Source organism: Zea mays, chromosome 9, assembly GCF_902167145.1.
Source record: "Zea mays cultivar B73 chromosome 9, Zm-B73-REFERENCE-NAM-5.0, whole genome shotgun sequence".
Taxonomy (NCBI): Eukaryota; Viridiplantae; Streptophyta; class Magnoliopsida; order Poales; family Poaceae; genus Zea; species Zea mays.
In genome coordinates, this window is record NC_050104.1 from 72,187,038 (window position 1) to 72,259,126 (window position 72,089).

General features: G+C 44.8%; 2 protein-coding genes across 2 annotated transcripts; one reads left to right on the forward strand and one right to left on the reverse strand.

Annotated features, from left to right (window-relative positions):
• Positions 1–19,064: 19,064 nt before the first annotated feature.
• Positions 19,065–19,848, reverse strand: LOC109942288 (uncharacterized). Its single transcript, XM_020544178.1, has 3 exons — positions 19,803–19,848; positions 19,209–19,412; positions 19,065–19,129 (listed from the first exon to the last, which is right to left on the reverse strand). The coding sequence occupies exons 1-3, from the start codon at positions 19,846–19,848 to the stop codon at positions 19,065–19,067; spliced, it is 315 nt and encodes a 104-aa protein (XP_020399767.1).
• Positions 19,849–21,460: 1,612 nt separating this feature from the next.
• On the forward strand, positions 21,461–37,819 carry LOC100282763 (Ribosomal protein L1p/L10e family-like). Its single transcript, NM_001374368.1, has 10 exons — positions 21,461–22,102; positions 28,421–28,507; positions 31,397–31,438; positions 31,516–31,621; positions 32,279–32,343; positions 32,429–32,473; positions 32,547–32,654; positions 32,766–32,853; positions 35,897–35,943; positions 37,404–37,819. The coding sequence occupies exons 1-10, from the start codon at positions 21,539–21,541 to the stop codon at positions 37,479–37,481; spliced, it is 1,230 nt and encodes a 409-aa protein (NP_001361297.1). The 5' UTR covers positions 21,461–21,538; the 3' UTR covers positions 37,482–37,819.
• Positions 37,820–72,089: the final 34,270 nt, after the last annotated feature.

The following is a 72,089-nucleotide window of genomic DNA, read 5'->3' on the forward strand; positions in this document are numbered from 1 at the left end:
GAGGTTGATCCTTTTAGTTTCTTCAGTCGGCCGCATAGAAGTCGCGGCTTGAGCTTCATTCGTAGGCACTGCGTGGTCTTCCTCAGGCTTAGAGTTTGCCTACACAGAAGAAGTCGCCGATGGTTTGGTGGTGAGGGCCGCCTGGATGGCCACTCGGAAACATTCTGCGGCGCCTTGGAAGTCAGCGCGCACAGTTATGATCCCTTGCGGTCCTGGCATCTTCAGTATCATGTATGTGTAATGTGGAATGGCCATGAACTTCGCCAATCCAGGCCTCCCGATGATGGCGTTGTACCCGCAGTCGAAGTTTGCCACTTCGAACCTTAGGAACTCGATTATGTAGTTCTCCGGGGTTCCGAAGGTGACCGACATGTAGATGTGGCCCAGCGGGTATTCTCCTTCAGTCGGCACGATGCCGAAGAAGGGAGTATCTGACTCGTGGAGCTCTTTGAGGTGAACTCCCAAGCCTTGGAGTGTCCGGGGGAAGGTGACGTTGATGTTGCTCCCCCCGTTCACTAATACCTTCTTTACCCTGCTCTCTCGGATCACCGGATCGACGAGGAGCGGGTATTTGCCTGGATGGTCGAAGTTGAGCCACTGATCTGCCTGGGTGAAGGTGATCGGGTGCTCCGACCATCGGTACGGAGCGGGAGGACCGGTGGTCGCCACCAGTATTTGGCGATCGTTGAGCTTTTGTTGTCTTCTATTCTTCTGCGATCCGTGTCCGCCGAAGATGATGTTGGGAAGGCTCCACCTCCTCCCTCCTCCTGTTGCTGGGGTTGTCGCACTCCTCCTGGTCCTCCCCGCGGTGGAGGAGGAGGTAGAGGTTGGAAGGGTCGGCCGTGCCCGACGGAGTGCTTGAAGTCTTTGCAGTTCCGAAGGGTGTGGCGCATATCCTTGTGGTACGGGCACTGGGCGTCGAGGATGTCGTCCAGCGTGCATTCGCCTCCACGAGGTCCTCCCCGGGCGCGAGAGGCGGGTGGTCCGGCAGCGTGAACTTCTTCGCGAGGCCTCTTCTCCCAGCATGTGTCGGGTTGCTGATTCGTATCGCGTCGTGGTGCTGCTGGTGCAGGCTTCGCTCCTCCGATGAGGTCCTGAGCTCGCTCGTCGGCGGTGATGTAGAGGTCGGCTTCCCGGAACAGTTGCTCGGATGTAGTCGGCGCCTTCTATAGTATGGTGCGGACGAAGGCCGAGTCGTTGGATCCTCTGTAGAAATCCTCGATCACTGCTGCCTCCGCGACCTCGGGGATACGATTTCTCATGGTCTGGAACCTTTTGAGGTACGACCGGAGAGTTTCGTCCCCCCGGCGCTTGATGGATTTGAGGTCCCATGGTTGCGCCGGTTTGTCGGAGAGGGACTGAAAGTTGGCGGTGAAGCGTCGACTGAAGTCACCCCAGTCGTCGATGCAGTGTCGAGGTAGATGTCTTAGCCATTGCAGCGCGTCTTGCCCGAGGACAATGGGTAAGTATGCGGTCATTACGTCCTCGGTCACCCCGGCAGCTCAGGCAGCGGTGGTGTAGACGACCAGCCAGCCTCCTGGATCCTGCTTAGGTTCATATTTGTCGACATTGGATACCTTGAAGTTAGGAGGCCATTGAATGGCCCTGAGGCGTGGAGTAAGTGCTGACACTCCACACGTGTCTTCTTGTCGTCGGGGATGATGTCTGTCCCGGGGAGGGGAGTGGTGGTTGTGGTGCCTCGACCGTCCCCGGGTGGTACCGCTAGTCGAAGCCGTTGCCGACTCAGTCCTGGTGGCCTGACTCCGGGCTGGGATGCCATGGTCCTTGTCGTACTCTTCCCGGCGGCAGACCTCGTTCTCATGTCGTCGTTCACGCGAGGCATTGATGGAGCTTCGTGTGTCCCGGCGACTGTTGATGGCGTGTCGTAGATCGTTCGGTGGGTGTGCGAGAGGTAGAAGGTGATTGGCTGCCTGAGTGAACAGCCGCCGATAGCCCTCGGCGTCGGGAGTTCGAGGGAGCCCATCAGCTATCCGAGCCAGCACCCCTCCGACTTCACTCGGCGTGTTCATGGCTCGGGCGAAGTCGGGGTTCAGGTTGCGCCCGAAGAGTGGATTTTCCCGACGTTGCCTTGCCTCCTGCTCGACTTGTTCCTAAGCCCGTCGGTGATCACGCCGTCGGGAATTCCTTCGTTCTTTGAAGACACGTTCCTCCGGAGTTTCTCCTATCTCTGAGACCTCGTCTCGCGAGACAGGCTGCTCCGGGTCCCGCTCTCTGGCCTTGTGATGTCTCCGGACATTTCGGCGTCAGTTCCTTCGTCGGCGGGATTCCTGCTGAGGAGGTTCCTCTCCGGGTGCAGTCGGTTCGTCGTCGGAGACGGGGGGCGACTCCACTCTCTCGATGAAGAGGACGTCGGGGTAGAATGACGCAGCTGTCGTGGCGATCTTCTTTCTGTTCTCCTTTGAGGGCAGAGGTACAGAAAGAACAACTTGCTTCCCATTTGTTTCCTTCTTCCTTGCGATTTGTGTCCATTCTTTCATCGGAGAGGTAGACAGTGGAGTCCTCCGGGTTAGCGGGCGCTCGGCCCCTGGCTTGCTGAAGGCGATCTTTTTTCGGAGCGCTGGAGGTTGCGTTTTTCCCTGCCTTACCCCGATATTCTCGGAGGTTGTTGGAGGAGATTTCCTCATTGGCGGATCTGCGATGCGATGTAGAGTTTCTTCCTCATCCGCTACAGATGAGATAGTTCCGAAGCAGAACACGGATCCGGGGCGGAGGATGATCTTGTGATGGAAGGTGACGGCCATTGAGCTAGCTTAGATCGGCGACACACCCCCTACCTGGCGTGCCAGCTGTCGGTGTTTTGGGTCCGACCGCACACCTAGGGTTGCCCCTCAAGGTGTTTTTTAGGAGTAGGACGGTGTTACCGACTGTAGCTCGATGGTTCGTGCAGGACGCACGAGAAACTGCGAACAATGATGTATAGGTTCGGGCCGCTTAGAGATGTGTAACACCCTACGTCCTGGTGGGAGTGTTTTATGTGGTGGATTACAAGGGGATTCTCTAGTGCAAGGGACGTAGAGAGCTGGGGTAGGTGGCTGGGTAATGAGATCGATCCTTCTGAAGGGGTGCCCCTAGGCCTTATATATTCGACCGTGGGGCATTACATGTGGATATGATAACAGCATGCGCCTAAATGATAGTGAACCAATCGAATCTATCCTCCTATAGTTCCGCCGACCCATCCTTGCTTGGTTCCGTTGTACGGGGTTCCAACGCGGGAAGGTCGGGTCACTGTTGTGATTACTTGCTCGAAGTCATCGGGCCATCTGGGCTTACACCGATCTGGCCTTATGTCAATCTGCTTCACTGGTCGTTCCTCCCTAGGCCCACGAAGGGATGACCTTACGATTTATTGGGCCCTTGGGCCTTTCGTGAGGTCTTTTATCCTTCCAGTGGACCCGGGGGATATCTGTCCCCCACAATGGCAGCCCTCGGATCACAATCTACCGGTCCAGACCCAATACTGAACTGTTGCGCACTCGTAACCGCTAGATCATAGATCAATGGCTCGGATCACATCCCACGAATCGGTATTCATATTCTAATCACAACCATTCCTGTCGAGATCTACGGTTAGTGACCCATCTACTTCACCTCCCTATAGCTACCGTTGATCACCAGATAAATGGACTCCACGCATCTTCCTGCTCCCGACCGCATGACATGGCGGCTGTTGGGGGCCTTCGGCTTCCGAAGGTCCTCAAAAACATAATTTGACAATGTTTTCCAAGTTTGCGAGCAGGTATCTTCGGAATCAGGTTGCGGGTATACAAGAGCATGGTCAAGACGAAGCTTGACTGAAATGGAAGACGATCATGACGAAGGATGAAACGATCACGAAGCTATGTGCAGAAAAGCTTCGGCATGATAGCAGAAAAGAGGAACCGACTTAAAGATGAAAAGCCAAATTAGACCTCGAAGAATTACTATAGAGTTACTGGTAAAAGCAAAGGGCATTAATGTAATTTTACACGGGTTGCGTCCCGAGCCTATAAATAGATGAACAGTACTCCCGTACTGTTCACGCTGACTTGGCATTAGCATCACGCCTGTACCCTTACTTTCCTTCAAGCCGAAGGTACATTTGTAATTTGTTGTTGCTTATATAAGTAAAATAAATAGAAATAAATTAATAATAATGTTCAAAGTAATCATGTTATTATTTCGTGTTTTGTATATAAATTTCCCTTATCTTTTATTATGATTATGAAGGTGTGACCTTCATAACCTTCGTCCGAAATCCATTATATCCAAAGGGAAATAATGCTTTGAAGGACGAAGGGCTTTGATATTTAACATTTTATGTTGCCTTGTTCTTAATTCATAGCATTTGAGAACAAGTCCCCAACATTGGCGCCCACTCCGGTGAACTCACTTCCATTTCTTGAGCTTTGAACATTTTCGGCAAGCATCACATTCGTCATGCCGCCGAAAAAAGCTTCAGCGACAGGGGCTGCCACTCTGCAGCCGCTGGACCCCAATCAGGACGTCCTTTCTCTTAGGGAGGCCCGAAGCCAGAAGAGGAAGGCCACCAGTCCAACGCCTCCGGAGGACGACTTGGACCAGGAAATCCAAAACCTGGAGATGCTCCATCAACAGGTGTAACGAAAGAAGGAGAAGATGGCTCGTCTAGCTGACCTTCAGAGGCAGATAGATGAAGCTTCGGAAGAGGTTCGTCATCTTGCTCAGGATGACCAGAACCGAAGGCCTCCGCGCAGAGAGCTTCATCAGGAGGGCTTCTACAATGAGGACGAATGGTATGAATATTTCCATCATGGAAATTTTGCTTTTGATGATGCTTCTCCTCTATCAACAGAATTGCAGGCTACACCATGGCCCCAGTCTTACAAGCCACCCCAGCTCCCCATGTACGACGGTCATTCAGACCTGAAGCAATTCTTGATGAGCTATGAAGCAACCATATCTTCGTATGGTGGCAATACTGTAGTCATGGCAAAGTCTTTTGTCATGGTCGTCAAGAGTGTCGCTCAAACCTGGTACTCCTCTCTTCGGCCAGGAACAATCACCTCATGGCAGAAGCTGAAGGATATGTTGATAACCAGCTTCCAAGGGTTTCAGACGAAGCCAGTTACTGCTCAAGCTTTATTCCAGTGTACCCAGGACCACGAAGAATACCTTCAGGCGTATGTCCGAAGGTTTCTGCGTCTGAGGGCACAGGCGCCAACAGTGCCCAATGAAATTGTCATTGAGGCCATGATTAAGGGACTTCGGCCGGGACCTTCAGCGCAATACTTTGCCAGGAAGCCACCACAAACTTTGTAGAAGCTGCTCCAGAAGATGGATGAGTATATCCGAGCTGACAATGACTTTCGCCAATGAAGGGAGGAGGCATTCAGGTTCTCTGAATTGACTAGGGGCTTCGGAGGAAGATTTCATCCGAGGCACGTCAGGTCAATTCATAACTCCACTCAAAGTGATGATAGAGGGAGCCAACAGCAAAGGCCACAATACTCTTCGCAAGCTTCAGGGCAATAGCAAAGCTCTGTTCGGCCGCCAGCGCCAAGGGGTAGAGGCGCCAGGGGCTTCGGGGGAAGATTTGGGGATCAGCCAAGAAGAATTTACTGCCTATTCTGTGGTGAAGACAAGGGCCATACCACCAGGATGTGCCATGTCACCATCCAGAAGCAAAAGGAGATAGCAGAAGCTGCAGCACAACAGAGTCAGCCGAAGCAGGTCATGCACACTGCTTCGTACCATTCGCCTTACATTCCAGAATATGTAGGCAATCACCCTGCAGCTTCTGTTGCTTCGGCAAGTCAACCCCAAGCATCTTGGCAACAACCTCCACCGCCACCACCAACGTAGCGAGGTCAGCAGCCAGAAGGGAGTCAGCACACTCACCTTCAGCGGGACTTCAGAGAGGAGTCCGAAGCTCGCACAATCAATAGCACTATGCCAGAGTCGAAGCACATTTACTGAAGATATCCTACCTCGACAACAGTCTTTTCGCATTTTCACATTCAGTATTACTTTCTTGTTAATAAGGAACAATTATGGGAAGTCTAAGTGTTTTTTATCGTTTTTCAATTTCTTGTAACAGTTTCGCCTTTTGCTATAATGAAAATATATCTTCTCCATAGGATTGAGTTGCCGAAGCATAAGAATTTATGGTGGCACGAAGGACCTTTGAATTATCAAAAAATTGTTCTAAGGAACGCAGTGCAATTTATTCGAAGCAGTAAAAAGTCGTTCCTAAGGGAGCGCAGTGTAAGTTTTCTGAGCCTACAGCGAAAAATAAGCGCTGATTCCGCTGAAAGTAAATGGCGAAGAAGCTCCTAAGGGAGGCTTACAGCGAAAAATAAACGCTGATTCCGCTGAAAGTAAAAGGCGAAGAAGCTCCTAAGGGAGGCTTACAGCGAAAAATAAACGCTGATTCCGCTGAAAGTAAAAGGCGAAGAAGCTCCTAAGGGAGGCTTACAGCGAAAAATAAACACTGATTCCGCTGAAGTAAAAGGCGAAGAAGCTCCTAAGGGAGGCTTACAGCGAAAAGTCAGCGCTGATATAAAAAGATTGTGTGCTCTACTGCAGGGATATGTGTACCTTCGGCACAAATATCATTTTGCATAACATAACATCATCACATCATTTTGCATAACATAAACATCATACATCATATTGCATGTGGAACAAGAAGGGGATACAGTATTGATCTTCGGAGAACGTTTTGAAAAAGAGAAAATCGTGCTAAGCCACAAGATAAATTGAGAAGAAGTGTAGCTTCATCAGAGAGACAACATAAAACTTTTTTATAGCTTCGGAGAACGTTTTCACGAAGCTTGGATATTCTTCATTAGAGAAGTATGGAAATTCTTGTGATATATAAAAGATTTTCTTCACGAAGCATGAAAAGAAGGGAAGGTGTTTTTTCGCCGAAGGCTCAAAAAACGGTATGTATGCAAAATTTCATGCATCATAAAGAATTGAACCATAAAAAGATTATATATTACATTCAAAGTTACAAAGTATTACACATGTTATATTCCAAATGTTCTTACAATAGCATTTAATCTTCCCTAAGAACTACTTCTGCAGCTTCGTTCAGTAGCTGATCGACAACTTTGTCCATGATGGCTTTGGCCATCTTTCTAATTTCGTCGTCCCCCTTCGGGTGGGGGCCCGGAGATGCCTCAGCAGGTTCTGAGGGAGGAGAAGATACGACTATATTACTATTACAAACCGCGAACAAAGTTTGAAATCAAAAATTACAACAGAATAAAAACCACTAGTTAATACCTATTTGCCCTTCGGGCTCTGCGCTTTTTTCAGCAGCTTCTGCTATTTTTCTAGCATCATGGATGCCTTTTTCGCTTTTTTGAATAATTTCTTTGGCCACTTCCCGGCCACCATTGTCCCAGATGTCGGTGAAAAATTTCCCACCGACAAGGCTTGCTTCGGCCGAGGGGTCTTTTATATCTTCGGAAGACAAGGCAGTTTCGGATTGTGCTAAAGATTTCACATGCTCACAGCCTTTTCTTTTCAAAACAGTAGCAATTCCCCTGGCGCCTGAAAAAGCGTATATGTCTCTGCGGCTATTCAAGATTTCTTCGAAGGCCTCAGCTTCGTGGCTGATCCATTCAATCGGGCCTTCTGGATTCCCCCTTGTGAAACTTTCTTCGCTAGAGAATGCGCCAACGCTGGCGAAGCTGGATTTTATCTTCTTAACACACTCTATGGATTTGTCATAGCACCTTCTCTTGGATGCCCGAAGCTCTTCAACATTTATTTCCAAATGATCTGCCCATTGATCACTAAGTCTCGTTTTGTTTCTTCAAGTATGTGTTCTTCTTTAGCTCTGGCCAGCTGTTTCCGAAGATCCTGAATTTCGTGTTTTTGGGCTTCAGCTTGAGCCTTAGAGGTAGCTTCGTTTTCCTTTATTTTATCCACCAGTGTAAGCAGAAATTTATCTTTTTCCAAAGCTTCGTTCCTCAGCTTAATAACCTCTGTTCGTAGGTGGTTGAAAGCAATATTATAGCTCTCGTCTTCGGCATTCTTTTGCGCTCTCAAAGCGTTGCTCAGTATTAAACCCTATATGAAAAAAGAATTAGTATAAGAATAAAAGAATGATTCAAAAATTACAAATTTCTAAATATGCAATTCTCATACCTTCAGACTATTATATGCAAGGCTATCCGCAAGATCGTCCTTCGTCATAGCGCAGAGCCCAGCTTCAAGCTTCGGGAACCCCATACTTCTAGCCATCTCCCGGCAGACAGATAATTCTTTGTTGTCTGGGAGGCAGTATAAGAAGTCATCTTCATCTGTGCCATTGAATACTAAGGCCCCTTTCGGATACTTCAGTTCTCGGGCATAGTGGTTAGCTTCAAAAATCTCTTCTTCAGATAATCTCTTCCCCGAAGCATGTCGTATAATATAATCATGTATTTTGGAAGATGTTTTGGGGGCAGCAGTGCCAGTTTCTTCACTCAAAATTTGTTCTGCCATTTCTGTTTTTTCAGCTTCCAAGGATTTCACCTTGGCGGGCTCTGAAGGCCCGGCTTCAGTTTCAGACTGTGGCTCTGAAGCTTCGGCGCCAAAGGTTTCAGTGTGCATTTCGAAAGTTTTAGCAATTTTCTTTGGAGTTGTGCTTGAAGATTTGATTGTCTCTAAAACATCTACCACATTAACCATCCTTTTTCTTTTAGGGGTCACTGCTGGACCCTTTTGGCTTTTTGTTGCCTCAGTTTTTGCCAAAGGACTCAAGATTTCTGATGTCTTTACTTCTTCAGCCCTCGTTTCTTCAGCCCTCGTTTCTTCTATTTTTTCAGTCACTGGCACTTCGGCCAGCTGTTCAATATTTGGCAGGGGAGTTGTCTCTTTAGCTTCAGTGGCCGAAGGAGTCCCACCGACAAATGCAGGCACCGTGGCCGGTTCAATATAACGTGGCCGGTGTGTGAGAACTTTTACCCTTCTCCTCTTCGGCGCCGGCTCGCTAGGAGCGGCTGAAGCAGTTTCCTTCGCAGAAGATGTATTCTTTCTTTTTTCACCCCGTGCTGGATAATGGTAGTCGGGGTAGACAAACCCAATTGCATCAAATACTCGGTTGAGCCTCTTCCTTTTTCGGCCTCCGAAGGCTGCCGACAATGCAGTATCTTCGGCCTTCGAGTATACACCAAGTAATTCATCACTGATGGCCTCAATACTTTTCAACCAGTCATCATCTGGTTCAACGAATTTATCTCCGTATTTAAATGTGTATTTCAACCTGACTAGTCCACCTTCGTCAGTTTCTTTAATGGTCTCCTTCGGCATTTCCCATTTTTCCACAAGTGGCCATATTCTGAAGGCAATATGTTCTTGAACTAGATCCCTTGTCCCAATAAAAGAGCAAACAACACCGAAGGCTCTCTGGCATTTTTCGACTGCTTCATTCATTTCCACCTTTGGCCTCCGCAGTCCGAAGCATTGCCAGATGGGACGCATAATGATACTTTTAATATCTTCCTGTAAATTCAAATCATTTTTCATGTAAAACCACTCCGTCATCCAGTTGCCGGGCCACCTCTTTCGAAAGGTTGGCACGGGGCAGCTTGACCCAGACCAGGAGCCGAAGCTGTAGCAGCCGAAGTTGTTGTGATACTGTTCTTTACCCCAGGGTTTTGTTTCGTACAATAACTCATGTATGTTGCAGAAACTTTTTGCATTTGGTTCTAAACCTTGGCTCCTCACGGCCCAGACGAAGATGCCCATCCTTATGATTGATTCCGGAGTAAGTTGATGAAGGTAGATTTCAAATATCTTCAGTACTTCCACGACAAAATTGCTCAAAGGAAATCGCAGTCCAGCCTTCAAGAAGCTCCGAAAGATTACGATTTCATTCTCTTCGAGAGTAGGCGTAGTCTTCTCCCCGGCATCTGCCCTCACAATAGACATGTCTCGAAAATACCTTCCCTTCATACTATCAAGATGACTCTGCTTGATGCTCAATTTTCCGAAGATTGTGTGACTTGGTCGCCACGGTCGATCTTCGGACTCTTCACCACCACTATCCGCATCATAACTGTCACTGTCACCAGTATCTTCAGATAAACCCTCCAAAATTTCTTTAGTAATCTTCTCTGTATTAGTCTTCGACATTGATTGAAGAAAACCCAGATGCATCTCCTCAGAAAGACTTAGCTTCGAATCACCAACAACTTTTTTATCTTCAGACATCCTTGAAAACGCTAATAAAGTACTCTCGAAACCGAAGCTCAAAAATCTAAAAGGCCAAGCAAGTGTTGTTGCGCGCAGGCTAAAACTTGGGTGAGTAAAAGCAGTTGGCAAGAGAGCGTGCCAAATAAACCCGTGATGGGCTCTTATTTATACGCCTAGTGCGTTGAAAACTGGAGGGTCCCGCTTGTCAAAGACTGTTGCTATTCTAGCAAAGAGAAGGTGTTTTTTTGGACCTTCGGCTTAAGGCCTTCGTCCATATCGCAATATGAATTTATCATTACAGCAAATTAATATTGCGAGGGGCTACTGTTGGGGGCCTTCGGCTTCCGAAGGTCCTCAAAAACATAATTTGACAATGTTTTCCAAGTATGCGAGCAGGTATCTTCGGAATCAGGTTGCGGGTATACAAAAGCATGGTCAAGACGAAGCTTGACTGAAATGGAAGACGATCATGACGAAGGATGAAACGATCACAAAGCTATGTGCAGAAAAGCTTCGGCATGACAGCAGAAAAGAGGAACCGACTTAAAGATGAAAAGCCAAATTATACCTCGAAGAATTACTATAGAGTTACTGGTAAAAGCAAAGGGCATTAATGTAATTTTACACGGGTTGCGTCCCGAGCCTATAAATAGATGAACAGTACTCCCATACTGTTCACGCTGACTTGGCATTAGCATCACGTCTGTACCCTTACTTTCCTTCAAGCCGAAGGTACATTTGTAATTTGTTGTTGCTTATATAAGTAAAATAAATAGAAATAAATTAATAATAATGTTCAAAGTAATCATGTTATTATTTCGTGTTTTTGTATATAAATTTCCCTTATCTTTTATTATGATTATGAAGGTGTGACCTTCATAACCTTCGTCCGAAATCCATTATATCCAAAGGGAAATAATGCTTCGAAGGACGAAGGGCTTTGATATTTAACATTTTATGTTGCCTTGTTCTTAATTCATAGCATTTGAGAACAAGTCCCCAACAGCGGCGAAAGAAAAGTGCCGCCCCGACAGCTCACCCGCGCACGCGAAACCTCGACTTGCACACGGATCCCGACCCTGATGCCCCATAAACGAAGCTCTGGCGACCCCAATCCCGGTAACCCTCGATACGATCCAAATAAGCACACCCAGAAACTTGCCCAAGGTGTACCACGACTCCCATGGTGCCGACCTACCGGAGTAACCTCTTCACTCGCACTCGTGCCCCAAAGTTAAATCCCACAGATGCTAAACGATTCACGGAACGAGGCGATTACTATGGGAGATTCCTTACCGACGATGAGGAGGCAGTGAAGTGGGTTTGCGGCAGCGAGCCCCTCCGTGGTCTTTATTTGGTGGATGAGTCCAGGGCGCCTGGTACGGGATGAATGGGGCTAGGGAAAACTCGCGGCCGATTTATATGGTTGAAGGCGAGTCCGCGTCGAGGAGATTGGTGGGGGATGTGCTGCGTGGATTACACGGTGATTCGTTCCAATTCGCACGGGTGCTGTTGCGAGGAAAGGGGTGAACCCGACAAATGGGTCCCACCTGGCGGTGGCATGCACGCGTGACATCAAGGTGAGCGCAACTGACACTGGGCCCCGTCTGTCGGCCAGTGAGGGGAGATGGGCTGGCGCGGGATGAAGTGAAAGTGGGCCGAGAGCAGAGATTTCAACCCAAAAGGTTGGCTTCATTTTTTTCTTTTTATGTTTGCTATTTCATTTTTGAATTTTATTTCTCCAATTTCAAACTCAAGTTAAAGTTTCACAATTCAAATTAAATGCACATGTCAAAAAGGTCCATGATGTAATTATATATATTTAATTACTTTACTCATTTACACAATTGTTGTAATTATGCAAAACACCCATATTGTTCATTTTTGGAAAACATTATTTTGAAAGTGTAGTTACAATATAAGTATATTCAAGAGTTCATATCCATTTGTTTTGATGTAAAACATTTTCTAGTTTCAAATCTTTATTAGGATATAATTTAACTATCATTACCATATTATTATTTTTTATTTTTAGAAGGGGTGAATTCCCAAATATAATTATTCAAGGGAATAACTTGACTCCTATAAAGTCCCTTTTTGTAAACTCTTTATTTCAATTATATTTATTTTAGGGAATGTGTCATGACGAGGTGAGAAGATTCTTATTAAAAGATATTTTGATTCAGATCTTTTTAGGACTTCACTAGATTCCCAAAATATGATTTTGGGATATTACAACCCACTAGTATGTGGGTATGGGTAGTAACTACTCATACTCGTGCCCATTTATCCAATAGGTAGGCGTTTTTATTAGATAAAATCCGTCGGGAATTTATGTTTTAGATACTCATTGTCATCTCTAACAGTCGTGTGTGTTTGTTCTAGCAAGGTGCACGTATGTTCCTATGGTAATAGAATCTCATGATACATAGTCGTACAAGTAGAAGATGTAGAAAACAACTTTTGTATAAACATGCAAGCAAACTTCAAGATCTTTACATTATATATATATATATATATATATATATATATATATATATATATATATATATATATATATATATATATATATATATATATATTAAAACACCAGTTTCAACGATTGTCCCACATATATTTTTATAAATAACCCCTCACATATTTCAAATTAACCTGGTGCACGCCATATAGATGGCCAAACGGGCGCCCGACACGGGCCCGCTAGGCCCGCCGCTCCGGCCCAGGCACGGCACGTCGGCCTGCTGACCGTGTCGAGCCAGTCCGTTAGCCTGTCGACCTATTTGGTTAAATCAGCGTAAAATGTTAAAAAACTGTGTAGGTAGTGGGATTCGAACTCATGCTCTGATGGAAGAAGGGCGTGAGACACTAGGTGAAGCTGTCTAACTAGTAGAACATCATGCTTACGTATTTTTAATATTGAATATAAATTGTACATATGTATATACGATTTTTTGTAAAATAAAAAAAAATATAATTGTGCCGAACCGGACCGGCACTACGGATCGAGGCTACGGCTCAAGCAGGACACGACGCTTGTGCTGGGCTGTCCCAGACACTATAGAATGGGCCGTGCCGCGGGCCGCCCACGAGACCTCGTTCGCCATCTTTTTTCTCTCTCTCCCCTCATGCCTCCACATCCACGCCACCCCATTCTCGGCAGAGGGCGTGGGAGCAGACACCTCCTCCCCTATTCGTCCGACACCAGCCCCGACATCGACCCACACAGTGGTTATTGCACGTTCACGAGAACGTTTCACAGCATGCACGACCAATCGTTTTTACCGTCGTTGGACATCCCGTTCATCTTCCCGGCCTTCGCCCTGTTCTTCCTCCCCAACCTGCTGCCCCCACCCACAGTCGCAGCCGCGAGCCAGTCGACGCTCGTTGACGTGGGTACGAGCGAGTCGGTCTTGCTCCTGGCCTTTCTTCGTGCGTGCCGCCGAGGAGGACACGGTGGCGCCTACCACGCTTAGGTTATATTGGCAATGAGGAGTCTAGGTCTGAGATATTGGACAACCAAGGCCCATAGCGCAGCAGCATTCGGCATATGCTGCAGAGTTGGTGGTGGTGGTGTGTCGCCTCGACGAGTCCAGGGCTGGGAAGGCACTCACATTCTCTCGCCCTTCTCGGACTGATGCCTAGTGCAGGTGCCTCTCGGTTTGGAGCTGCTCTGGCTAAGCTTCTTTCTCCGCTTGCATACTCTCTCCCTATATGTATCTAGCGGTATACTACCTATGTCGTCTCTAGATGCCCAGTTGTTTGTCATGTCCTTCTTCGACAACAAAAAGGTATGTCCGTCTCTTCCCTTCCCTTCCTGCTCTACGAAACCTTGGAAGTGGGAGAGGCGAGGGATGGGGTCCCTGATTTACTACCTATGGTATCCATTCGATAGCTCGGCATCGCCTGTCTACATGGCCTTTCCCTTACTACGGTGTCGACTCGATATGCTTCTACCACTTCTATGTACCTATCAGGCCGTCACACATCCTTTTGTCATTGCAAAAATTATTGTGTTGTTCCTCTGTTGTTTTGGGTGTTAGTTTTTTGTTGTGCTAACGACTGTATTAATTTGGGTGTGTTAATACTTTATTTATTGTCTGCACGTGGTTTGTGTTCTTCTGATGATGGCTCATGGATCCTATAAAATATGTGTTAGGATTTGGAGATCCACACGGGGCAGTACCACAGGGTGCTCGTCCCTTGTGTTCTTGACTTTTGCATGCATTAGGTCGTTTCTGAGACCACATTGGCGCAATGGACTCCATGGTGTTTGAGGTTGCTGAATTGGATGGAAGAGCAATGATTTGTCACGCTAACAGTAAAAGGAAAGGTTATTTGTTGATTTCAAACGTTAGTAATTGCTATGAAGTACCATAATTTGTACGAATTGCATCTAGTTTTTATTGATAACTGACTTTAGCAACCACTCCATATTTTGATCTATCTTTTTTATAAGTTTGAGTTCATGTGACTTATTTTAGAAACTTGAGCTCATAAACTTCCTCTTATTTGGTCTATGTATGGTGAAGTTATGTCATTCTATAATCTCTATTCGTTCAGTCAGTAGTTGTGAACTCTCTTCTAATCGTACCCTTCATTGGCCTTATGTAACACCCTGAATTTGGGGGTATAAAATTTATTTCTAATTACCTACCAAATTCAGGAGTTACTCTTCTCTCTCTAGTCTCTCTCTCTCTTTTTCCTTTAGTTAGAATTGAGTAATTAGGTGATATATAATTATTTATTTTGTAAAAACAATATGAGTCATGAAATGTTGACCGCCCGTTCGTGAATCCCCTCTCGTTGCCCTGTGGACCCCACCTATCAGTCCTCTCGCCCACACTTCCGTCGTGGACGCGCCCACGTCCGCGCATTCCCCGCCCACTTCCGCACGCCCTCGACCCCTTTCGAGCTCGCACCTCGCTCGCCCACTTCCCTCAGCTCATTTGCGCCCTCAGTCGAGCACTTTCACTCTCTCTCTCTCGCCCTGCGTGCGCGCCCAGGAAGTTTTGTCGCTCGCCGTGGTTCCGCCGCCGTTCTACAGTCGTCGTCGAACATCCCGCCGCGTCCGTTGCCCTGGTAAGCTCTGCCTTATCACCCGCCGCCTAGAACGCCCCTTGGTTCACCCTCTCCCCCTCTGGTTCGTCTGGTCCACGCTCACCGGAGCATTTCTTGTGCAGCCGGAGAACCTCCGTCGTCGACCCTCATCCTCGTCGCGCCCTAAACGTCGTTTGTGAGCCCCTGAGTCTCCACTTGAGGTAACCATCCTAACCCTGCTCTTATTTTCCCCTGTCTTGCACTTTCTCGCCAGCGATTGCTCGCCGGAGTACCCCTGGTCCGCCGAGGACCTCCCCCTCTGCCGTCCAGTCGCCTCACCCCCGTTCCTGCTACCCGATCCCGCCATAGTGTTCGCTAGGTCCTCCGTAACCTCCCTGACCACCTAGACCACCCTTAGCGCCCTAGAAGCCCCAGTCCACTTCGTCGTCGACGGCTGCGCCGTCGTGGGTGCGAATGGCGCTGCCCTGGTCGGCCAGAGAGGACAAAGTCCTTAGCGTCGATCCTAACCGTCCAGTCTTCATCGGATGGTCCGGATGCGTGGATAACGTTTCGCGTGGATTGTGGAGCAGGAGTCGTTGATCCACGATCTAGCGGCTAGCGTGCCCTGCGCTCTCAGCCCCCCGCTGACCCGTGGGCCCCATGCGCCAGTGCCTCAGCCCTTCTCTGCCCCACCTGTCAGTCGCGCCCGCGCGCCCGTGCACTCGCCCGTGGGATTTGATCTGAGCCGTTCGCTTGTGATCATGCGGTCCAGATTACCCGATACCCCTTCGCGTGGCGGTTTTTCTTAAGAGACCCTCGGGTTTCCGAGAATCAACCCGCCATCCCGTGATTTAGCGCGCAGGCCTCTGACTTCTTTTAAACAGACCCCTGACCTTTTAAATAATCATAGAATTGGGCTTAGTTTCATATTTTTAACTTCAAAACTTGTTTATTTCATATCTTTTTCATATGAACTCCAAATTTGGTGGTTCAAATTGCAAAATGTTCATAGAAATATTCTATGTCCAAATAAATTATGTTCATCCACAGTCTGAGTACTCTAATTTTTGGTCTAAGCTATATACTAGTTTATGAGTTGATTTATTTATTTAAGAGAATAAATAAAAAGGAAATGCTAATGGTACTTAGATGTTAATTTTGTGAGATTAATAAAATGTTATGCATGAATTGATCCCTGGTATAATTGTGTGTCTCACTAAAATTAGTGGCGCTAAACAATATAGTCCATAATATCACTGATCTCTAATTATATTAAACCCTAACATTTAAGTCTACCATTTATGTTCATAGTGTCTTATCAAACTTGTGTTCACTTGATTGTACATATTTGGTGTGCTGTTCATTTGTACTTTCTAAATGTATTGAATGTATGATCGCTTTATTTAGACAACGAGCAGTCCATGGTTCCTGAGTGTGTTGCCGAAGATCTTCCTTAGCAACAACCTGGTGAAGGCAAGTCTCCTCTAACCTATTATGTCCCACATACTTTATAATTCACCGTCCCGCATTACATTATTGAAATCTAAGGATTGACTAGTCTGTATTTACTTATCTTTGTTTACCTTTTGGGTTACTATGGTTACCTTAGGGGGTACTGTGTTTGTACGACTGGCGAAACCTAACGAGCAACTGCACACCAGGTGAATCTTTGTAAAGGCTACGTAGTGAATCCCTGACGATTCACCTCGGTAGTGAAGATTGGGTCTATACAATCCAGGCTGGGAAGGGATCACGACTCGTGGGTAAAATGTGCAACCTCTGCAGAGTGTTAGAAACTGGTATATCAGCCGTGCTCACGGTTAAGAGCAGCCTTGGGATCCTCTTTGATTAGAATAACTTTGGATACTTTTATGTTGATGGTTAATGATGATGATTATAACTATGGTTTCTGGTATTTTCTCTTGGAGGGAGTGCCATTTGGGTAATAACTTGGATTTATTACTAAAACTTGGCTTTTCTACTAGTAATAAATACCTGACCAACTAAAAGCAACTGCTTTAAGCTTAACCCCACATACAACTAGTCCACTTTAGCCAAACGAGACATTTGCTGAGTACGTTGATGTGTACTCACCCTTACTTTAAAAACCACCCAACCCCAGGTTGTCCCCACTGCAATCAGTGCTTAGGAGAAGATGATGGCAACATGGAGGACTTTCAGGAGTTTCAGGGCTTCGATGAGTTTTAGTCGTGTTTAGTGGCAAACCCCCAGTTAGCTGCCTGTGAAGGCCTTATCTTTCTACGTTTCGTATCCGCACTTTGATTATGATAATGACTATGTTAAGTTAATGACTCTTTGGATGTCTTGGATATCTTGATGTAATAAAGTACTTATTTCTGCTTTTATTTTGAGCAATGTGTGATGATGTCCAACTATGTAATCATTGTGTACGTGAGTTTCTGATCTTGGCATGTACATGGTTCGCATTCAGTTTGCCTTTCAAAACCGGATGTGCCAGCTTGAGTTAATCCTTGTTGGTTAGGCGGAAAGTGGGGGATAGACATGATGACATTTGCAGAGAGGCGGGAGATGCGGGGTGGACGACGACAGTTGCGGGATGGCTGGGCATAGAGGGTCGGATTGGGATGGGAGATGTTTGGTGGACGATGGTAGTTGCGGGACGGCTGCACGCAGAGAGTTGTATGGAAGAAGAGGCAGAAGTAGGAGCGTTGGGAGGGAGACACATACGTGGAGGTGGGAGGACCTTAGGCAGAAGTAGGAGTGTTGGGAGAGCGGCAGGCCCGCTAGACTTGACGGAAGGCCTCCATTGCTTTCGAGGCCTCATCGAGCGACCATGATGAAGAGGAATCCCACCAGGAGGAGCACGTTGTAAAGGAGCGTGGCTTGAGTTAATCCTTGTTGGTTAGGTGGAAAGCGGGGGTTGGATGGGATGACGTTTGCAGAGAGGCGGGTTGGGGTAGGAGATGCGGGGTGGACGACGTCGGTTGCTGGACGGTTGGGTGCAGAGAGGGTTGTGAAGAAGAAGAGGCAGAAGCGGGGGCGGTTGGGAGGGAGGCGCACCCGTGGAGGTGGGAGGACTGCATGTTAATTGAAGAATAATTGAGAGCGGTAGGCTCGTGGGACTCGGCGGAAGGCCTCCATTGTTTCTGCGGCCTCGTTGAGCAACTGCAATGAAGAGGAATCCCACTAGGAGGAGTGTGCCGTAGAGAAGCGTGGCTTGAGTTAATCCTTGTTGGTTTGCTTCATCGGCCTCGTCGAGCGACCGTGATGAAGAGGAATCCCACCAGGAGGAGCGTGGCTTGAGTGAGTTAATCCTTGTTGGTTAGGCGGAAAGCGGGGGTTGGACGGGACGACGTTTGTGGAGAGGCGAGTTGGACGACGATTGTTGCGGGACAGCTGTGTCCTGAGGGTTGAGAGGAAGAAGAGGCAGAAGCTGGGGCGGTTAAGAGGGATGCACATCCGTGGAGGTGGGAGGACCACAGGCTGATTAAAGATTCGAGGGGGATTTTTATAAAGTTATGCCGCGAGCACGCGCGCATGGTAGGGCGATGACGACTATGTCACCGGGAGGCGGGTTGATTGAAGCAAATTTGAGGAGTGCTTTTGTAAAATTGGGACCGTGGAACGATTGAACCATGGAAATTGGTGTTTCAAATTTGAGAAGTTTTTTTTTTAAAATTGCAACCATGGAACCATTGAACCATGAAAATTGGTGCTTTATAATAGCAAAGACAAAGATAGAGAAAAGCAGTGACGGATCCAGAAATTGGCCAAGGCCCGGGCCGAAGCGACCATAAACTCTAATAGTAGCATATAAAGAAAAATTGTACGGCGATACAACGTTGTCATAGATGTTAAAGATGACATACAAGTTATGATGTAGCTCCTTCCAAATGTATCATGTCAACATCAACATCAGTGCTTCTTGCTCCAGAACCTTGAAGGAAATCATATTAAGAACACGACTTGAAATGTAATGTTGAATAAATTTAATAATATTAGTAATTGGTACGTACCACTAGTGCGAGGTAGATTCACCCTGCGGGTTCTCATGCCTTGAAAATAATTCAATATCTTTGCATCCTCAATGCTTGTAAATATATCCCTCTCAATATAACACACCATACGATGGTTAAGCCATTCGTCTCCTATCTTATTTCGTAACTCAGTTTTAAAGATATTCATAGATGAGAAAGCTCTCTCCACAGATGTTGTTGCCACTGGTAAAATCAAAGCTAATTCAATGAGACGATATACAAATGAAAAAACAACATGCCTGTCACTCTGAACCATTCTCACAGCAAGATCACTTAAGTCATTGCAACTTAGAAAATCTGGATCAGCTCTCATATCAATAATGAATATCTTAAGTTGGTCTTTCAAAACTATGCAATTATATGTAGAGAAGTCCACATCATACAGTTTAGCAAGCTCAATTAACTTATCTCCATCAAAATTGGCAAAAGAATTTCATGGATCAAGGCAGGCAATGCATCTCAATAATTGGGTAGATCTTTCACCAAAACAGTTGTTCAACTCCACAATAAGTTGGTCAAGCACCACATTAAATATTTCATGTTTCAAGTGATGATGGTAAGTTATAAACTGACCTCCACGACCTCTTGAGCGACCTCTAGCAGTGGTTGTATCCAACATGTTTGGCACAATGATATTTGTTGTTTGAATAGATAACAGTAAAAACAAAAGGCAACATCTTTGGTAACACTATACTCTAACCAATTATGGTTCTTGAACCATGAATCATGAAATCTTCTTTGTCGGTCTCCCATCTTTTTTAGGATATATATGGCCAATTGGTTGACATGGACCCTGTAACAAATACTCTCTTCTAACAGCATCCCTAATGTTAACATCGTATTCATCAATTGGTTTTCTAAGCCCAGGATCAACAACTATATCGAATACCTGCTCAGAAGGTGGAATTTCTTGCTCTTGTTCATGTGAAGTTGCAATTTCTTGGGCTTGATTGTTACAGGTTCCGGTTTCCACTATTGGTTGAGAATTGAGGTTTGATCTTGGATGCACATTAGGCACGACGGGTGTGAGAGCTGGAGAGAAAAATGACCATAATGTTCTATGCCTCTTCTTCATTTTGATTTTTATCGGCTCCTTGTATTGTATCTTCTATAAAACATCTAATTAAAGCCTTAAAAGTTAAAGGGATTGAACACTTGAAATCTTCTACATGCTATTTCAAGTTTTCAACGGACGACGCGAGTACGCGACGGCAGAGGGCGTAGAGGGGAGATGGCAGATGAGCTCGGCGGGCCAGCGGCGGACTGGGTGTATGGGAGGAGGACGTCGCGTCGCCGAGAGGGGAGATGGGCAGATGGCGCCGCCGACTCGCCGAGAGGACTGGGCGTCTCACGTCTGGGCGACGGACTGGGCGTCTGCGCGGGCGAGGCCAGACCGGCAGGCGCCAGAGGCCCAAAGGGCGCGACGGCAGGCGGCAACAGAGGCGGCGGCACGACGCGACGAGCACTCCACGATGGCCGCCTAGGGTTCACGAGCTCTAGGCTGTGCCGACTATTCTAAAAAAATATTGGGCCTGCATCTCGAACCGTGGCCCAGGCGGCCATGGGCCTGGGTCCACCCCTGGAGAAAAGACACCTGAGGAAAAAAAGGACAACCAACCAAACCATAGCCAAATTGCACGCGTAACAATAGGTGAAATTGACTTTAAGGCATGTTTAGTTCGTTACCTCAATTGCCACACTTTACTTAACTTTTCTGTCTAAGATTAGTTATTCAATTCGGACGACTAACCTTAGACAAAGTGTGACACATTTAGGGGCTGTTTGGTTCGTGGCTAAATGTGCCACACTTTGACTAAAGTTAGTCGTTCGAATTGAAGAACTAACCTTAGACAGAAAAGTTAGACAAAGTGTGACAACTTAGGCATCAAACCAAATAGATCCTTAGCCACAAATCAAACATGCCCTTAAGGTCTGTTTGGTTCACTGTCTAACTTGCCACACTTTGCCTAACTTTTCTGCCTAAGGTTAGTTCTTCAATTCGAACACCTAACCTTAGGCAAAGTGTGGCGTAGTTAGCCACGAACCAAACAGGCCCTTAGTCTTCCACTCATACTCAGGCTGGGCCGTCTCAAGATGGGAACATTCTCTCCATCAACGAAATAAGCCCGAGATAGACAAACACTCGGGCAACCGACCCACCATGATAGGAACTACCCAACAAAGTAGACACAGCCCACTTGCTTAACGCGAGAAACCCTCCTCCTCCCCCCATTTCCTACATCTTCCAGACTAAAACCCCAGGCCTCGCGAGTCGCCGCCGACCGCCGCAACCACGCGCTACGCCCCCGATGGCTCACCTCCGGCTCCTCTTCTCATACTTGCGGCGGAACCCGCAGCGCCACCGCCTGCTCTCACTCTTCCACTTCTCCTCCGACGCCAAGTCCAGCTCCGCCTCGCCGCCGCCTCCTCCCATCAAGCCCGTCTCCTACGCTCCGAAGCCGCAGCAGCAGGCCCCGCCCGAGGAGTCTGCCGCCCCGACAACCCCAGACGTTGCCCCTAGGGACCAATCCCCACTGCCACGACGGCCTCAGCAGCCGATGCCGCCGCGGGAGTGGACGCGGCAGGATATGCGGTACGTGAAGGACGCGGCGCCCGCGATCTCGCCCGTCTCGTACCCGTCCAGGGTCGCGCCGCTGCCGGAGGACCGTCCGGTCGGCGGCGAGGTGGAGGAGGTGCAGGACGGGGGGCTGCAGGGGGAGTCGGAGCGGATCCAGATGAACGCGGCGCGTCCCACCAGGAGCGTCTTTGGGATGCACGAGGAGGATAGGCTGCCGTACCCGACGGTCATACCCGTCGTCAAGCGGCCGCAGAAGGTCGCCATTGATTTAATCGACGCCATCCGCCTAGTTAAGGTCTGTTATGATTTTGATTTATCTCCACAATTCAAGTAGTGTCCATAATGTTGACCTTGAGAGGAGGATTCCCTCTGACTTTGTTTCATTTTGGCATGCTAAGAATTGGAATTAGAAAACAATGAACTGTGTGATTTTTGTAATGGCAGAACTAGGTTTCTGATTGCAGCTCTAGCTTATATTTTCACGTAAAGTCAAATAGGACGTGTCTCATGCATTTCACATGCTACTATGGTTGTTAAAACCGTGGCTAGGCCATAGAATCACATGGCTTACGAACCCCACTTTGATTAAAAGAATCGAGTCATATCTGATATAGTTTCTGAAGAGTTGCTCTCCAAGTAGTAAAACCCATTAGAATCATGCTCCAGATTGATCGTCGTGTTGCGATATCACCTGCTCCTAGGAGCTATGTGGCCACCTGGGTGCTTTAAGCTGCTTCACCCTTGAGATGTTAAGTGTCACCATCCCCAATTGTTTCACAGCTCCTGTGCTCACATGCTCCAAGGAGCACACATCTGCTGTGGCAGTGCCGACTGCCTGAGGTAATTTCTGAGGAAACAAATAAAGAGAGTTTTTTTTTCTAGATTTTACATTGATTCTACTATTCTGATCCTACCATTGAGTCTCTGATTTAGTCTACAATCTTTGATTTTGGCATCATTGGATGCTGCACTGGGTGAATGAAACCTGAACTGCAATTTTTAGAGTCATATAATTTGTACTGCTGATCCACAACAGTCAGTTGGATTGACTGTTTCATGACCCCAGTACTGTGATTTTGCATGGATGCTTCCTGGTTTAAGATAATAACATATCCCATGGCCCAAACGCCTGGCATGTACTTTTGGGTTGCATGTGATCGAAGATGATCTGGAAGTGTCAAAAGTCAATTCCTCTCATGTTTATTGCCATCATAGCTTGTGATGTATTGTGCTTGAAGTCTGCTATGGTGGGTCGTTCACACCTGTAACAAGTTTGGAAGCTTCCGTTGTGGGAAAAATGGTCTGTAGTTTTAGTTTTGAAGATAGTTTGTAATTAGTGCCTTTTGAGAATGATGTCACTTCCAATTCCAGAGGACCATGTAATAGTGCTTGTGAGAATAGTGATGGTTTTGACAGAGGCTGACCATCTTTTTCTACCTGAAAGTCTTTCTTTTGTGAGCAGGCTAGACTTCAACCTTTCAGATTGAATGAAGACAAAAATGTTGCTTTTCTTCTTACTATATATTCTCTTGCATAGCTGTTTGGTTCTTTAGGCTCCCTCAGCCTAGCAACTTCTCCTATCTCTCCCCCTCTTGTGGCTTTGTTCATAGTTTTGGCTCTTCTTTTTTGTACAGTTTCTTTTTGATCAATAAAAGTTTAACAGTGGGGGTCTCCCCTGCTGTAGTTTCCACTATAAAAAGAATAGTGATAGTTTGGTTATTTAAACATATGGTAGCCCAAATGCAGAACTTAATCACTTAGCCTCCGATTTTGTAACCTCCTCAACTTCCTATATCTTCTAATTCATAGGACATGTAGTGGGTTCTGAGAAAATGTGGGTACAATGCATGGGTCGTTGTAATTATCGGCTCTGAAAAATCTAGTCAATAACTTGACACTTTGTTGGAACTCACTGACACATGGCCGATCGAGTCCAAACAGTGGGAGAACGGGAATGCTTTAATGCTTAACAACACGGTGTATTAGAGCAACAATGTTTTTTTTCCAGCGTCCCCCATCAGGGTACAGTGCGGGGGTATTTATAGGTAAGCAGGGGACAGTCTCACCTTGGTAAATACAATTATGCCCCTGGTTACCTACGTTATTCCTGGAATATTCCTCCCTCAAGGGTTATTACTGTAGAGAATTGGTTTAGGGGAAAGCACCGCACACTCAATCAGGTGCGTGACTTCTCATATATATAGCCAAGTGGCTTGGTGTACAAGGATACAATCTCCTAAACTAGGAAGGCTGTCACCTATACAAGGTAAGGCTAAACTAGGAAGGCTGTCATCTATACAGGGTAGGACAGCCGGCTGTAGATATATGCCTAATACCCGCCCGCAGTCGCAGCGGGAGAGTCACGGACGCAAAGACTGGACCTAAACTCAGTAAACAACTGGACAGGTAAGCCTTTGGTCATGATGTCCGCGAATTGATGAGTAGAGGGGACATGGAGCACCCGAACTTGCCCCAGTGCCACTTTTTCGCGAACAAAATGGATGTCGATCTCAATGTGCTTCGTGCGGCGATGATGAACGGGATTAGCTGCCATGTAGACAGCGCTCACGTTGTCGCAGAAGACGACCGTTGCAGAGGCAAGAGAGACCTGAAGGTCCTGAAGGAGCTGTCGCAGCCAACAACACTCAGCAACAGCATGGGCCACAGCTCGGTATTCAGCCTCCGCGCTGGACCGAGAAACTGTGGTCTGTCGCTTGGAGGACCAAGAGATGAGGTTGTCGCCAAGGTAGACGCAGTAGCCTGAAGTGGAACGTCGAGAGTCGGGGCAGCCAGCCCAATCCGCATCGGAATACGCGGTGAGGGACTGTACAGGGCCGACACCAAGGTGAAGGCCGGAAGAGAGAGTGCCCTTCAAATAGCGCAGGATCCGCTTTAGCAGCGCCAGGTGGGGCTCGCGCGGGTCGTGCATGAAGAGACACACCTGCTGAACGGCGTAGGCCAAGTCAGGTCGGGTCAGGGTGATGTACTGGAGGGCGCCGGCGATGCTCCTGTATATGGATGGATCAGCAACGGGAGCACCATCAGTGGCGGATAGCTTGGCATGAGTGTCGACAGGGGTCGATGTAGAGTGACACTCAGCCATGCCAGCGCGCTGGAGAAGCTCAACGGCGTACTGTCGCTGAGACAGGAAGATCCCGTCGGAGGAGCGCGTGACGGAGATGTTGAGGAAGTGATGGAGGTCCCCAAGGTCTGTCATGGCGAACTCCGAGTGAAGAAGGGTGATGAAGCGCTGAAGAAGATCCGTCGAAGAGGCGGTGAGGATGATGTCGTCGACGTAGAGGAGCAGGTAGGCGAGGACGAGCGCCTCGGCCCAGTAAGGAGGCGGCATGTGGGCATGTATGAGGAGAGTGCGGCTGATGTTATTCAGCGTGCGAAGTATCCGCTCTGCCTTGCCGTTTTGCTGGGATGTGTAAGGGCAGGAAAATCGGAAAAGAATGCCACGAGATGAAAATAGAGAGGTGAGAGTGTGGTTAGCAAATTCAGTGCCATTGTCAGCCTGGAAAGATTTTATTGTGACGCCAAATTGGGTTTGCACAAGAGCGCAAAAAGCAGTGATGTGAGAGGCTACTTCAGATTTGCGAATAAGGGGAAAAGTCCAGCAAAAATGAGAGTAATCGTCTAACAAAACCAAATAGTACTGGTACCCTGATATGCTAGCCACGGGAGACGTCCAAACATCGCAATGAATCAAATCAAAGGGTGCAGAACTGCGTGTTTGAGAAGGAGTAAAAGGTAGTCTCACATGTTTGCCAAGCTGACAGGAATGACATAGAGGTGGTTCTACTTTATTACAAGAAATGGCGGAAGTATTTCTAAGAGTATTTATTGCAGTAGAAGACGGATGACCGAGCCGAGAGTGCCACAGGGAGGTGGTGATGGCAATGGAGGCGTACGGCGAGGTGGAATGGTGTAGAGGTCCCCATCACTATCGCAGCGAAGCATCACGCGACGACTCGCCATATCCTTAACAGAAAAACCAAGAGCGTCAAATTCAATCGAACAATTGTTGTCACGAGTAAATTGACGTACCGAGAGGAGGTTACGAACGAGGGAAGGAACCACTAGGACATCACGCAGAGTGAAAGTGGATGAACTAGTAGGAAGGACAGAGGAGCCGCGGCAGGTGATGGGTAGGTTGTGACCATTGCCGACAGTGATGGAAGTGTAAGAGGGTGGGAGACGGGAGAGGAGTATACCATCCGTAGACGTCATGTGGCTGGAGGCGCCGGAGTCCATCACCCAGCTGCCCTGTCCCTGAAGGGCGAGCTGGTGCAAGGCAGCGATGAGGCCGGATTGGTCCCAGTTCGGCGTGGGGGACGACATCTGGAGCGGTGCGAAGGCGGTGTGCGCTTGAGGTTGGGGAGCGACGCCCAGGACTCCTGCGCCAGGAGCACGCCACCCGCCCTGTCCGCCTGGGCCTCCCTGCGGCGCGCCATAGGGGGAGAAGCAGAACCAGGGGCCCGACGGCTGGCGGCCCGACTGCGGCCACTGGTGAGTAGATGCGCCAGAATGTTTGCCGTAGTTGCCGCCTTTCTTCTTCTTGCTGCCGCCGCCGTATCCACCGCCGCCTTTGCCATAGCCGCCGCCGCCTGCCGGTGTCTGCTGGGGACCAGCAGAGGAGCGGCAGCCGCCCGGGCCAGAGCAGGAGGAGGTGGCGGCAAGGAGAGCTGTGGCGGCCGCCGTCTTGACCTCGTTGGCGAGGCGGAGCTCCTTGAGTTTCAGGAGATCAAGAGCAGAGGCGAAGTCGGGAAGGACGGTGGAGTTGGCGATGTCGTCTGCGGTGTTGCTGAAGCGGGGATTGACGCCGCGGAGAAGATTGAGGACGAGCTGCGAGTCCTCGACTGGATGGCCGACGTCCCGGAGATCGGCGGCCTTCCGCTTCATGATCTCAGCGTACTCGTCGATGGATGAGTCGCCTTGGGTCATGGAGTGGAAGTCGTGGAGGTGGAGAATCGCCCGCGGGGCCTTGTTGGCGCGGAACAGACCTTCGATGGCGACCCAAAGGTTGCGGGCGGTCTGGTTGTCACCGTCGACGGCGAGGCTGAGGATGGAGTCGTCGACGGAGCCGAAGATCCAGCTGCGAACGCAGCAGTCCGCTTGATCCCAGATCGGGTCTTGCGGGCGTGGGGGAGCAGAGCCGTCGATGTGGTGGCGAAGGAGGAACTTGCCGCACATCGATTTGAAGAAGGATGCCCATCGGGAGTAGTTGGAGGCCTTCATCTCCAGCTTGGTCGGTACATGAGATTGAACCGAAACCGTGGCATACGAGGGCACCATGAGCTGCTGGATGGCGCCAAGGTTGGCGGTGGCGCCTAAGGTCTGCTCAGACATGGAGGAGAGGAGGAGGGGTGCCGGCGGCGTGAGAGAAAGCAGAGAGCAGCGGAAGGAAGGCCGGGATCGAATTGATCCTGTCTGATACCATGTAGAGAATTGGTTTAGGGGAAAGCACCGCACACTCAATCAGGTGCGTGACTTCTCATATATATAGCCAAGTGGCTTGGTGTACAAGGATACAATCTCCTAAACTAGGAAGGCTGTCACCTATACAAGGTAAGGCTAAACTAGGAAGGCTGTCATCTATACAGGGTAGGACAGCCGGCTGTAGATATATGCCTAATAATTACAGGTCATTACAGTGTGATTAAGTACAACACGGATGGACACACCATTAATCCTACCTGTGCTGTGGCTTACTAGTGGGGCCAGGCGACCCAGGGCATGGTGTATGGTGTAATTTGATATGGGTATGGTGTAATTTGATATCCGTGGGTACGGTTATGGATATAATAAGGTATCCGCGAATATTTTTTTCGCGGGTATGGATATCCAGTATCCATACCCGTTACCCAATGGATATCTAACATGTGGGATATCCGGATTTATATATTATCATAAATTCTTAGTTTTCAATTTTTATCCATAACATGTTGTTTGGTGCTGAAATTATCATTTAATGCTATTGGAATGATAATTATTTTGAAATGTAATAAAACTGTTGTTTGGTGTTTAATGCTAAAATTGTAGTGGGCGGGCGGGTAACGGGTATCCACTGGATAGCGGATACCCAGCGGGTATGGGTATGGATACAGATCCATACCCACGAACGTTTATGGGTACGAATATAGGTTGAGTTTTGTCTCGCGGGTATGGATTCGCGAACTATATATCTGTGTACTACCCGCCCGATTGCCATCCCTAGCGGTTCTGCACGGGCCCGCTTTAATAACACGCGCGGGTAGTGTCAGTAGCCTTCGTCTTAGGGCGCCGGGTCTTTGGGAGTCGGCAAGGCCTTCGCCTTTCCTGGCCGAACCGGGAACCGACAAAGCCTTCGCTTGTCCTGGACGGTCCCTCTGTTCTAGGGCCTTCGCTTGGTTGGAGTAGACTTCACTTTCCCTCCGTCATGGTTTATCCTGTTCTCGTTATAAATGAACCGAGCGAGGGGGACAGTCAGCCTTCGCCCCAACACACTTTTTTCTCCATTTTGTTCTTGCTTTATCATAATAATGGACTTGAATCTGCCATGGCATCTTTCCTATTTTCTTTTTCTTGGGTCAATGATTGAATCTCAATTTGTTTACTTTTTGCTTTCCAGACTAGTGCAAACGAGAAGAAGCGGAATTTTGTTGAAACTGTTGAAGCTCATGTGATATTAGGTGTTGATCCTCGTCGTGGTGACCAGGTATGATGTGTTTCTTTATAAATTACGTAGATGCACTTATTATTTCCTGAGTTCATGCTACTCCCTCCATTCTCTTTTATTTGATGTTATTGATACTCTCTCTCTCTTTGACTAATATTTTTTATAACTTTGAAATAATAATATAATTAAACTACATGATTACAAAATGTATTTTGAAGTCTTATGTATGCATTTCTTGTGCAGGCTTGATATTTAACGTATTGATAATTTAGTTTGAGTTAAATGCACCTGATGTCTATTAGCTTGTGCAAGAGTTTCAGTTAGGTCCATTAAAAGTTGACTGTAGGTCCATACCCCTTCATTTGGACCTTAGATTCAACTTCTAGACCCATATATTTTTAAATGGTTTATCGCTGGTCCTTACACCCTTTGTTTGGCCCTTAAATCTGACATGGCACATGGAAGCAGCAATCAACAATCAACATGGCATGAAGTTTGCTGAGCCCATGCTTATCCCTGATCGTGCTGCCTTTCAGCCCACTCCATCAAGTCTGGCATATGTGCCTACGCTCTATCTCTACTCCATTGCTTGTCACCACCATTACCGACCACGGAGCTTCTACTATCATAGTTGTTCCTTGCCCTGTGCTGCACCATGTCCTTAGAATGAGCTCTATTGAGTCCATCTCTGCCTCCTCTACCCGTTGCCTCATTGGGCACACAAAAAATGTGTTAGATTCCTGCTGTATTGCAGCTGCCACGGCTGAGGTTTGAGCCTGCGTGCCACCATTTCTGTTGGTGCAAGCCATTACTACTTCATCGTGGTTGAGTCTATCGTGGTCCACTCATCCCTATGCACATGCATTCGAGGCAAGTCTGTATATGCCAAACCCAACATTTCCACCGTTGTCTTCTACCTTCTGCTTGCTGTCAACCGCTGGACAGGCACACTCGTGGCCAACCTATTGTTGGCCTCTATCCGACAAATTAAACCATTTTTGGGTGCACAGGTGAGTGGTGAAGCTCGCGGTCCCATCTATAATAGCCAACAAGTGCTCCCTTGGCCGAATTGGCTCTCCCCGCCGTACATGTGCCTTTGTTGATTAGGTGAATAGAGAAGATGAAAGAGATGTCTCGTTGGATATGTGCGCCGCTACGTCTGCTCAAGGTGCCCTAGCGGCCATTGCCCTAGCAGGCCTTAGTCGTGCGTCACCATCTCCTGCACTCATGTTACTTGCCGGTCCTTGTTCTCACCACCTTGCATGCTCAGGGAACAGAGCAAGGAAAGAGAAGGAAAGAGGGGTTGTTTGTAAATTTCATGCCATGCTGGTTGTTGACTCCGCATGCCACATCAGATCCCCCAAGTTGGGGATTGAAGTGGGTTATTTGTAAGGGACTCTTTTCCCCATTTTTCCTCTTTTATAGGCCCTGTTTGGGATGGCTCCAGGTTCCAGCTCTAGTGTGTTGCTGTAGTTTATAATATCAATTTAAATAGTTTGAAAATATTTTTAATCTAAATAATAAAAGAAATGACTTATCTAAATGTCTTCTAATGACTTACAGCTCCAGCTCCATGATTTTCTGGAGCACCTAATGACCTGCTCCACCAGTTCTACCAATTTTTTTGGAGCTGGAGCTATCCCAAACAGGACCATAAAATGATGCGCAACTCTCCTGCATGTTCGATAAAAAAAGTTGATGGATCTAAGTATCTAACTGAAACCGCCACATAACTTAATGTACCTTTGGTGCATTTAACTCATTTAGTTTTATAAATTTTCACTGCATGGAAACATCAAATAAGGATTTTTGGACTTTTTATTCTTAAAGATGTTCTTGGCTAGAGCCAGTGAGATCCTTGAACTTTAGTTTTGCATGTCTTTATGACGAATTGTTCTTGTTAGGTACAACTACAAGCTGTTTGATAGGTAAAAAAGGTGACGTGTTCATGAGACATGGGGTTTGGCAAGTAAAGAGATTAGGCGGGTCCCTGTAAGGGCGTGTCTGGGACAACTTCTGTGTCACCGTGAGAATCAGTAAAACCACGCCAACGCCTTGTGAGAATCGACGATTCTTTCCACCACCGGAGTCCGGAGACACAACGACCATGAGCTTGAATTAGCTCTAGTGTTTTCCGTTTGTGGATGGAAGCCATGGTCACCATACCACACCACACAGTGGCTGCGACGTGGTTCCAAATACGGCCTAATGCTCCCACTTTGTTACTTGATGTATATAAATGGCATAATTAAGCTAGCCCAGAACTGATACAACACATTTAAGCTATCTATAATGAGTTAATGACACCCAAACAAATTTGTGGATCTCTGGTGCAGTTTTCTCTTAATTGTACTTAAGATTTATTTGATTATTTCAACTGCAGCTGTTGTGGTACTTGTGATTTTCAGTCATGCCCATGTACTCACAAAATCCTGAGAAATTGGTTCTACTCGGTTAGTTGTCAACAAATTAATGATGCACGAAGAACTATTACTTGAGGTAATTTACCGGTAGCAACAATACCTCTTCGCTCCACCATACCTTCCATGAGTCATGGGTCTTTGAAGACAGGGTAGAAGTCACATAAATGAAGAATATTGTTAATATCACTTTGTGAACTTATGATTATGCTATCTCCCTTGTGGCATGTATGCCAGATGCATGATAAATGTCGTCACAACTCACAAACCCTCTGGCACAGAAGTCAAGAAGCTTTAAGAAATGCTAAGCAATTATGCTTTACCGGTGCCTCAGAAGTTTGATAGCCTAGATGCGAATGGTCTGGTTTTGATTGATTGGTTATTTTGAAACTTATTGTCTGACGTACTGACTGTACTTCCATCTGGGTTACAGATGATCTAGTTTTGATTGATTGGTTATTGGGAACTTATGTCTGATGTACTGACTATACTTCTATCTGGGTTACAGATGGTTCGTGGCGCCTTAACATTGCCTCATGGCACTGGCAAGGTATGATGGTATATTTTTTAATACTAGTTTCTTATGGTACTTTGTAATGAGTTTTTTTGTTTACTTTACTCTTTAAGACTGTTAGGGTAGCAGTATTTGCTGAAGGTCCTGGAGCAGACGAAGCTAGAGCTGCCGGAGCAGATGTTGTTGGTGGTGATGAGTTGATTGAGGAGATCCGCACAGGTACTTTATTTTATTCTGTTGTTTTTAAAGCTTTCTTCAGTCCTTCACTTTCCATCTACATGAATGTTTTCTTGTGTATTATGTGTTGTATGTTTGAGGAATAATTCCAAGAAGTTGAAGAATACATTTACCCTAGTCGGTTGCCCACACATTGTTACGGGTGTTGTACATCAGATAGATAGATCTTCCTTATTATAATATCTCTCCTCTTAATATCACAAGCAAACACTAGCTCAATTGGCTGAAGGTGCTACTTCCACTAAGTGGTGTTGGGTTCGAACCCTCTCAGCCACCGCGGTTTTTTTGGCTGGGCAGCACGTGGGCAGGAGCGGGAATGAATGGCAGGCGGGCCGGGCAGTGCGTGGGCGGGAGCGGATTCGTGAGAGCAGGGGCTGGATGCGCGGGATTGTGAATTTGGCGCTGCCTGCGGGAAGCACGATTTCAGGCGCGGGGACAGGCAGGGTGCACGTGACGCACCAAGAAAACTCATATTTAAATATAGTAGAGATTTTTATTAAGTTATCACCCATTCACTTGTCTTATCTTTTCACTGCTTGGTACCCTATTGTACGATATCTTTTGAACCATTGATCCTTTAGTTTGCAGCGTCAATATTTGATATTATTTGATTTATTATTTCCATTTATATGCATATAGGAGGAGGCAAACTAAGCTTTGACAAGTGCATAGCAACCCCAATGTTCATGCCCCGATTGTCAAAGGTAGCACAATAGCTGATTGAACTTATTAACATTAATCTGTTTCTGAATGATATAAGTTAACATCATAATTGTTTTTCATTTTCAGGTTGCTAGGATATTGGGTCCACGTGGTTTGATGCCTAATCCTAAGGTAAGAATGGTCTCTAGCTTTATTGGAGAATCAGGCTCAATGTTCTGCTGTTAGTGACACTTGGTGTATGTAGCTAGGATCTGTGACGAATGATGTTTCTGGTGCGGTCAAAGCGGCAAAATCAGGACGTGTTGATTTCAAAATAGATAAAACTGCTATAGTGCATGTTGGCCTTGGGAAGGTATGGAAGATCAGTATAGTCCTAGTGATATTACCATTATATTGCATAGCTGATCAATTGCAAGCTTTTTCGTTTATTTTCTTATATTATCATTGTTTGTGTTATTGGCAGGTAAACTTTACTGAGGAGAGTTTACGTGAAAATATTGGTGCTTTTGTGCATGCACTTTTACTTGCTAAGCCAGTGGGCTTAAAGAAAAGTAAGTGACGCACTGACACTATTTAAGTATTTATGGCAACATTCTGTTGTACGTTAGTTCATAATTTTTTATTTGTGAACTCCCGACATGATTGCTAAACAGTTTTTATGTGGTATGTTTAGTGCAACACTGAGAAAGTTGCTAGTTTTCTTTTGACCCAATGTCAGATGTTGTCTTGTTTCCTTTAATGCTTTCCCTTTTAGCTCAAGAGAACATATTGTATTAGTCTTGAATACTCTAGGCATGATTATCATGTAGTTCTTGTGTAGTACTACTAGTACCCCCTCTCTTCCAAAATGTGTCATTTTATTGTCCTAAGTCTAACTTCTCTAACATTTATAGAAAACACACCAATATTTACACTCTTCAACATCGAATTAGTTTCATTAAATCCAGCATGAAATACTCTTGATAGTGGCAAATGCATGTATTTGGTACTGTAGATGTTAATATTATTTTGACTAAAAGGTACCAAAGGCCCATTAACTTCAGATGGGTTTTTGGGTTTCTAAACCTTTTAAGTGGTTCATCGGAGGTTAACGCCCCTTCGTTTGGCCCTTAGATCTGATGTGGCATGTCTAGGTGTGTGCTGTTGTCACGCCTTCCATCCCTGTGTCACCTGCGTGCATCTCCAATCCTCATGTCTTGTTCGCTCGCAGGCCACACTCGCATCTGCCAGCCCCATGCGCTCGCGGAACAAGCTGGCCCTGTGCTTGCTTGCCGGCCACACGCTTTTACCGCGTGCTGCACCTCACCAGCTCTCTCCCAAATGTCTAGCCCTGCTGTCCGTTGTCAGTGTCCTGCTCTGCGCAATGCTTCTGGATTTTTTCATCGTCAAAGCTGCCTGCCGGTCCTGTTAGTATGACTGAGCTCATGTTCTCTTTCTAGTTGCTCCCCACACATGTAGCCCGCATGCAGGTGATCAAATTTCCTCAGGTCAAAACCATGACATGCAATAGACCTGTTATGGCCATCTTTGGTGACTTCATGACTATGCTGGTTGGCAAGGCGCTGCTGCATGGGTACAATAGCTCCCCTAGGTACAACGGGCCAACTGACAAGCCGAGCCATGCCTTGGTGGGGTCACGAAATTTTAGGGATGGCACATCATCTTGGTGTAGCATGGGGACGGTGGGGTAGTGCCGTAGTGGGGGCATGTGGCGCGAGGGTTGCTGTGACGGTATGTAGCTAGCGCGGCACGGCATGCTTGTGGCGGCTGGCAAGCACAATGGTCGGGGCAGGAGCACTGTGCAGCTGGCGCCGCGCAGGGGTCCTTGCCGTTGGTGGTGTTAGCAGAGAGCGTTATGAGTGTTCTGTTCTTGGGCTAGAGAGATTGACGACAATTGGGTGGTTATCTTTGAGTGGCTCGTGGAGGGTTGGATGGATCGTGACCTTGGGCTTGCCGGCGCCACCGATTGTTTTGCATGTTGATAACAACGTTGAGTTGCAGAGTGTGGTGAGGGGCAGCAACCAACGATGATAGGGTCGGAGGTGGAAAGCATGAAGGTATGTGGTTTGCGGCCGACCAACTATAGCAGCTACAGGGATGGCGTGAAGGGTGGTGGCCAGTGATCATGGGGCGGCGCATGACCAGTAAGGACTGTGTGTGGCCATCATGGCCATACTCTGCATCCAGGACCTGTTTGACGAAATTCCTCAGCCTGGAGTTGCCCCATGAGCATGCCATGTCACGTCAGTTCTAAGGGCAAAACAAAGGGACATGGGCCTTCGATGAACCACTTAAAAATGTTGGGTCCCAAAAGTGCAATGGTCCTAGATGACACCTCAAAAGTTAATAGACCCCTGATGCATTTTACCATATTATTTTCTATAAACTTGGTCGGAGATTGACTTACAACAAAACTAAAATGACCTATATTTTTGAGCAAAATGAGTATCATTTATACCTCCTACATTGGAATTTTCAGTACCAGTTCTTTCATAATACTTGCTTTGCTTTTGACCCTTCTCTCTCTACTCCCTTTGATTCCAAATATAAGTCGATTTTAGCCTTCACATTTTTCTCCAAATGTATGTTGTTTTAGACCTTATGTTCATATTTAACATTTTCTTCCTTCCTAGTGCAATGGTGAGAACTGTTTTATTGAGTCATCAGATCCACGGGTTCGAAGCAGCCTCTGCGCAGTTGCCTCGATTTATCTCTTCTCTAGACCCAACTCATCTGGGGGAGCCTCCGGCACTTTTTTGCCCCTACTTAGAATGAATGAATCATCTTCCCTAGGAAATAAATGAATAACCTTAAGGTCATATATACTTCCTTGATCCTTGATTATACGCAGGAGGCCTCTGTTTTTGTACTGGTTCGTTGGGACCTCTATTTTTATTCTTAATATAATGACCCACGGTCCTTCATTTCTGAAAAAAAATTCCTTGATCCTTGTGCACAAGTCTAAAACAACATGCACTTGGAATCAGATGTAGTAGTCGTTCATTTAGTGCAAAAGTATGATATCTATATATATGTTTGGGTGAAAGGGACTCTAGCTGAGTTGGTTAGGTGGTCTGAGTAGCACTCCTTAGGTTATGGGTTCGACTTCCTGTGGGAGCGAATTTCAGGTTCTGGGTAAAAAAAAATCCTCTCGTCTGCCCCACTAAAGCATAGGTCTAAGGACTTGTTCCGGTCGCGGTCGTTTCTCACATGGGCTACGGTGCCGCTGTGTATGGGTGGGGCAGGGGTTTGGGGGTTTTATCGACATGCATGAGGTCTTTTTAATATAATGCCTAGGGGCTGTCTTACCCCCCTCACGTTGAGTTTTTTTATATATATGTTTGGAGCATAAGGTCTTCAGAAACTAGAATTTGAATACAACTGTCATTGGACTGGATGGATTCTTGTAGTGTCAAATGTGTTTTCATGTAAGCTTGTTTTGATTTTTTTGAAAGATTATCTGGTTTTGTGATTTTGATAGTAACATGCCACCTTTGAAAATGGATATGTACACATTTTAATAATTCATTGCCATTCGATTATTGTGATGAAACACTAGAAGTCCAAGCTGTTAACGTTCTCTTTTCCTTGCAGCTTCAAAATATGTCGGATATGTGAAGAAGTTCACACTGAGTAGCACAGTGAGTTACCATCTCTTTACTGTCAAACATGCATTTTTTACATCCCCTAGAGATGACATGAAATACATCACACACAAATAAATTGTGAGATCTATAACTAGATTTTTTGTTTTCTTTTGGCTGCCTGTTGTTATTACTAGCTACTTCATGCATGTGCTAAACAAACCACGCATGTACATAGTTTTCTTGAGGATGTGTACTTCTCAATCATCCATACAGTGGACGTTTGTTATGACTGAGTGTGCATGAAAAATGGAAGTTTGTTAGGACTTAATGAAGCATTTGGGTAATGGGTTGTACTGGACTCATGGGCTTTGCTTGGTCAAGTACTCTATTGAATTCAGATTGGATATATGTTTGTAAGTCCATAGTCCAGAACACACGTACTACCACTTGATATAATGTTGCTAATGGTTGGGATGAAAGTTGCTAAGTTAATGACTAGAAATGTTGTAAAATTGGTGGTCTGTACTGTGTACAGGGAAATGTCTCCTTGGTGACTGCAACCAAGCTTCTAAGTACATGTGCAGTTGATCAAAATGAAGTGTATAGAGAGATGAGATGTCTTCTTAAATGCTATGATATAGATTCTCTCTCTCTCTCTCTCTCTCTCTATATATATATATATATATATATATATATATATATATATATATATATATATATATATATATATATATATATATATATATATATATATATATATATATATAGGCATCCTTGGGGTGATCTCGAAGTTCCTACGGGGTGGAGACAATGGGGTCGGTCCATGGATTTTCCTTCCTTTTGCCACATTTCGCTCAAAGGGTTGAAGGGAGATAATGCATCAAGCTATTCGCAAGGGCCAACTTGATCCTCTTCCTCAGGGATCCCAGATGAGGGAAGCCTAGGAGAGCCGCCGACTATATATATATACACACCTGGTTTGAACATGTTAAAGGGAGACCTGAAATTCTAAGACGCTATAGCAATGAGAAAAGAGGCGGGGAAAGACTGAAGATAACAAGGTTAAGTCAGCTAAGCAAAAGGAGACATGAGAGGATGGACTATACGCCAAGAATTAGCCTTGTATAGGAGTGTATGTGTCTAAACCTTATGGTTTCTATCAGGGTTTTAACTCTAGCTCATCTTAACTTGTTTGGGACTAAAGACTTTGTTGTTGCTGTGTATATATAGATGGCAACAGCTATTCCTAGCATGTAGCCTTATCCTCTACGATATCTTCTCAGAACTAGTGAGGAATGGAAAAACATTCTTGGGCTAGACGTTGAGTGACCTAAACTAAAGAAAACTTTTGATATTTGGAAGCATGCTCAATAGCAGGCTTCGCACCAGATGTTGCAATTTTTTGATTTGCTATCTTTAATTTCTGTGCAAGCTTTTTCTAGTGCATAAACCTACTGACAGGTGTTGAACTTAAATTGTTCATATATTTTACTTAATGGAGTAACTTGTTGCAGATGGGACCCGGACTTCCTGTTACCATACCATCACTATCTGTGGCCGCCGATCACTATAACAAGGTTCAAGTCAGCTAAGTCAATACAGTAGAACATCGAATGTAGCTTTCTTTCTCCAATAGCCGTGGCCTGCAGATGGCGGTGGAGCTTAACCAGTCAGCAAGGTTGAGATTTGGGTGGCTTGCTGTTTTGTTATTGGGGATAATACCTTTTGTGGACAAGGATCATTCAACAAACATCATAACCTATAACTTTATTTTATCCTTGTCACTGCAATTTTGAGATTGCGTTGCTGGTCTACCTGTGTTATCCAGAGTCTTGTCATTTGTTGCACGAAATGTAATATCGAAATACGGTAGTTTTAGGGCATTACTTTTGATAATAAGAAATGAAGTATTGAACCATGATTCGATTCAGAATCCGGAGCGTACACTCACAATCGAGAATAAGCTAGCTGGCACGATGTCTGGAGTTATTGATCAGTTTCTTTTAACTTCTTTTCGAGTTATATTTGATAGGGCTGGAAATGGATGTCTGGAGATTCGAATTATTCGTATTTGTATTTGTTACAACTGCTAATATGGATATCCGTATTCGATTTCAATATGAATGTTAAATAGATGTATTCGATTTCGTTTTATAGTACTTTTCTCTGTCCGATTCCATATTCATATTCGAAAAAAACCATGAAACATCCGATACTATCCGTATCCGTGAAAAAATATGTTTTATAAAACCATTTCAAACTTAACTTTATCACTAATTACTAATTAAAAATAATTTTAAGTTTAACAATATACTAAAAAAATGATATATATCATTTAAAATATTAAAAATAATGATATGATAAATAAATAAATAAATATATCAACCTTATATTTCTAGTGATATCCAATAATAAAATTCAATAGATTTTATAAACATTTAACTATAGCTCTCCACTTTATCTATATAGTGAACACATCCCAACGAAGTTCCATAAACATTTAACTATAACTCTCCACTTTACAATATATAGATAAATTTCTTCATGTTTTCATTTAAGTTTTGGTACACATTTATATAGGACATTCATTCATTTTAGAACGGAAAATTTGTTTTTCTTGGTACATTTACTATTTTATATCAATTCTAATTTACTTGTATTTGTACAAATGACACTTATTAAATATCAAATGTTATTGTTTATCTATTGTTACATGCTTCGATAGTTTAAAAATATTATTTACATAGTTTTGTTGACTCGGATATGGAGGATCACAAGAAATCAATTTTAATTTAAATTTGTTTTGACTATCTATTGACTATATATAAACTTGTACTTAAATAAAAATTCACATTTACATATGTTAAATTTTAGAATATGTTGTTTGATTTGAATTGAGTAAATATCTGAATAAGAATTCGGATTCGACTATCCATTTTGTATTCGCATCCGAAGATATTCGAATTCGGACAAAAATATGGTAAACTGTGACATTCGAGGCCCATCGTGCTATGTGTTCAACACAAAACCCAGTCTTTATCCATCAGTTTTTCCAACCTGACCAAGAAACCGTATCAACCCTGCCGCAAGGAACCATGCCGAGGATCTTTTGAGATATTTCCTAGTCTAGTGGAAGGTTTGTGAGTCTAAAAAGTCTCAGGATTCGAGGTGGCTATCTTCCCTTCCGTGGATTTCCTAGTTCGTTTTCTCTCTTGCATCTGTTTATTGTGATACTTCCATGGATCTGTTTGGATCAACCTCATTGGCTAGTTCTAGGCAATAAACCTATTTCCTTCTCTCGGTGGTGGCTGCCTCGACTCCAATAACAAAGAAGAACTGTAACCCGTACAACCAATCTAGACTAGACGAAGAAGTTTCGATAGCCACACCAATCGACTTAATTAGTCCTTCTACCTGTCCGAAGCACCTCTATCATTTGGCCGAGAAAGGCGTCGGCATAATAAGATAGGATAGAAGATAGAAGCCAGCTATGTGCCATTGTAAAAATGGTTTGCTATCACCACATGTGTATTCGATCCGTTTCCACCCCTAATATTTGAGGAAGCGTTGTTGCATGTGTGGGTGGATAAATTTTGAATTCTGTCATGATGAGAAGTGGGCTTTGGCATTATGACATCGTTTTAATTGGCTTCGACCAAATGCTATTATGGAACATGCCGTAAACACTATAATTCCGTTTAGTTGTTTGATAAAACAAAACAAAATGAATGAATATATTTATAGGGATATTGAGGGATGGTTTTGCCTCTATTGTTGTTCGTGCATTCACTTTGGTCGTTGATGTTATTCGTCTCCATCCATGTTGTGTCTACATGTCCTTATAAAATGGCAACATATGAGGTGTAAACTAAGTTTTCGTGTAAACTTCGTTCAAACCAACTAATAAAAGCCACAAAAAATTCTCAAAAAATTATAGATGTACTTCATTGCCTACTCTATCAGTATATAAATTTTCAAATTCAAATTCACCATATGTTAAAAAATACAAAAAGATAATTTTCACTTTTTTGCATATCAGAATTTTCTTTTTTTTGTATCTTTTCACATATGATAAATTTGAATTTGATTTTTTACAGTGTTAGAGTAGGCAATAAAATACATATATATTTTTTTTTTGAGATTTTTGTGTAACTTTTGTTAGTTTGCACGGAAACTTGGTTTGCACCTGATGCGTTGCCTTATAAAATTGGCCCTCAATGTCCATGTAAATATATACATTCTTTTTTATTTACTAAACGACATTATAGAGTGCACGACATATTTTATAATGGCATTCAGGTAAAATATCTCAAAATAATGGCAAAGTGGCAAACCTTTTCATAATGGCAAAATTCCAACTTTCTCGTGTGGGTGTGGTTGCACGACATATTTTATAATGACATTCAGGTGAAATCTCTCAAAATGATGGCAAAGTGGCGAAACCTTTTCATAATGACAGAATTCCAACTTTCTCGTGCGAGTGTGGTGATGTATGTGTGTGTGTGTGGGGGGGGGGGTAGTGTAATACCCAATTTGTAATATGCAAGAGCTAATACCAAAGGGAGAAACAAGTTCACTTTATCTATGTGGGAGTTTGAACTTTTTGTGCCATTACATGTGGACACCATATTTTTTTTAAAAAAAGTTAATTCTAAAGTAAATGCCACTAAATCATTGCATCATGCTGAGATTTTATTTTTGTGTGCATTTTGTGACAATATAAAGATAATGTGACAAGAAAATTATTGAAGTCCCAAAGTGGGAAATTAAGAGTTAAAGGGGATTCTAGAAATATGGAGAAAAGGAATAAAGGATATAAAAATATAAATAACATATATATAATTATATTTCAAAAAAATTGGTACTTTTATTTCACAAATATAATTTGAAGATAATCTGGCACAAGATTTGAATTTAAATCTGAATTTAAAATGGAATTTGGAAATAAGGAATAGAGAAAAGAAAAGAATAAAGAGAAAAAGGAGAAAAGCTCATCTGGGCCGCCAGCCTGAATTCGGCCCATCCAACCTTACTCCCCTCGCGTCGGCCCACTTAAGCCTACCCGCTCGGCCAAAGTTAGTTCACCGCGCTGCCGGACCCACGCGTCAGCCTGGGCGCCTCGCTCTCCCTTTTTTCCGCGTGGCTTACATGTGGGGCCCACCTGTCACCAGCCACCGTGCGGCCGCGACAACTAAGCTCGCGAAATCCGCGGCGGTGCTCGCCGGTGACCTCGGACTCCGTTACCGGGTCCTGCGCACCATCTCGCCGTATAAAAGGGCCCTAGCCGCAACCCGTTTCTCCCCTTTGCTCTCGCAGTTCATACTAGACACCGCCATCGCCTACTGTCGTGCGCGCCGTGTGTGAGGGAGTTCCGCCGCCGCCGTGATTACGCGCCCGAGTCAACGCTCTAGCCTCGGACGGAGGTCGGGGACTTCGTTGGGGCGTCTCGGAGTTTCTGGTGCCCTCATCGGACGCGATTCGGGGACTGCGAGCAAGGAATTTCTCGCCGTCGCACCAACTCCACGGCGGACCCGCACGACGCCGTGGCCGAAGCTCTCTGTGCCACTACCCACGGTAAGAATCCCTCTCCTGGGTTCGCTTTTCACTCGGCATCGCGTATGTGCTCTCGGTTTGTGAGATCGGGGCGTGTGCGCGCGGATTGGTCACCCCCCCGGCGAGGGCGCGCCGCGGGCGGGGCGGCGCCGCCGCGTAAGGGTGCGGCTTGGAGACGATGGGTTGTGGGCCATTGATCTCCCAGGGAACGGCCCCGATTAGATCGCGATACCGGTTCGGGAGAATAAATCTGAGCCGTTAATATCCGATCGGATGGATCGGGTGGCTCTGGGTGAAATTAAATCTGCGCCGTAGGATCGCAATCCACTGGAGGGCATTGCGTACCGCTTCATTAGTACTGCGATTTAATCTGGAGCGTTGGAGGCCGATCGGGTGGCCCACATCATCGGATACCCCTTCGGCTTGCATATTTTGCTAAAGAGTCCTCGGGAAACTAAGAAACCAACCCGCCGTCCACTCGGATTATTCACTGAGTCTTAGAAAACTTCGGATTAGGCCCCTGGACTTTCTAGAAATTGTGGCCCAATTCAGAATAGTGTTAAACCAGAGAAGTTAAATTTTAAATGGAGTTTTAATATATAAATTAGTGCTAGAACTTGTAAAAATCATAGAAGATCCATACTTGGTCCAAATTGAGCCATTCCACTTTCTAAATTTTTGTAATTTAATTCTCTATCACTTAGAGTCTCTGTTTTGTCATGAAAACAGTAATAAAATTTATTTCTCACTTAATCCTATTTAAAACACATGAAACCTTTGAAAATTCATAACTTAAAATCTATAGCTCCAAAAATTATGATTCCTGTTCCTAGGATTCTATTTTAATATGTAGATTATTACTGTGTATTTTGTTTATATGTTTGATGTGATGTTCATTTTGCCTATACCATGCTTGTCTGTATTGCTACGTTTAGCAGTGAGGACACGTGGCATTTGAAGAGCAAGTTGGTACCTAGAATCTCAAGTCCCAGGCAAGTTGTGTCCTTGATCACTTCTTTTTACCCAGCCATGTTCTGATTAATCATAATGATCTGCATAGGTTAATTTTGATGGGACCCAATAGGTTACCCTAGTTTGTCTATCTTTATACCTTGTTTACCACTGAACTTTTTGGGTAGTACTTGCTAGTGCTTTATGTGGTTTTAAGTATGAAGATACATTATTCATGATTATACTTTTGTTATCCGTTGTTATTTACTGTTCATGATAAGATCATTATGTTAATTGGAACATGGAACGACCACCCGGGAAAACAGTGCTACCACAAGGGTATAATGGGACGCCCTTGGCTGATTAATTAGGAAAGCTAGTGGAGGACTACCTTACCCGAAAGGGGCAAGGGTAGTAGGGGAGTGGTCAGTGTAGGGAGGCCCTCGGGAGGATTTTGCTGCGATGGCGGTCCTGCAAGGGATTCCTGCATTGGAGCTTCCTATAAACTGTAGCGGGTTTTCTGAAGCTAGTGGAACTTTGTAAAGGCCTCGTAGTGTTACCCTGCCTCGCCTCCTCGGTAGAGGTGTATGGGAAGTCGCGATCCCTTGGCAGATGGGTAACATGACTTGTGGGTAAAGATGCGCAACCTCTGCAGAGTGTAAAACTGGTATACTAGCCGTGCTCACGGTCATGAGCAGCTCGGACCCTCACATGATTAATTTATGGAACTTAAATTCAATTTGTCATATGCATTGCATCGCAGGTGATGTTGTTACTTTTGTTCTACCATTTAATTGGGCTGGTATTTACTTATACTTAGTAATTGCTAATAAAATTTTGACCAACTTTAAAAGCAATGCTCAGCTCTAACCATCCTCTTTGGTAAGCCTTACACTTCACGTGAGCTCCCACCTTTGGCGAGTTCATGCACATTATTCCCCACAACTTGTTGAGCGATGAACGTATGTGAGCTCACTCTTGCTGTCTCACACCCCCCCACAGGTCAAGAACAGGTACCGCAGGATGAGGCGCATGGAGGATGCTGTGATGAGTTCGTGAGAGGTCTAGGCCGTCGTCTCCGAGTCAACTTTGGGTTGCTGGACCGTTGTCTCCTTATAATGTAATTATTTACTTATTTTGTATAGAACTCCTGTTATGTAGTAAAGATGTGACATTCGATCCGGTGCCATGATTCATCATATGTGTGAGACTTGGTCCCAGCACACCTGGTGATTATGTTTACGCCCGGGCTTTGGACCCCTAAAACCCGGGTGTTACAGAAGTGGTATCAGAGGAATGTTGACTGTAGGACGAAACCTAGATAGAACTGGACAACCATTATCTACTTACCTCTGCTACTCTGATTCTTTTCTAAACTTTTCTTAATCTTTTCTCATCTAATTCCGCTTACTCTGATTATTCTTACCTTTTCATTCTAAAGACAAATGTGGATTTCACACTTTGAAGTCCTGTGCCTAAAAGTGACCTTTAGGAATAGGAGACCTATTCTTAGGAAAAAAAAACAAAACTATTTTTTGTATCTATATGCTTGAAATGCTTGTTCTTATGATACTTGTTTGATTTGGATCTTTGATTGAGTGTGATGAGTTGTGGAGTAATGTCCACAATTACATCTGCATATACATATAAAAAAATGTTTATAAAAATAACTAGATAAACTAGATTATTCCCCTAAAAAAAATAAAATATCTAGTATTCCGTATCTATCTCATCTTATCAGATTCTATCTTACCTTTGGACATTCACCTCATACAACTAGTTACCCTAGTCTTGACATAAAATATCTGGTCAAGCCCTACCAAAGAATCTTCAGTACATAACCAACTATTAGCTTATTCATTCTGCCTACCAAATGATTCCCTTGCAAAACTATCTTATGATATGCTTCTAACTTAGATGGTCAATACCAGGAGGGGTGGTGGAATTGATTTACCTCCTAATCGACACACTCGGCGGATATATAGACAACCCCAGCCACAACCAGCAGAGATGAATCCTCCTAATCCTCCACCAGGCGGAGTTGACCCACTGATTGCAGCTCAAATGAGGATGATGCAGCAAATGGCTGACACTATGGCAGATATGCGCGCCCAAATGCAGCAAGAACGCCAGGAAATGCGCCAGGAAAGAGAGGATGCACGTCGGGAGATGCACCAAGAGCGGGAAGAGATACGCCAGGAGAGAAGGGTGCAACAACAGCAGCTGCAACAACAACTTCAACAACAGCAGCAACAGCAACAGGTGCCATTGCCTCCACCTCCACCACCAGTTCCACCCCGAGATAAGCATCGGGAATTCATGAGCCACAAACCACCAACCTTCTCCAAATCCACGGATCCACTACAAGCTGATGACTGGCTAAAGTCTATAGAGAAGATGCTCAACATAGCTCAGTGCTCGGACCGAGAGAAAGTACTCTACGCATCAGGACGTCTCGCTGGTCCTGCTGCAGATTGGTGGGATGCGTACTGCGCTGCTCATGCTGTTGTCGATACAATTACCTGGGCAGAATTCTCCACACAATTCAGGAATTACCATATTCCTGCTGGACTCATGAAGATTAAGAGAAAGGAGTTTCTCTCCCTCAAGCAAGGAAGTATGTTCGTGAGTGAATATAGGGACAAATTCATCCAGTTATCTCGATATGCTCCTAGAGATGTTGAGGATGATGAGCAAAAGCAGGAGCTTTTTCTGGACGGTTTGATTGGACCCTTGCAATATCAACTGGTATCGCACACATTCCCATCCTTCCAAAGGCTACTTGACAAAGCTATTGCTGTAGAAAACAAGAGGAGTATATTTGGAGAGAAAAGAAAGGCTGCTAACCAAGGGCAGGCTGGAAGTAGTTCCCGTCCTCGCTATACTACCACTCCAAGTACACCAGCTAGTGGCAGTTCTGGACAACAAACTCAACAGGCACCAACTGCTCCTCCAAAAGCAAGCACCCCAGCAGGACCTGTTGCTCCCAACACATCCACCAACAGGGCATGCTTCAAGTGTGGACAACCGGGACACTACGCCAACTACTGTCCCAACAGAGCTGCCTACACTACACCGGCTCCGATGAAGCAAGGACAAGCCTCGGCAGGAAAGAGTCAGCCACTATCTATCAACCGGGGACATGCCCATCATGCAAAAGTAGAGGTTGAACCAGGTGATCTGGAAATTCAAGAAGAAGAGCTAGTTGAAGATGAAGTAGTCGGTGAAGAAGTCAACGAACAACAAGAATAGAGATAAACATAAATATAGATACATATATATATATATTTTACTATTTGTAAGACCTAAATATTAGTTTGGCCAGTAGTTCGTATTTTACTATTTTAGGAATAATAATAAGGTCGATTTGACCCTTTGTTTTGCTAATAAGTTACGCATCATGCCGAGATTTCTTTGTTTGTGCATATGTTCCCACAACAATATGAGTATATATATCCTTTCTCTTACAAATCTCGAGGACGAGATTATTTTTAAGGGGGGTAGGATTTGTAATACCCAATTTGTAATATGCAAGAGCTAATACCAAAGGGAGAAACAAGTTCACTTTATCTATGTGGGAGTTTGAACTTTTTGTGCCATTACATGTGGACACCATATTTTTTTTTAAAAAAGTTAATTCTAAAGTAAATGCCACTAAATCATTGCATCATGCTGAGATTTTATTTTTGTGTGCATTTTGTGACAATATAAAGATAATGTGACAAGAAAATTATTGAAGTCCCAAAGTGGGAAATTAAGAGTTAAAGGGGATTCTAGAAATATGGAGAAAAGGAATAAAGGATATAAAAATATAAATAACATATATATAATTATATTTCAAAAAATTGGTACTTTTATTTCACAAATATAATTTGAAGATAATCTGGCACAAGATTTGAATTTAAATCTGAATTTAAAATGGAATTTGGAAATAAGGAATAGAGAAAAGAAAAGAATAAAGAGAAAAAGGAGAAAAGCTCATCTGGGCCGCCAGCCTGAATTTGGCCCATCCAACCTTACTCCCCTCGCGTCGGCCCACTTAAGCCTACCCGCTCGGCCAACGTTAGTTCACCGCGCTGCCGGACCCACGCGTCAGCCTGGGCGCCTCGCTCTCCCTTTTTTCCGCGTGGCTTACATGTGGGGCCCGCCTGTCACCAGCCACCGTGCGGCCGCGGCAACTAAGCTCGCGAAATCCGCGGCGGTGCTCGCCGGTGACCTCGGACTCCGTTACCGGGTCCTGCGCACCATCTCGCCGTATAAAAGGGCCCTAGCCGCAACCCGTTTCTCCCCTTTGCTCTCGCAGTTCATACTAGACACCGCCATCGCCTACTGTCGTGCGCGCCGTGTGTGAGGGAGTTCCGCCGCCGCCGTGATTACGCGCCCGAGTCAACGTTCTAGCCTCGGACGGAGGTCGGGGACTTCGTTGGGGCGTCTCGGAGTTTCTGGTGCCCTCATCGGACGTGATTCGGGGACTGCGAGCAAGGAATTTCTCGCCGTCGCACCAACTCCACGGCGGACTCGCACGACGCCGTGGCCGGAGCTCTCTGTGCCGCTACCCACGGTAAGAATCCGTCTCCTGGGTTCGCTTTTCACTCGGCATCGCGTATGTGCTCTCGGTTTGTGAGATCGGGGCGTGTGCGCGCGGATTGGTCACCCCCCCCGGCGAGGGCGCGCCGCGGGCGGGGCGGCGCCGCCGCGTAAGGGTGCGGCTTGGAGACGATGGGTTGTGGGCCATTGATCTCCCAGGGAACGGCCCCGATTAGATCGCGATACCGGTTCGGGAGAATAAATCTGAGCCGTTAATATCCGATCGGATGGATCAGGTGGCTCTGGGTGAAATTAAATCTGCGCCGTAGGATCGCAATCCACTGGAGGGCATTGCGTACCGCTTCATTAGTACTGCGATTTAATCTGGAGCGTTGGAGGCCGATCGGGTGGCCCACATCATCGGATACCCCTTCGGCTTGCATATTTTGCTAAAGAGTCCTCGGGAAACTAAGAAACCAACCCGCCGTCCACTCGGATTATTCACTGAGTCTTAGAAAACTTCGGATTAGGCCCCTGGACTTTCTAGAAATTGTGGCCCAATTCAGAATAGTGTTAAACCAGAGAAGTTAAATTTTAAATGGAGTTTTAATATATAAATTAGTGCTAGAACTTGTAAAAAATCATAGAAGATCCATACTTGGTCCAAATTGAGCCATTCCACTTTCTAAATTTTTGTAATTTAATTCTCTATCACTTAGAGTCTCTGTTTTGTCATGAAAACAGTAATAAAATTTATTTCTCACTTAATCCTATTTAAAACACATGAAACCTTTGAAAATTCATAACTTAAAATCTATAGCTCCAAAAATTATGATTCCTGTTCCTAGGATTCTATTTTAATATGTAGATTATTACTGTGTATTTTGTTTATATGTTTGATGTGATGTTCATTTTGCCTATACCATATTTGTCTGTATTGCTACGTTTAGCAGTGAGGACACGTGTCATCTGAAGAGCAAGTTGGTACCTGGAATCTCAAGTCCCAGGCAAGTTGTGTCCTTGATCACTTCTTTTTACCCAGCCATGTTCTGATTAATAATAATGATCTGCATAGGTTAATTTTGATGGGACCCAATAGGTTACCCTAGTTTGTCTATCTTTATACCTTGTTTACCACTGAACTTTTTGGGTAGTACTTGCTAGTGCTTTATGTGGTTTTGGGTATGAAGATACATTATTCATGATTATACTTTTGTTATCCGTTGTTATTTATTGTTCATGATAAGATCATTATGTTAATTGGAACATGGAGCGACCACCCGGGAAAACAGTGCTACCACAAGGGTATAATGGGACGCCCTTGGCTGATTAATTAGGAAAGCTAGTGGAGGACTACCTTACCCGAAAGGGGCAAGGGCAGTAGGGGAGTGGTCAGTGTAGGGAGGCCCTCGGGAGGATTTTGCTGCGATGGCGGTCCTACAAGGGATTCCTCCATTGGAGCTTCCTATAAACTGTAGCGGGTTTTCTGAAGCTAGTGGAACTTTGTAAAGGCCTCGTAGTGTTACCCTGCCTCGTCTCCTCGGTAGAGGTGTATGGGAAGTCGCGATCCCTTGGCAGATGGGTAACATGACTTGTGGGTAAAGATGCGCAACCTCTGCAGAGTGTAAAACTGGTATACTAGCCGTGCTCACGGTCATGAGCAGCTCAGACCCTCACATGATTAATTTATGGAACTTAAATTCAATTTGTCATATGCATTGCATCGCAGGTGATGTTGTTACTTTTGTTCTACCATTTAATTGGGCTGGTATTTACTTATACTTAGTAATTGCTAATAAAATTTTGACCAACTTTAAAAGCAATGCTCAGCTCTAACCATCCTCTTTGGTAAGCCTTACACTTCACGTGAGCTCCCACCTTTGGCGAGTTCATGCACATTATTCCCCACAACTTGTTGAGCGATGAACGTATGTGAGCTCACTCTTGCTGTCTCACACCCCCCCACAGGTCAAGAACAGGTACCGCAGGATGAGGCGCATGGAGGATGCTGTGATGAGTTCGTGAGAGGTCTAGGCCGTCGTCTCCCAGTCAACTTTGGGTTGCTGGACCGTTGTCTCCTTATAATGTAATTATTTACTTATTTTGTATAGAACTCCTATTATGTAGTAAAGATGTGACATTCGATCCGGTGCCATGATTCATCATATGTGTGAGACTTGGTCCCAGCACACCTAGTGATTATGTTTACGCCCGGGCTTTGGACCCCTAAAACCCGGGTGTTACAGGTAGTGTAACACCCCACTGATCCCATACAATGGATGATACCAAAAAAAAAACCTTTCTACAAAACTTATGCAACACATAGAGAAAGAAAGTATTGCAAAATCCGGCAGCACCTCCCTTGAAAGTAGCATAACAAGGGCAGCATATAGTTTATACAGGATATAAAAGAAAGATAATTGCCATAGTATAATCAAAATGCAACGGTAGAAAAGAACATTCATGACCAGACAAAAGATAGACATCTCAGCCCACCAAACTAAACAGTTCAACTACCATGAAAGATTAGAATGTAATAATTCCCTAGACTTGACCCTTCCTGTTTAACATCATTAATAATCAGTTATTCCTTTATTTAAAAGTGTGGTGGCCGTGCTGCTACATCCCTTCTTTCCCAAAGCAAAGATCAGGTGCCTGCATCAAACAATGCAAGAGTGAGATGACACATCTCAGCAAGTAAAAAAAACAAACAACAGTTGGACAATGCAAGCCAACCGTGCATAAGCAACCACATGGTTCCCAACTTCTTCCTTAAATATTAATTTGCAGCAAGTAAGCAAGTAATCAATTACTCAATGCCAAGATGAATTACAAAGTAAAGATCCACCTTATCCACATCACCAAAATAGGTTCCACACTTCACCCATGAATGCACATGGCTACAGATGCAACATGACTTCTGCCTTCATACCTCTAAGGATATGAAGCTGCATCATACCCCTTCTCGGGAAATATATGATGCTCATTGTACCGGTACGGTCGGACCATAAGATCGCGACGAAAACTTCAATGCAATGGATGATGAATGCATTATGCATGTCAACAACATGAGTTCTTCCCAAATAAAATGTGCTAGACATATACTTCCACCCATTTCACATCAATAACCACATGGGTAACATGATCAAACCACACCCTCCACATGTATAATCAATAAAGCATGAATAATTTCAAACGATGGTACCCAATTAGGAATATGGATACGAACACAAATAGCACAAACATAATCAAGTATGAGACTCTTCAATCAAAAGACGAAATAACCATCACTGTTTTACTTGCCTTTACCGAAGTTCGGGCAAAATCCCTAAGAACGATCCGGAAGTCCACCACCTGTTTTTGACACCCAACTTAGTGCACCAAATTCTCATGAAAAAAACTCAAAGACAACACCGCACCTACGCGCAATCTCAAACCCCGCCGCGGTAACAACTCTCCCCTCACTAACCAAACTGCAGTGGCGCTGCTTAACAATTCCATAATTAAAATTTAGGACAGCAGTGATGATAAACAAAAACTTCAGAGACAACTACATAAAATTCCCCACAAGTTTTGTATACAACTCATGATTGAATTCTAACATCTACTTACCTCTAAACGGTCCTCAAAATAAACCCTGCAATCTGTTTTTTTTTCTGATTTGAGCAGCGACATACGCGGATTCAAACAGCGATAACTTTTAAAATATAATTCCGATTTGAGCGCATAAGTACTTGTTGGAAAGATAAGAAAAAGCCCTACATGATTCTCATACTGATTAACACTAATTACTCCCGAAACATCCCCAGAAACTGCTAACACTGCTGCTGTTCATCACTCTGAAAAATCTGTTTTCTGGACAGCCACATACCCGGATTCAAACGATGATAACTTTTAATTTATAACTCCAAATTGAGCGCATAAATACTCGTTGGAAAGATAAAACAAAGTTCTACAAGATTCTCATACTGATTAACACTAATTGCTCCCGAAAAATCCCCAGAAACTGCTAACACTGCTGCTGTTCATCACTCTGAAAAATCTGTTTTCTGGACAGCCACATACCCGGATTCCAACGATGATAACTTTTAATTTATAACTCCAAATTGAGCGCATAAATACTCGTTGGAAAGATAAAACAAAGTTCTACAAGATTCCCAAATTGATCCCCATTAAATCTTCACGAAAAAAACTAAAAACTGCTGGAACTACCGCTGTTCATCCACCACGCAAAATTCTGGACAGCCCCCCTCTATCTAATCGCAAACGCAACATCTAATCAATTGAATCGCAGCGCAAATGAACAAGGGATGAACACAAAAGAAAAATCACCTTGGGTTCTCCCCTTTTCCTTCCTCCCTTCTTCCTTCCACCAAAACGATTGGAGATTCGCACCAAAAGACGATGATCCGAGCGGCACGGAGTAGCACCTAGGGAGGAGGGGATTGGGGGGGGGGGGCGGCTAGGGTTTTGGTGGCTGCAACAATGGAGGGAGGAGGAGGTGGGCAGGGGGGGGCGGCGGCCAAGGGGAAAGGAGGAGTGGGGGGCGGGCGGCTGCACATGGGGGGGTAGTTAGGAGGGTGGCGGCTAGGGTTTGGGAGGGCTAATGGGCCGAAACACCAATTGCGGCCCAACTAACCCACGCGACAGCTCCCGACCGCAACGCAAACGTCAAACCAAAAAAAATTCTACTGCCCTAGTTGCGAATGTTGTTGACAAAATTCCAAATCCCCAAAACAACAACTGGATGAGGGAAAAAAAACAAAAAGAACAACCCCCAACTTCTCTTCTTTGCAAACCGGGTATCACATTCTACCCCTCTTAAAAAGAATTCGACCTCGAATTCTGACGCTTCTATCGGAATGACACAAGAAAAGATTAGCGAATCAACAACACTTACCCACAACGAAAAGTTCCGGGTACTTCTGCCGCATCAACTCCTCAAGTTCCCACGTAGCCTCGCGCTCTGACTGATTAGACCATAAGACCTTGACATACTTAATTGATCTCTTCCTCAACACACGCTCCGAGAATTCCAATATACGCACCGGACGACACTCCAGAGTCAGATCCTGCTGCACCGCAATTGGTTCCATCTCAAACTGATGGTCCGGATCCCGCAAGAACTTCCTCAACATAGAGACATGAAAAACCGGGTGTACCCCTGCCATGGAATCCGGCAGCAGCAAGCGATAAGCCAGGCTGCCCACTCGGGCCAAGATAGTGAACGGTCCAATGTATCTTGGGCTGAGCTTCCCAGAGACACCGAACCGAACAACTCCCTTAGTGGGTGATACCCTGAGAAGGACTTGGTCACCCACAGCAAATTCCAGATCCCGCCTCCTCACATCAGCATAACTCTTCTGACGACTCTGAGCTGCCAAAATATTCTGACGAATTTCCCGAACCTTTTCAGAAGTTTGCTGAACCCAATCAGGACCAACCAGGGATCTCTCTCCCAAAGTCTCCCAGCACAGAGGAGAGATACACCGCCTGCCATACAAAGCCTCAAATGGTGCCATCTTGATGCTAGCTTGGTAGCTGTTGTTATACGCAAACTCTGCCAGAGCAAGATGGTCCTCCCAGCTACCCTTCCATGACAGAACACAAGCACGCAACATATCCTCCAAGGTTTGGATTGTTCGCTCTGACTGACCATCCGTCTGAGGGTGAAAAGCGACACTAAGCGAAAGCTTGGTGCCCAATGCACTGTGGAGACTCTCCCAGAATTTGGATACAAATTTGGAGTCTCGATCAGAAACAATAGACTTAGGTACCCCGTGAAGCCTGACTACTTCCTTCATATACAAGGGAACCAAATCTGAAGCTGAATTCGTGGTCTTCATGGGAATAAAATGCGCAGACTTAGTCAAGCGATCTACTACCACCCAAATAGCATCCCTGCCACGAGGGGAACGAGGTAGACCCACCACAAAATCCATGGTGATATGCTCCCATTTCCACTCTGGAATTTCCAATGGCTTCAGCAAACCTGCAGGCCGCTTATGTTCGGCCTTCACGCGCTGACATACTTCACAGGCGGCCACATACTTAGAAATGTCAACCTTCATCCGCTTCCACCAGAAGTTTTGCTTCAAATCTCGGTACATTTTGGTTTCGCCAGGATGGACGGTGTAAGGCGTTTTATGAGCTTCTCGCAGGATATCCAGCTTCACCTCTGATTTCTGAGGCACACAAAGACGGCCCCTGAAACGAACCAAATCATTCTCATCAATGGTGAACTCCCACGGTTTACCATCACCAACCCTCCTTCGGGCTTCCTGCAAAAGACGATCCTGCTGCTGAGCCGCACGCACTCTCTCCATAAGAGAGGATTGAATAAGCATCTGAGTCTCCTCGCTAGCGGTGTCGACATAACACAAAGCGATCCCCAAACGGTCCAGATCAGCGATCAACGGCAAGGCCACCTTTGGAACCCCGGACCTGCTAAGGGCATCCGCCACCACATTAGCCTTCCCCGGGTGATAATGAATGGACAAATCATAATCTTTAATCAATTCTAGCCACCGACGCTGCCTCAAATTCAGTTCCTTCTGAGTAAAAATATACTTGAGACTTTTGTGATCAGTGAAAATGTCACAAGCCTCGCCATAAAGGTAATGCCTCCACGACTTTAGAGCAAAAACCACCGCAGCCAATTCCAGATCATGAGTTGGATAATTCCCCTCATGCTTCCTCAACTGCCTTGAGCCATAAGCAATCACCCTGCCTTCCTGCATCAGCACACAGCCAAGACCAATACGCGAAGCATCCGTATAAACTGTGAAACGCTTACCGCTCTCAGGCAAAGCTAGGATAGGGGCGTCCACCAACTTGCTCTTCAATGACTGATAACTGATCTCACAATCGCCGGACCAGACGAAGGGAACACCCTTCCCCAAGAGCCTAGTCAAAGGCTTAGCAATGCTGGAAAAATTTGGTACGAAACGCCGATAATACCCAGCAAGCCCCAAGAAACTTCGGATTTCAGAGACACTAGAAGGTCTCTTCCACTCCACTACAGCCGCAACATTCTTGGGGTCAACCGCAATACCCTGCTGATTAATCACGTGCCCCAGGAAAGCCACTTCAGATAGCCAAAAGGCACACTTCTTCAACTTGCCATAGAATTGATTCTTCCTTAGGGCACCCAGAACGAGATGGAGATGCTGATCATGCTCGGCCTCGGTCTTTGAATAAATCAAAATATCATCTAGGAATACGACCAAAAAATCGTCCAAGAATTCATGTAGCATCCTATTCATTGCTCCCATAAACGCAGCAGGGGCATTAGTTAAGCCAAAGGACATGACTATGAACTCATAATGCCCATACCTGGTGCAGAAGGCAGTCTTCTCAATATCCTCCTCACGAATCCTCAATTGATGATAACCAGAGTTCAAATCAATTTTGGAGAACACCTGGGCACCCCTCAACTGCTCAAAGAGGACCTCAATTCGGGGAAGCGGATATTTATTCTTGATTGTCACTTGATTCAAAGCGCGATAATCCACACACAGCCGCTTGCTTTTATCCTTCTTCTCAACAAACAATACTGGGGAAGCCCATGGAGACCTGCTAGGCCTAATGAAGCCCTTAGCCAGCAGATCATCCAATTGCCGCTTTAATTCAATCTGCTCCTTTGGAGCCATTCGATACGGGGCCTTATGAATAGGCTGCGTACCCGGGATCAGCTTAATCTCAAAAGCTGCATCGCGCTCCGGAGGAATGCCTGGAAGCTCTGCTGGAAACACGTCAGCAAAGTCACACACCACCCGGATGTCCTGCACCCGCAAGGCAGCCTCGCCCTCCACCACCATAGAGAAAAAGATCCCCGACTTCCTTGACCAGCGATCAGGAAGCAATTGCGCCAACAAGGATAATGTGAACTTCGGAGAACTTCCCAAGAATACCACCTCCTTACCCGACGGCGCCTGCAATAACACTGTCTTCCAGAAGCAGGATATAACCGCGCGATACTGGGATAACCAATCCATACCCAAGATAACATCGAATGCCCCCAAGGAAATAACCACCAGATTAGCCGAAAAAACCTCATCAGCAAGAATGACGGAACACCCCTGACAAACTGAACAACTACTAATGGAGCCATTAGCAGAACTGACCAAAATTGGGTGACCCAACCTCTGCACCGAAAGACCAGCCCGCGACACAAAATCCTCCGAAACAAACGAAAATAGCTAGCGCCAGAGTCAAAAAGAGCATGGGTTGCAAATGAATCAACTGAAATCGTACCTGTCACCACGTCTCCTTGCTCCCTGCCATCCGTAGCGGGTAGCACATAAGCTCCAGAAATACCCGCAGAAGAGGAAGCTCCCGGAGTGAAATTAACAGAAGAACCCCACTGAGCCACCGGAGGAGGCTGGCGCGGAGCTCCAAACTGAGACAGCACAGGGGTAGACGGCGCAGGAGTAGGCACAACCTGATACTGCGGAAAACCTTGCATCGGCACGAACTGAGAAGTCCCGGTCACATAAAGCTGCTGTGGAGGAAGAGGAACTGAAAACTGCTGCTCAGCACTTGACATCATATTGATAGTGCCCTGAGAAGAGGAGGAAGCTATCGGCTCCCATCTGAGCTTCCCATTGGGATTCCTCCTACACACCACATCCTTGTGGTCCTGACTGCAGATAGAACACCTGCCACTTCTTTGACACTCTGCACGGCGATGCGCATCTCCACAGCGGAAACACACCAGCCCCAACCCGGGCTTAGGAACGGCCCGAAACCTCTGAGTACTTCCTCCTGAGGTACCTGAGTCAGAAGATTTGCCACGGTAAGGATGGTGGCGCTGATGCTGAGACTTGCCCCTCTTGTGAGCTGGACCTCCAGTGTTGCCCCTCCTCGTGTCCTGGCTACGAGGTTGATCAACACCCGAAGACTTCTGCGACTCCATGGTGTACTGGTGTTGCATCTCCACACCCAGCGCTTGCTCCACTGTGGTACGGAAGTCCACCAACGGAAAGGCCCCCAGAGCATGCCTGATAGAAGGCTTCAGACCCTGACGGAATTGGCTCGCCTTCTCCATCTCATTATAAGCCACATGAGGGACAAAGCGGACCATTTTGTTGAAGCCCACCTCATACTCTGTGACAGACTTCTTCTCCTGCTTGTAGGACTGCAAGTCAATCTTCATTTTCTCCAGAAAGGTGACCGGGTAGAATCTCCTTTCGAACTGCCTGATGAAAACATCCCATGATAGGACTCCTGGTGAGGAGGAGTGCGCTGCCTGCACGCCTCTCCACCAAATCTGCGCCTCACCCTTCAGCAGCTGAGTGCCAAAGCGAACCCGATCTTCATAAGCAATCTCGAAGACATTCATCTTATCCTCCACATAAGTCAGCCAATCTGCCGCCTCGACCGGAGTACCACTGCCATCAAACGAATCCAACTTCATGCCCATCCACTGCATCAGAGAAAGACCACTGACAGGAAGAGGCACCCCGGCCCCGCCACCAGGAACAGCACCCGCAGGGACAGCGCCCCCGGGCACTTCTCCACCTCCAGCTCCCTGAGCAGCACCTGCAGGGGCGACAGGAATGGCTTGCCTCAGAAGGGCCAACTCTTGCTGCATGGCCTGCATCGCGGCTAACATTGCCGCCGGACTCATCGAGTCCCCACTAGGAGCTTGCGGACTACCCCGAGCTCTACGAGGCGGCATAGCTGTATCCACAGGGATGAGAATAATAAGTATATGAGATAAGCATAGCATCTCTCTAGATAATGTCAAAACTAGCACAGAGAATAACATAATCATATCAATAGCAAGACCGAAAACCCATCCTACATGTGCAGTGTGTCAATTTATTACTACTCCACTTGCTAGGACCTACAGCCTATCCTTTGATACCAACTGTAACACCCACTGATCCCACACAATGGATGATACCAAAAAAAACCTTTCTACAAAACTTATGCAACACATAGAGAAAGAAAGTATTGCAAAATCCGGCAGCACCTCCCTTGAAAGTAGCATAACAAGGGCAGCATATAGTTTATACAGGATATAAAAGAAAGATAATTGCCATAGTATAATCAAAATGCAACGGTAGAAAAGAACATTCATGACCAGACAAAAGATAGACATCTCAGCCCACCAAACTAAACAGTTCAACTACCATGAAAGATTAGAATGTAATAATTCCCTAGACTTGACCCTTCCTGTTTAACATCATTAATAATCAGTTATTCCTTTATTTAAAAGTGTGGTGGCCGTGCTGCTACATCCCTTCTTTCCCAAAGCAAAGATCAGGTGCCTGCATCAGACAATGCAAGAGTGAGATGACACATCTCAGCAAGTAAAAAAAACAAACAACAGTTGGACAATGCAAGCCAACCGTGCATAAGCAACCACATGGTTCCCAACTTCTTCCTTAAATATTAATTTGCAGCAAGTAAGCAAGTAATCAATTACTCAATGCCAAGATGAATTACAAAGTAAAGATCCACCTTATCCACATCACCAAAATAGGTTCCACACTTCACCCATGAATGCACATGGCTACAGATGCAACATGACTTCTGCCTTCATACCTCTAAGGATATGAAGCTGCATCATACCCCTTCTCGGGAAATATATGATGCTCATTGTACCGGTACGGTCGGACCATAAGATCGCGACGAAAACTTCAATGCAATGGATGATGAATGCATTATGCATGTCAACAACATGAGTTCTTCCCAAATAAAATGTGCTAGACATATACTTCCACCCATTTCACATCAATAACCACATGGGTAACATGATCAAACCACACCCTCCACATGTATAATCAATAAAGCATGAATAATTTCAAACGATGGTACCCAATTAGGAATATGGATACGAACACAAATAGCACAAACATAATCAAGTATGAGACTCTTCAATCAAAAGACGAAATAACCATCACTGTTTTACTTGCCTTTACCGAAGTTCGGGCAAAATCCCTAAGAACGATCCGGAAGTCCACCACCTGTTTTTGACACCCAACTTAGTGCACCAAATTCTCATGAAAAAAACTCAAAGACAACACCGCACCTACGCGCAATCTCAAACCCCGCCGCGGTAACAACTCTCCCCTCACTAACCAAACTGCAGCGGCGCTGCTTAACAATTCCATAACTTAAAATTTAGGACAGCAGTGATGATAAACAAAAACTTCAGAGACAACTACATAAAATTCCCCACAAGTTTTGTATACAACTCATGATTGAATTCTAACATCTACTTACCTCTAAACGGTCCTCAAAATAAACCCTGCAATCTGTTTTTTTTTCTGATTTGAGCAGCGACATACGCGGATTCAAACAGCGATAACTTTTAAAATATAATTCCGATTTGAGCGCATAAGTACTTGTTGGAAAGATAAGAAAAAGCCCTACATGATTCGCATACTGATTAACACTAATTACTCCCGAAACATCCCCAGAAACTGCTAACACTGCTGCTGTTCATCACTCTGAAAAATCTGTTTTCTGGACAGCCACATACCCGGATTCAAACGATGATAACTTTTAATTTATAACTCCAAATTGAGCGTATAAATACTCGTTGGAAAGATAAAACAAAGTTCTACAAGATTCTCATACTGATTAACACCAATTGCTCCCGAAAAATCCCCAGAAACTGCTAACACTGCTGCTGTTCATCACTCTGAAAAATCTGTTTTCTGGACAGCCACATACCCGGATTCCAACGATGATAACTTTTAATTTATAACTCCAAATTGAGCGCATAAATACTCGTTGGAAAGATAAAACAAAGTTCTACAAGATTCCCAAATTGATCCCCATTAAATCTTCACGAAAAAAACTAAAAACTGCTGGAACTACCGCTGTTCATCCACCACGCAAAATTCTGGACAGCCCCCCTCTATCTAATCGCAAACGCAACATCTAATCAATTGAATCACAGCGCAAATGAACAAGGGATGAACACAAAAGAAAAATCACCTTGGGTTCTCCCCTTTTCCTTCCTCCCTTCTTCCTTCCACCAAAACGATTAGAGATTCGCACCAAAAGACGATGATCCGAGCGACACGGAGTAGCACCTAGGGAGGAGGGGATTGGGGGGGGGGGGGCGGCTAGGGTTTTGGTGGCTGCAACAATGGAGGGAGGAGGAGGTGGGCAGGGGGGGGGGGGGCGGCGGCCAAGGGGAAAGGAGGAGTGGGGGGGGGGGGGGGGGGCGGCTGCACATGGGGGGGGGGTAGTTAGGAGGGTGGCGGCTAGGGTTTGGGAGGGCTAATGGGCCGAAACACCAATTGCGGCCCAACTAACCCACGCGACAGCTCCCGACCGCAACGCAAACCAAAAAAAATTCTACTACCCTAGTTGCGAATGTTGTTCACAAAATTCCAAATCCCCAAAACAACAACTGGATGAGGAAAAAAAACAAAAAGAACAACCCCCAACTTCTCTTCTTTGCAAACCGGGTATCACAGGTAGGTTTGAAAATTTTGCTATTTTGCCACTCTTATTTTTGGCTCTTGTTATTATGCCATCCTGCGTCTATGACTGGTGGGTGTTTATGATTTATGGGTCCGATGGCTTACTGATGAAGCCCACATATGATAATGACAATTACAAATGGATCAGGTTTGGACAAAACATATATCTTATTTTGTTGACCCTTCAGTTCGTTGATGTGGCTGTCTTCTAAAGCTCATGGCTACATGTCTGTCTGGTTTCATGATGCAGTGACATCAGATGATGCACAGATTTGTGGTTGGGATAGAAACGTTCCGTATTGGCTTGTGGAAGAATTTATAGGTGGTTACATGATTTATATATTTTCGTTTTGTGTGCACGTTTAGGAGTGGTACTGCTACAGAAGTGATGTGCCCATTCTCCATCTATACTAAATAATAAACACAATACATTTTGATCACCTTTATCTATAAGGCCCAAGTACTTAAAGGATGATGCACGTGATGGTAGAGGAAGATAATCCCCAATAGCAAGCACGACCAACTTGTCTTCTTCAACATTACTATCACATGAAGATTAGCTACTTATGACTCAATGTTGGTGAGCAAATCACTAACAATGTAAGCATCACCACCTTTCTTGTTCTTTTGGAAGTGATTCTTATTTTCTTGCCATCCCTTCTATTATATGACTTATCATTTTTCTTCTTGTCGTAACTTGAATGGTCTTTCTTGCTATTGAATTTGTTCTTCTTAAGCTTGAAGCAATTGATGAGCAAGATGACCAATCTTACCATAATTGAAGAAATTCATGTTTGAGATGGGCCTTCTCTTGCTACTTGTGAAGAATTTCATTTTTAATCAAGCTTGATGCTTTATTTGTTGAGCATCTTGAGCATCTTTGTTTCCTTCTTTACCATAAGAGTGCTTCACATCAACATTTTAATCGTCACTTGAGCTCTTAATATCTTGTTTTTTTGCTTTTGCCCTTCTTATCATGGCTGGCCTTAAGAGACAATTATTTTTTCTTATTTGAAGAGGAGTTATATTGAGTTGTGCAGTGCATGTACATCTCATGGGTATTGTGTTGGGACGAAGAACCATGGACCAAACGCTCGAGAATTGGAAAGCAAGTAGCAAAGCGTGATAGTAGGCAGCAAGAGCAATTGTATTGCTAAGTGTGTCCTGGATGCTACAGGATCGGTGTATTTATAGGGGTAACCGAGGAGTTGGTAAACCAAGTACCGTAATACCATCGACTACCAACTATATTCCCGACATGCACTATACAACAGGCTAATTACAGGATGCCGAGTACAGATTTCTACATTACACCAGGATAGTGAGAGCACCTAGAGGGGGGGGGTGAATACTAAATAGCACAAACTTGGATTATGAAATGTTAGTGAAATCAAAACCAAGGTGCTATGGATCAGGTTTGGACAAAACATATATCTTATTTTGTTGACCCTTCAGTTCGTTGATGTGGCTGTCTTCTAAAGCTCATGGCTACATGTCTGTCTGGTTTCATGATGCAGTGACATCAGATGATGCACAGATTTGTGGTTGGGATAGAAACGTTCCGTATTGGCTTGTGGAAGAATTTATAGGTGGTTACATGATTTATATATTTTCGTTTTGTGTGCACGTTTAGGAGTGGTACTGCTACAGAAGTGATGTGCCCATTCTCCATCTATACTAAATAATAAACACAATACATTTTGATCACCTTTATCTATAAGGCCCAAGTACTTAAAGGATGATGCACGTGATGGTAGAGGAAGATAATCCCCAATAGCAAGCACGACCAACTTGTCTTCTTCAACATTACTATCACATGAAGATTAGCTACTTATGACTCAATGTTGGTGAGCAAATCACTAACAATGTAAGCATCACCACCTTTCTTGTTCTTTTGGAAGTGATTCTTATTTTCTTGCCATCCCTTCTATTATATGACTTATCATTTTTCTTCTTGTCGTAACTTGAATGGTCTTTCTTGCTATTGAATTTGTTCTTCTTAAGCTTGAAGCAATTGATGAGCAAGATGACCAATCTTACCATAATTGAAGAAATTCATGTTTGAGATGGGCCTTCTCTTGCTACTTGTGAAGAATTTCATTTTTAATCAAGCTTGATGCTTTATTTGTTGAGCATCTTGAGCATCTTTGTTTCCTTCTTTACCATAAGAGTGCTTCACATCAACATTTTAATCGTCACTTGAGCTCTTAATATCTTGTTTTTTTGCTTTTGCCCTTCTTATCATGGCTGGCCTTAAGAGACAATTATTTTTTCTTATTTGAAGAGGAGTTATATTGAGTTGTGCAGTGCATGTACATCTCATGGGTATTGTGTTGGGACGAAGAACCATGGACCAAACGCTCGAGAATTGGAAAGCAAGTAGCAAAGCGTGATAGTAGGCAGCAAGAGCAATTGTATTGCTAAGTGTGTCCTAGATGCTACAGGATCGGTGTATTTATAGGGGTAACCGAGGAGTTGGTAAACCAAGTACCGTAATACCATCGACTACCAACTATATTCCCGACATGCACTATACAACAGGCTAATTACAGGATGCCGAGTACAGATTTCTACATTACACCAGGATAGTGAGAGCACCTAGAGGGGGGGGGTGAATACTAAATAGCACAAACTTGGATTATGAAATGTTAGTGAAATCAAAACCAAGGTGCTATGTCTAGAGAGAGATAGATGACTTCTTCACTTAATTGCTCTTTACAAAGTGAGTATTAAACTTAGAGCAATTATCAAGTGAGTAGAAAATCGCACAAGAATAGCAACATGTGACACAACGATTTTTATCCCATGGTTCGGCCAAGTAAAACACTTGCCTACTTCCACGTTGTGGCGTCCCAATGGACGAAGGTTGCACTCAACCCCTTTCAAGCGATCCAATGATCCACTTGAATACCACGGTTTTCTTCTTTATAGTTGATGTTTCCCTTGTGAGGAATCTTCACAAGTTGGAGCCTCTCACCCTTACAATATTGATCACAATTAGAGCTACAAGAGTAAGGGAGGGAAAGAAACACACGCAAGAGCTAGAGTCGCAACAATGACATGCACACGAGTCAAGAAACGAGCAAACAAACACAGCGCAACGAGTTTACAACTCAACAAGTGCTCAAATCTTAATCACAGTGATCCAGATGTGTGCTTGCGGTGTCTAGGCGTCTTAAGATGTTCAATGGAGGCTTGGTGTATTGTTCCATACGCCTAGGGGTCCCTTTTATAGCCCCAAGGCAGCTAGGAGCTGTTGGATCTCCATTTGGTAGGCAATTCTTGCCTTCTGTCGGTTGGCATATTGGACAGTCCGGTGCACCACCGGACATGAACATTGCTCGATTTCTTTCCTTCTTTGGCGAAGCCGACCGTTGAGCCCTCGGTTCCCTTGGCACACCGGACACTGTCCGGTGCACACTGGACAGTTCGGTGCGGCCAAGTGACCGTTGGCTCTGGACACGCGTCGCCCGTTGATCGCGCTGCCGACCGTTGGCGTGGGCGCTGTTGGCTTACCGGACAGTCCGGTGAATTTTAGTCGTAGCACCCTCGGCGATTCCCAAGAGCATCAAGTTCATCACTGAGCAGCCTGTGCACCGGACAGTGTCCGGTGCCCCCATAACTGGTGCTCCATTGGTTGTTTCAGTTGAACTCCTTTTGCTCCTTTTGAACTTGAATTAATTGAGTTCCTGGCACTTTGACAAGCATGTTTAGCACATAGAATAATTGAATAAGTATCTAGAACTTACCTTCACACTTGATCCATCTAGATATCCATTTGTTAGTTCTCACCAAGTGTGTTTTGCATCTAATCACCAAAACAATATGGAAATAGCCCAATGGCATATTTCCCTTTCAATCTCCCCCTTTTTGGTGATTTATGCCAACACATAAAAAAGCAACTCGTTTCGAACTAACATATCTAGAAGAGCTCAAAAGTGAATTTTAAGATCAATTTAGATTTTGGCATATTTGGATCACTTTTGCCACCACTTGGTTTATTTTCACAAAACAAATTCTTTTTCCTATCTCTAAGTCCAACACACTTGTTTTGGCAAATCGAGAGATCTTCAAAGAGTAAATTTGATCAAATGCCACAAACTCCCCCTTTTTTCCATAACGAAAATTCTCCCCCATAAGAGAACAATTTTGCAATAAGAGGGTTTTGATCAAACACAAAGATTCTAACTCTACAATTTTTGAAGTTCACAAACACAAAGATTCTAACTCTACAATTTCTGAAATTCACAAGTGGTTGGCTGATCCATTTGCTTTGGCCTTAATTTCTCCCCCTTTGGCATTAAGCACCAAAATAGGAGAAATTTTGGCCCTTTAACCGCATTGCCTCACCAAAATGTCAAATAAGCGCAAAAGGCAATGAGAACACAAGTACGAGCTTGGGACAAGATACATTTATACCGGAATGCAGTGGAAGCCCTTTCTTTGTCCAAGTTCACTTTTCCCTTTCAATATACCTTTGAGACTATTTCAAGAGTACTCAACAAACAAGTTAGTCTCAAGGGAGTCAAGTTGTAGCATATCCTCCCCCTAAATATGTGCATCATTTGCATAGGGACTTGTGAGGTCCGGGGATGACTCGTACAACTTGAGCACCAAAAATAAGCAATAAAGACATTAATGCTTAAAGTAATATGATCAAAGGCATAGAACACATGTATGCTATAGATCAATACAAGTTACGCGAATCTAAGACAGTTAGCTCACTACACAACCTGCAAAACCTTTTCTCATCTAAAGGCTTGGTGAAGATATCGGCTAGCTGGTTCTCGATGCTAATATGATAAATATCGATATCTCCCCTTTGCTGGTGGTCTCTCAAAAAGTGATGCCGGATGTCTATGTGCTTAGTGCGGCTGTGTTCAACAGGATTATCCACTAAGCGGATTGCACTCTCATTATCACAAAGGAGTAGGACTTTGCTCAGATTGTAGCCAAAGTCCCGGAGGGTTTGCCTCATCCAAAGCAGTTGCGCGCAACATTGTCTTGTGGCAACATACTCGGCCTCAGCGGTTGATAGGGCAATGAAAGTTTGTTTCTTAGAGCTCCAAGACACTAGGGACCTTCCTAGAAACTGACAAGTCCCTGATGTACTCTTCCTATCAACCTTGCACCCGACATAGTTGGAATCTGAGTATCTGATTAGGTCAAAGGTAGACCCCTTTGGATACCAGATCCTGAAGCAAGGCGTAGAAACCAAATATCTAAGAATTCGCTTAACGACCACAAGGTGACACTCCTTGGGGTCGGATTGAAATCTAGCACACATGCATACACTTAGCATAATATCCGGTCTACTAGCGCAAAGATAAAGCAAAGATCCTATCATAGACCGGTATGCCTTTTGATCAATGAACTTACCTCCTTTATTGAGGTTCAGATGTCCGTCCATTCCCATCGGTGTCTTCGCAGGCTTTGCATCCTTCATCCCAAACCTCTTGAGAAAATCTTTAGTGTACTTCGTTTGGGAGATGAAGGTTCCTTCCTTGAGTTGCTTCACTTGAAATCCAAGGAAGTAGTTCAACTCGCCCATCATTGACATCTCAAATTTTTGCATCATCACCCTGCTAAACTCCTCACAAGACATTTGATTAGTAGAACCGAATATAATGTCATCAACATATATTTGGCATACAAAAAGATCACCATTAAGAGTCTTGGTAAAGAGAGTAGGATCGGCTTTTCCAACCTTGAAAGCGTTAGAAATAAGAAAATCTCTAAGGCATTCATACCATGCTCTTAGGGCTTGCTTAAGTCCATAGAGCGCCTTAGAGAGCTTGTAGACGTGGTCGAGATACATGTCATCCTCAAAGCCAGGGGGTTGTTCCACATACACTTCCTCCTTGATTGGTCCATTTAGGAAGGCGCTCTTCACGTCCATTTGGAACAACTAAAGGAATGGTGAGCAAATAGGCCAATAATATTCGAATTGATTCTAGTCTAGCTACAGGAGCAAAAGTCTCCTCAAAATCCAAACCTGCGACTTGGGCATAACCTTTTGCCACAAGTCGAGCCTTGTTTCTTGTCACCACACCGTGTTCATCTTGCTTGTTGCAGAACACCCACTTGGTTCCCACCACATTTTGCTTCGAACATGGCACCAGGCTCCAAACTTCATTTCTCTTGAAGTTGTTGAGCTCTTCGTGCATGGCCAACACCTAGTCCGGATCCTGCAAGGCTTCCTCTACCCTGAAAGGCTCAATAGAAGAAACAAACGAGTAATACTCACAAAAATGAGCTAAACGTGAGTGAGTGGTTACTCCCTTGCTGATATCACCTAGAATCTGATCTACTGGATGATTTCTTTGAATCGTTGACTGGACTTGAGTTGGAGGAACTTGTAACACACCTTCTTCCTTATCATGTTCTTCATGTGCTCCCCCTTGATCCAACCCTTCATCTTGAGCTACTTGTTCCTCATCTTGAGTTGGGGAATGCACCAAAGTAGAAGAAGAGGGTTGATCTTGCTCTTGTTGTTCCTGCGATCGTATATCACCTATCGCCATTGTTCGCATTGCGGCCGTCGGAACCTCATCCTCATCTATATCATCAAGATCAAATTTCTCTCTTAGAGAGCCATTAGTCTCATCAAATGCAACGTCGCTAGAAACTTCAACCAATCCAGATGATTTTTTGAAGACCGTATACGCCTTTGTATTTGAGTCATAACCTAGTAAAAACCCTTCTACAACTTTGGGAGCAAACTTTGAATGCCTACCTTTCTTTACCAAGATGTAGCATTTGCTCCCAAATACACGAAAATAGGGAACATTGGATTTGTTACCGATTAGAAGTTCGTTTGATGTCTTCTTGAGAAGGCGATGCAGATAGAGCCGGTTTATGGCATGGCAGGCTGTATTCACAGCTTTCGGCAAAACCGCTCAGGTGTCTTGTATTCCCCAAGCATTGTCCTTGCCATATCAATTATCATCCTATTCTTTCTCTCTACCACACCATTTTGTTGTGTTGTGTATGGAGCGGAGAACTCGTGCTTGATGCCTTCCTCCTCAAGATATTCTTCGACTTGCAGGTTCTCGAACTCAGATCCATTATTGCTCCTTATCTTTTCACCTTTAGCTCGAATTCATTTTGAGCCCTCCTTAAGAAGCGCTTTAGAGTTCCTTGGGTTTCAGTTTTGTCCTACAGAAAGAACACCCAAGTGAAGCGGGAAAAATCATCAACAATGATAAGACCATACTTACTTCCCCCGATGCTGAGATAAGCAACGAGCCTGAAGAGATCCATATGTAGGAGCTCCAGTGGTCTTGATGTTGACATCACGTTCTTGCTTTGATGATTACTTCCCACCTGCTTCCCTGCTTGGCACGCTGCACATGGTCTGTCTTTCTCAAAATAAATATCGGTTAGTCCTAACACATGTTCTCTCTTTAGAAGTTTATGAAGGTTCTTCATCCCAACATGTGGTAGACGGCGGTGCCAGAGCCAGCCCATATTAGTCTTAGCGTTTAAGCATGCATTTGGATTGGCATTTTCTTTTGGGAAATAAACTAAGTAGAGCTTGCTGTCTAATACACCCTTAAAAGCTAATGAACCATCACTTCTTCTAAAGACAAATACATCAATATTCGTAAATACGAAATTATAATCCATATGACATAATTGGCTTACAGACAATAAACTGTATCCAAGCGATTCTACTAGAAACACATTAGAAATCGAATGCTCGGTTGTGATGGCTATTTTGCCTAAGCCCTTGGCCTTGCCTTGGTTCCCATCTCCAAAGATGATAATGTCTTAGGAATCCCTGTTTTTGACGCAGGAGGTGAACATTTTCTTCTCCCCCGTCATGTGGTTTGTGCATCTACTATCAATGATCCAGCTTGAGCCCCCGGATGCATAAACCTGCAAGGTAATTAAGCTTGGGTTTTAGGTACCCAACTCTTGTTGGGTCTTACAAGGTTAATCATAACAGACTTTGGAACCCAGATGCAAGTTTTGTCTCTCTTGCACTTAGGTCCCAACCTTCTAGCAACTACTTTATCATTTTTGCATATAAGGACAAATGAAGCATCACATGTTTGATAAGTCATAGTTGGTCCATTTGATGCTCTCCTAGGCGCATGAGAAGCAAGATGATGGCGCCTAGGTCTATTTCTACCATGAGCATATGAGGAGCTACATGCAAACATGACATGAGAATTAAATGCAGCATCATGACATACGAGAGAAATAACATGATTATGACACCTATCATGATGAGCAATACTAGTAACTCTCTTATCATAAAGATAGGCATGGTTCTTTTTAGAGCTACTAGCCATGGGAGCCTTCCCTTTCTCTTTGTTGAGATTGGAAGTCCTTTGGCTTGTTAAGTTCTTGGTTCTCTTTTGGAAACCAAGTCCATCCTTAATAGATGGGGTGTCTACTAATGGTGTAGGCATCTCTAGCAAATTTTAATTTCTCATAATTATCCTTGCAAGTCTTAAGTTGAGCATTAAGACTTGCGACATCATTGTTTAAATTGAGAATGGTAGAGACATGTTCATTGCAAGAATCAATATTAAAATTTTTACACCTATTGTAGATTACAACATGCTCTACACATGAACTAGCCACATTAAATTTTTATAGCTTAGTATTTAAATCATCATTCAATTTTTTGAGGCTAGAAATAGAATCATGGTAGGTAGACAGCTCAGAAGACAATATTTCATTTTTCTTAATTTCTAGAGCAAGAGATTTTTGAACATTAATAAATTTATCATGTTCGTCATACAGAATATCTTCTTGCTTTTCTAGCAACCTATCCTTTTCATTAAGAGCATCAATCAATTCATTTATTTATCTACCTTAGATCTATCTAGTCCCTTAAATAGATCACTATAATCTACTTCATCGTCAGAAGATTCTTCATCACTAGAAGAAGTGTACTTAGGTGTATCTCGTATATTTACCTTTTTCTCCTTAGCCATGAGGCACGTGTGTCATTCGTTGGAGAAGAGGAAGGATTTGTTGAAGGCCGAGACAACTAGTCCTTCATCATCGGAGTCGGATGAAGAACAGTCGGAGTCCCATTCTTTTCCAATGTGTGCCTCGCCCTTTGCCTTCCTGTAGTTCTTCTTCCTTTCCTTCTTCCCTTTCCTTTCTTGTGCCTGGTCACTGTCATTATCGGGACATTGTGCTATGAAATGACTAGACGTACCGCACTTGAAGCAGGAGCGCTTTCCCCTTGACTTGTTCTTGTTGGGATACTCCTTGCGTCCCTTCAAGGCGGTCTTGAAGCACTTGATTATAAACGCCATTTCGTCCTTGTTGAGCCCGGCAGCCTCCACTTGTGCTACCTTGCTAGGTAGCGCCTCCTTGCTACTGGATTCTTTGAGAGCAACGGGTTGCGACTCGTAGAGAGGAAGCGGTCCGTTTAAAGCATCGTCCACGTATCTCGCTTCCTTCACCATCATGCACCCGCTTACAAATTTTCCAGAATTTCCCCTGACGCCGCTATCCACCTACGCTGCTTCGGTCAGCGCTGCTAGGCGAACTCTGTGGTCCCTCAGCCACACTTACCGGCAACAGCTGCACAACACGAAGTACATGCATCTTCCTCTGCGTCTTCATGGAGAAAGCCAGACCAGCATTGTTCCAGGTGGAGCTGAAGAAGATCGCCTCAACACCCTAGTTGGTGTGGTGGCTGTCACACCCGGTTTTGGAAGGTAAACCGAATGCAAACCATGTACGTGCCAAGATCAGAACTCACGTACACAGTGATTACATAATTGGACATCATCACACAATGCTTGAATTAAATAATGGAAAGGTACTTAATTACATCAAGATGTCCGAGACATCCACAGAGTCTAAAACATATTCATAGTGTTTAACATTAATCATCAAAGTGCGGAGTAACGAAACATAGAAGATAAGCCTACATAGGAAGCTGACTGGGGTTTTGCCACTAAAGTAAACTAGAACTCGTCGTAGTCCTGGAACTCCTAAAAGTCCTCCATGTTGCCAACTTCACCTCTTGAGCACAGAGTACAATGGGGACAACCTGGGGTGGGGTGGTTTGTAAAGCAAGGCTGAGTACACTTCAACGTACTCAACGTACTCAGCAAATGTCCAGTTTGGCTAAAGTGGAATAGCTGTATGTGGAGTTAAGGTTAAGAAGTTGCTTTTAATTGATCAAGTTTTATTGCTATAAGTAGAGCCAAATTTTAGTAATAAACCCAGTTATTACCCAGAAGTACTCCCTCTAAGAGGAAATACCAGAGATCAAAATTATAACCATCATTGCTAATCATCATCATAAATATAATAAAAGTTCTTCTAATTGAAGAGGATCCCAAGTGAAAGTCGCCTAGAGGGGGGTTGAATAGGGCGAATCTAAAATTTACAAACTTAATCACAACTACAAGCCGGGTTAGCGTTAGAAATATAATCAAGTCCGAGAGAGAGGGTGCAAAACAAATCGCAAGCGAATAAAGAGTGTGACACGCGGATTTGTTTTACCGAGGTTCAGTTCTTGCAAACCTACTCCCCGTTGAGGTGGTCACAAAGACCGGGTCTCTTTCAACCCTTTCCCTCTCTCAAACGGTCCCTCAGACCGAGTGAGCTTTTCTTCTCAATCAATTGGAACACAAAGTTCCCACAAGGACCACCACACGATTGGTGTCTCTTGCCTCAATTACAAGTGAGTTTGATCTCAAGAAAGAATGAGAAAGAAAGCAATCCAAGCGCAAGAGCTCAAAAGAACACAACAAATCTCTCTCACTAATCTCTAAAGCCTTGTGTGGAATTGGGAGAGGATTTGATCACTTGAGTGTGTCTAGAATTGAATGCTAGAGCTCTTGTAAGTAGTTGGAAGGTGGAAAACTTGGATGACTTGAATGTGGGGGTGGTTGGGGTATTTATAGCCCAAACCACCAAACTAGCCGTTTGGTGGAGGCTGCTGTCGCATGGCGCACCAGACAGTCCGGTGCGCCAGCCACGTCACCTGGCCGTTAGGTTCCGACCGTTGGAGCTCTGTCTTATGGGCCCGCCTGGCTGTCCGGTGGCGCACCGGACAAGTCCTGTAGACTGTCCGGTGTGCCGCCCGCACGTGCTCTGTCCTCTGCACGCGCAGGCGCGCATTTAATGCGTTGCAGTCGACCGTTGCGCGCGAAGTAGCCGTTGCTCCGCTGGCTCACCGGACAGTCCGGCGTGCACCGGACATGTCCGGTGAATTATAGCGGAGCGGATTCCCGAAGCTGGCGAGTTCAGAGTCGCTCTCCCCTGGGGCACCGGACAGTCCGGTGAATTATAGCGGAGCGCCTCTGCGTTTTCCCGAAGGTGAGGAGTTTAGCTCGGAGTCCCCTGGTGCACCGGACACTGTCCGGTGGCACACCGGACAGTCCGGTGCGCCAGACCAGGGTGCCTTCGGTTATCCCTTGCTCTCTTTGTTTGAACCCTTTTCTTGGTCTTTTTATTGGCTTAGTGTGAACCTTTGGTACCTGTATAACTTATAGACTAGAGCAAAACTAGTTAGTCCAATTATTTGTGTTGGGCAATTCAACCACCAAAATCAATTAGGAAATAGGTGTAAGCCTAATTCCCTTTCAATCTCCCCCTTTTTGGTGATTGATGCCAACACAAACCAAAGCAAGTATAGAAGTGCATAATTGAACTAGTTTGCATAATGTAAGTGCAAAGGTTACTTAGAATTGAGCCAATATAAATACTTATATGATACGCATGGATTGTTTCTTTATTTTTGACATTTTGGACCACGCTTGCACCACATGTTTTGTTTTTGCAATTTCTTTTGTAAATCCTTTTCAAAGTCCTTTTTGCAAATAGTCAAAGGTAAATGAATAAGATTTTGCGAAGCATTTTCAAGATTTAAAAGTTTCTCCCCCTGTTTCAAATGCTTTTCCTTTGACTAAATAAAACTCCCCCTCAATGAAATCCTCCTCTTAGTGTTCAAGAGGGTTTTAAGATATCAATTTTGAAAATACTACTTTCTCCCCCTTTTGCACACAATAAGATATCAATTTGAAAATCATGAGTTTTTAAAATAAGGTGGTGGTGCGGTCCTTTTGCTTTGGGCTAATACTTTCTCCCCCTTTGGCATGAATCGCCAAAAATAGATACTTGAGTGAGATATAAGCCCTTTGTAAAACGACTTTCTCCCCTTTGGCAAATAAAACATGAGTGAAGATTATACCAAAGACGGAGAGTTGCTCGGAGTGACGGCGAAGGATGAGTTACGAAGTGGAAGCCTTTGTCTTCGCCGAAGACTCCAATTCCCTTTCAATATACCTATGACTTGTTTTGAAATTCACTTGAAAACACATTAGTCATAACATATATAAAAGAGACATGATCAAAGGTATACTTATGAGCTATGTGTGCAAGACATCAAAAGAAATTCCTAGAATCAAGAATATTTAGCTCATGCCTAAGTTTGTTAAAAGTTTGTTCATCAAGTGGCTTGGTAAAGATATCGGCTAATTGTTCCTTAGTGTTAATATATGCAATCTCGATATCTCCCTTTTGTTGGTGATCCCTTAAGAAGTGATACCAAATGGCTATGTGTTTAGTGTGGCTATGCTCAACAGGATTATCCGCCATGCGGATTGCACTCTCATTATCACATAGAAGAGGAACTTTGGTTAGTTTGTACCCATAGTCCCTAAGGGTTTGCCTCATCCAAAGTAGTTGCGCGCAACAATGGCCTGCGGCAATATACTCAGCTTCGGCGGTAGA

Coding starts and splice junctions, on each gene's coding strand:
- LOC100282763 (NM_001374368.1), top strand. CDS start 21,539: ATGGCTCACCTCCGGCTCCTCTTCTCATACTTGCGGCGGAACCCGCAG. Junction 32,344..32,428: donor TCATGCCCCGATTGTCAAAG/GTAGCACAATAG, acceptor TTTCATTTTCAG/GTTGCTAGGATATTGGGTCC. Junction 35,944..37,403: donor AGTTCACACTGAGTAGCACA/GTGAGTTACCAT, acceptor AACTTGTTGCAG/ATGGGACCCGGACTTCCTGT.
- LOC109942288 (XM_020544178.1), bottom strand. CDS start 19,848: ATGTTGGATACAACCACTGCTAGAGGTCGCTCAAGAGGTCGTGGAG. Junction 19,413..19,802: donor TCGCTCAAGAGGTCGTGGAG/GTCAGTTTATAA, acceptor TGATTTTACCAG/TGGCAACAACATCTGTGGAG. Junction 19,130..19,208: donor GAATCTACCTCGCACTAGTG/GTACGTACCAAT, acceptor ATTTCCTTCAAG/GTTCTGGAGCAAGAAGCACT.